This window comes from Nelumbo nucifera, chromosome 8 (genome assembly GCF_055504915.1).
Source record: "Nelumbo nucifera cultivar China Antique chromosome 8, China Antique-T2T, whole genome shotgun sequence".
In the NCBI taxonomy this organism is placed as follows: domain Eukaryota; kingdom Viridiplantae; phylum Streptophyta; class Magnoliopsida; order Proteales; family Nelumbonaceae; genus Nelumbo; species Nelumbo nucifera.
The window spans coordinates 29,212,591-29,284,679 of NC_142656.1; the positions used below are offsets into that span (position 1 = coordinate 29,212,591).

Genomic DNA, 72,089 nt, shown 5'->3' on the forward strand with positions numbered 1-72,089 from the left:
TACCTGGTTATTCGAGCTCAACTCACCAAAATAATATTAGGCTCAAGCTCGACTATGAGTTAAGTTTCCTATAAAAAATAAAGGGAAATTTTCCAATTACTACCCTGTACTTTAGGCCTATTACCACTTTGGTCCCCAAACTTTTAAAACGTGACAATCCAATACCTATTGTCAAGGTTCAAAGTATTGACACGTATCGATCAGTTTCGACCGATATGTATCGTTCCGGGACCCCTCCGTTATGCCCCTATAGTGGGTGTATCGGGGGTCTGACTGGTTCAGGGGGTGGAGGAGACCTAAACCGGCCCCACTGAACCAGTTTCAAAAAAAATAAAAAATAAAAAAAAAAACTTAAAAAAACAGTATCGATTCACCCGATATGCCCATACTGGCATATCGGGCGTATCGATATTTTGAACCTTGCTTGCCATTAACTAGTTGTTAACCAGTCGTTAAGTGGCATTTGAAAAAGACACAAATGCCTTTCAAATGTTATTTAATTTTCTTTATCAACCATCTAAACGTTGACAAAAAAATTAACGGTCTCAAATCTTTGCCTTTTCCATTCAAGAAAGTTGGGGTCACGTTTGAGTGGGCATTCTAGTGACCCAACTTTCTTGAATAGAAGAGGCAAGGATTTGAGACTGTTAATTTTTTGTCAATGTTTGGATGGTTGGTAAAGAAAATTAGATGACACTCGAAGGACATTTCTGTCTTTTTCAAATGCCACTTAACGGCTGGTTATCAACTAGATAACAGTAGGTACTAGATTGTCAAGTTTTAAAGGTTTGGGTACGGAATTGTCGCATTTTAAAGTTTGGGGACCAAAGTGGCACTAGGCCCAAAGTACAAGGTACTAATCGAGAATTTTTCCAAAGTACAGGGTACTAATTGCGAGCCTCACGAGCCAAGCTTCACTAGGATCAAGCTCGGCTCGATTAGTAAACAAGCCTATATATCGGGAACAAGCTCGGGTGAAGCTTGATTAAAACTGAGCAAAATCGAGTTTTTCACAAGTCGAGCTCAAATAGCTCGATTTGTTCTCACCCCTAGTTGTGTATAATCCGGTTGCAGTTCAAAGGGCAAGAGCAACTCAGCAAAGTGTCATTACTCATTACCCCCTAGTGACCAAGCAAAGTTCAAGGGGCAAGGGCAATCCATGATTTACACATAAAAGACCAAGAAAATCCCCAATCAATGGGTAGAAATGAATCGAGCTTTTCACAAGCTATTTGAGCTCGGCTCGATTTAAACCAAGTTTTGAGCCGAGCTCGGACCCGACATATAGGCTCATTTGTTAATCGAGCCAAGCTTAAGCCCAATGAAACTCGGCTCATTAGACTCACGAGCCTAATCAAGCCTAATTTTTATTATATGTATAATAATATTTTTATTTTTTATGTATAATAATAAATAATTTTTATAATTCTTAGTTTTTGTATGTAAAATAAAAATAATTTATATATGCATTATTTTTCATATGTATAATAATAAATATTATAGATAATATTTTTATTTTTTTTGTATGTATGATAATAAATAATTTTTACAATTCTTAATATTTTGTATGCACAATAAAAAAAATATATGTATAATTTTTATTTTTTATAAGAAGTTTGACTTGCAATTGAGTTCAAGCCAAGCTGAACACAAATTTACGAGCTTTCGAACTAAAGCAAATTCGAACTCACGCCTCCAGCTCAAAATCAAGCGGAACTTGAATAGCTAAATATTCAAGTCGACTCAGCTCACATCCACCCTGCAGTCACGAACACAACCAAAGTTCAAGTACCAGGACTTCAATGCATTTGTGATTTGTCATTACAGCACACCGAGTGAAGACTGAAGAGTGATACCTTCAGTAGAGTAGTCAGTAGACCCTACAAGCTACAAACTAGCCCAGCCGACAGCCATTAAACGTAAATACAACGATTAAGGTTCAAAATATCGATACGCCCAATACGCCGGTAGGGGCGTATCGGGCGAATCGATACTGCTTTTTGTTGCTTTTTTTATTTTATTGAACCAATTTAGGGCTCCTCCACCCCCAAATGCATGTTAAACTAAAAAAAACACACACATTAAGTAAAAGATCCAAAAAGTTAAACTACACTGAACAAAAGTTAATCTAACAACAGACACGTGTCCCATTAGCAGAATAGGAATGAACCATAGGGCAACCAGTAATCTTTTACATTACCATGCAAGTGAAAGTGTGAAACCAAAGACATTGGGACTCCCCCAGCAGATTTAAACACTGTTCTTCCATTGAACTCTCCGATTATACAAAACATCAGGAAATCCCAATCCAGAAATCCACAAGCATATGAATGGATAGTGAAAATTTGGGAAAAGGCGACCTTGCTATGTATTTCTGCTACATATTTCCACAAAAGTCGGGCAAGAACCAAAGAAATTTCAATAATCACTCCCACCAAACCAGGTGCCAACTTTCTCCACACAATATCTCAAGTTCTCAACTATGTATTCAGTAATTTCATTCTATCTGTTTCAATTTTCTGTATAAATGATTCAAACAACACTAAATGCTGACTGAATTGTTGATGAAACACGAGAAGCGATAGTCTGGGTGGCAAATGCTTGAATCTGCTTCTTGGCATCTGGAAAAATAGAAAGCAATATTAACTTGAGAAATAAAATATATGCCCAATTAAAGATCAGAAATAGAAATCAAAAAAGCCACAAGCAAGAGCACTCTCTAAAATTGAAGGTGCCAGCAAACCTGCTGGTAAAATCTGGTTGTAACGTAAACCTGGGATTGAGTACTACCACCTTCATCCAAGATGAGGGGTTTAGGGGTTTTGGGCATACCACTGTTTTGCAGCCCAGTAAATAAATAAAAAAAAAGGAAGAAAGAAAATAAAAATTCACTCTCAATTTGGCTAGGCTAAGCCCATATAAATCCATGCTAGGGTTTTAAATTCCTAATCATTACTTAAAAAAAAGGATTTTATTATTTAGTTTTAGTTCCTTATCTTTCTTTAAAAAATAATCCATATATTAGGAGAACGAAATGAATATCAGAAAAAAAAGGGGACCCTCAGAGCACCACTGAACGAAATGAATACCATTCTTAAAAAAAGTGCAAAAAGCGCAAAACCTAACAAAGGCACACGCACCTTTGGCTGAAGCATGCAGGCCTTAAAATGCACCTCGCCTATGTACTTGAGCACGTCTTTTCAATCACTGAATAGGTTATGAGCTTTTTTTTCCTTTTTTTGGACCTTATAACTACATTTTGAGCTCTAACCTTGTTACCGTACCTCAAGCACTTATCAATTGCTCCAACATCCATTATATTAATTGAAGTAAGAAAACAATTTTATTTAACATTTCAAAACTTTATTATCATCCGTAAAAGTGTAGTAGAAAAATGTGCTAACTGCTAAGCACCACAATTGGATAGCTCCATTTACAAGTTGCCTCTCGGCAAATTTTACCCCAAAATATATGATTCTGTCCACACCTTGGTGCTAAAGCTCATGTCCCAACCATTGGTGACAGTCACTCCATGAATGCTTTTGATAACTTTGTGCCAAAATTTGCCCAAATCTATTGTAAGTTGCCATAGCCACTTGCCTAACAAAGACTAGTTTCTTATTTAGAGTCTTCCTAAACCCAACCCCCCTTCCTCTTTGCATTTTACAAATTGCTTCCTAATTAATCAAGAGATTTCTTAGAATCCTCTAGTTCTCACAAGAAATCCCTCATAATTTTCTCAATGTTCTCAATTGAAACTACCATTTTAAAGAATGAGAGATAATAGATGAGTAAGTTTCTGAGGGTTGAATTTATTAAGGTTACCGCCTAAAGATGTGTGTAATTCCATGCAACCTTCTTTTCTTTGAAAACCTATCCAAAATTGGATTCCAAAAGGAAAAAGATTTTGGGTTGCCCTCTACAGGGAGACCCCTCTTCCAAAAGGAAGAAATACTTGATAGGCCAACCAGCCATTGAACACCCCGGTATCTTGGCAAACCTTCCCAAGACACCCTCTTCTAAATTCAGACTGAGAATGCAACTTTTACCCATGTTCACTTCTAGATTTGAGTATTCAAAACAATTCAGCAATAAACGCAAACTCCTCACTCATTCCATCTACCATGGCAGAAAATAATGATATCATCCACAAATTTCAAGTCAATTACCACTACCTGATCTCTCTTCACCTAATTAAGCCTACACCATCTTTGCCCTAGTGATCAGCCTGCTAAGGATGTCTACAATCATAGTGAACAATAATGCAGATAAAGGGTTGCTATAGTCCTCATTTGCTTGGGGAAAGGTCATGTACCACACTATTTACTAGACCTGAGTGGTGACAACATTGTAAGCAATCTCAAATCTGCATTCTCCATTTTACCCCCAAGTGACACTTGAATAAAACAAGCTTTAAAAAGACCAATACGAAATCAAAAACTTTCTCCAAATCAAGCTTGGAAATCCATCCCTTTTTCTCTCTTTCGTTTTTGAGAAGAGATAAACTGGTAAAGTAATAATTTCATTAAAAGGAAAATAAAATACCCTTTACAACTAGATATTGTAACAGGGGAACATACAATGAACTAAGCCACTATCCCTTCAGGCTTCAGCATTAACAAACAGATATACAAAATCAAAGTAGGAACTATGGTTCGAATGTTTAAGGTGGCGTTTGATAGCACTTTTCAGATCTCTGAATCTGAAAATGTTGCTTTTCAGACGCCACCTTTGTTTGGTGTTGCATCTGAAATATGATCTGAAAAGTTTTTTCAGATCTGAAATTTTGAGACTCAGACCTGTCACTTAACACGCTCAGGCGCGTTTCAGACGTAGCCTTAAGTTAAAAATACCCCAACCCCATTCGACCTCTCACTCTCTCTCGTCTTCATACCACCGCCGCTGCAACTCTCAGCAGCAGTGGTTCTCTCTATCTCTCTCTCTATCTCTCTCTCTCTCTCTCCCCGCTGTCTTCCCGCCACCGCCGCTACAACTTGCACTTATAAAAATAATTTATAATTAATAATGTGAATAGAACTAAACATTTTAATATTTTTATAGTCATTAATTATTTTTTTAATTTTAATCATTTCATTTATTAATTAGTAATTTTTAATTATTAATTTATTATTTTTTATTTGTATTGTTTCAATATTATTTTGAGGTTGAAAATTATTTTTTATGAGATAATGCAAATTGAACTCAACATTTCCAAATAGTAATGTTCTAGGGGTAAAATAGTAAAATCAGTGAATTTCAGATGGTAAAGGTTGATCCAACACAAACAAACTTATGGATTCAGTGCCTCTAAAAAGTAGAAAAGCATTATGCTTCTTTTCAGATTTCAGACAAAAAAAATATCTTCTTAACTTTTCAGATCTGAAATTTCAGATTTATCAAACAACACCTAAGTTGATCTGAGCTAAAGACCAGGAGAATTATTTGCCCACAACTTTATGCCATACACCCTCCACCTGACTACTTTTGTTGTGAAAAATTCTAGAGTTCCTTTCCTGCCATATCAACCACCACACAAATCCTGGAATCATTTGCCAAACAGCCTTCCCTCTTTTGCTCAATTCTTGAATCTACCACCCCTTGCAGAAACTTTCCACCAAGTTCAGACAACATCCCAGAGAACTCACAGTGAATAGCAGGTGGTCAACGGATTCATCCACCCTGTTACATAGGGCACACACTGGTGGGTCAATTGCTACACCTCTCTTCATTAGATTGTCTTTAATCTGAACCTTCTTGAGGAAAGCCAGTCAGATGAAGAATGCAATTTTAGAAGGAATGAATTTGCACCAGATTATTTTCATAGGGAAATCTTGATCTTCCACCTTAGTCAACCCGTTATAAAATGAGCTCACCAAAAACTGTTTACTCACAGTGAAATCCATCCCTTTTTCTCCCATCCTCTTTACCTCTTCTGAACACTCATTAGCTACCAATACTTGGCCTGTTATCTATCTCCCTTGTTTTTGATAGAAGTCCTACCCTTGATAATCTTGCAAAAGAAAACAAATATTCTTCTCTAGTAAAAACACAATCGACAGACTCCACTAGCCTAATCCTAAATTGCTAACCAAGTGTATAGTTGGCCCATATGAGCTAACCATTAAAACAAAAGATGGTTGGACCCATAGAAGGCTACCATAATAGCAAACGGTATTCAAACCAGACAAGAAATGACCAGAATGTGCACATAGAACAAAGGTAACTCAGAAGAAGATGCAATCTGTTTGTTGCATGGACCCTACACATTAATTGGTCTTAGAGAATAAGGTTTGAATGAATAAATCTAAGTATCTTTGGGATAGACCAAGGTTGTCTATAACAAATAGTTTTAACAGAATACATGTCAGATATTGGGCAACCATCATTCGGTTAGAAGATCTACAGAGAAAAGAAAAAAGAAAAGAAAAGAAAACAACCCACTTAAATGGCCACTGTCAGTCTTTATTGCACTTTATGGAATATGATCAGTCTGTGTGGATGAATGGTGAAACAAGAGTTTTGTAGTTGACCCAGAATAGTTGGGTAAGGATTTATTTAGATGAGCTAAGCTATGGAATGGACAATTGGGGTTAGATACATAAAGTAATGACCTGTCCAAGAAAGGGAAAACACTATGTCATAAAGAAAATGCAACATTTTTTGAAAGTAAGCAAATGTAGTTATTTCATCAAACTAATTTTTGGTAATTCACCATTGACCCATTGAGTAACACATGTTTGGCATTCTCAGGTGTTGCCAAGGGTTTTACTGGCTTCTTTTATTAATCATAGAAACAGGAAACTCTTTCACTTGTTTTATTAATCATAGAAACAGGAATCTCTGGTTTTGCCAAGGATTGCAATGATTTCTTTTCTTTTTTTTTTCAAAAAGAAAGCAAAAAAAAAAAGAAGAAGAAGAAGAAGAAAGCTCAAGCTCAGGGTCTGAACTTAAAACCTGAATACAAGTTGGGAATAGTTGTTCAAGCAACAAAAGCACAATATGCAACAATCGTATGATAATAACTAGAGGTGACTTTCTCTCCTCATCCAACTATCAAAGAGTCATTCCCCCTGTGTTTCCCTTTACTTTTTCTCTCCTTTTGTTACTCTCTTTCTGAACTGTTATTTCCATCATAGACAATGAGAGCATGCAGACATACGACAAGAAGGAAACTTCAAAGAAACACTCATAACTTTGAAAAGGAAAGTGAACGAGGAAAAAAAACTGTGACAATTATTAAATCAACAACTATAATGACAATTCTAAAGCTGATCAGCCACTGCCTATACCATATAGTTCAACATCCAAGGAAAATCAGCATGGACTGTGGCTGCTAATAACCAAGAACAGGTCAATTTCAATTGCCAACATCATCTGGAAATCCTATTATAATGCATGTGTAGAACGACCTTAAGAAAGTCTTATTTCTTCAGTAAAACAGGAGAAAAGGAGTCAATTCAGATAATTCCATTCTGAACTCCACAATGACTTGGCCTAGAAAAACAATCTGAGTTCAAAAACATAAATTGAAGATGGTAATGGGATATCATTTTTACCTTTCTTGTTTTTTTTTATTTTATTTTTTATTTTTGAAAGTTGCAACTTGAAACCAGAAAGTTTCTTGGAAAGCCAACAAGCTTCAATAATGCAAGCGCTCCCCTCTCCAAAATATTTTTCAAGTTCTGGCTTCAAATCATAATTAGAAACTGGAAATGGGTGTGAAGACCATAAACTGACAATTCTCATTTCATACCAACTCAGAGGGGGTTGGAATCAATCTGCCCCAAAGTGTTGACAGTGGGTCTTGGATAAAGAGATCATGCAAGATACTAATGAAGGCAGGTTCACATAACATTAGGGATTTTAAAAAACAAGGAGCTGATTACCATGTTAACACCTTCCTTTATTTTAAAACCTGGATCAAACCAAAGAGTAATGCCAGCAGAATTAGCCCTCTCTTTTTTTAACTTAAAAAAAAAAAAAAAAAAAAAAAAAAACACTAAAGCAAATATGAGCATAAAACCGAAACCATCTTCTTTCATTTGAAAACTACAGCAAAAGAGAAAGGTGAATAGAAGCAGGCTATAATTAGCTTATATCCAAGCTCAAAACATGATCAGGAAGCTAATATAAATTGGTTTATAAGCTCAGAATGAAATTATTTTTCCTGTATCTAAGAACTGAAGCAGGAAAGGAACAGAGAAAAAGTCAAAGGCCACCAGATGCGGGAACAAAATCTTTCATAGTCAGCCTTCTTGGTCAGAAAAACATCCCAAAAGCCCTATAAACAGTCATAACATCATGCTAAATTGACCATCCAGCACTAATTATTGTCAATACCAGTTAGAAGGGCAAACATACACAGAAAGCCAATACAAGTCAGGTTCATATTTAATCCAACACAAGACCATATTCAAACGATCACTCTTAGCTTAACCCGGGTTGGTTTCATTAAGAGATTCAAATAAAGTCCAGCTTCATGAGTAAATTCCCCTTTAGTTAAAATGATCCCTAGAAAAGAACCTTTGGCCTCTGTCATGAATTTTCACCCAACCTATCAGCATAATGATAACCAGAAATTGAAAACCCCGAAATACCAAGTCAGTGTTACCTCCAATATCAGGAATCAGTCTAGCATCCTACAAAGGTAAAGAAACAGCAGGGGATGAACCTAAAGCTTGAAAGCCTCAAGGTCCAATTTGATTAAATCCAGATAATATTATAAATTTTGAGCAGACAAATTGGAATTACTTTTATTATTTGCTTTCAAGCCAAAACAAATTACCACTCAGCACTTAACACTTATAGTAGTTGAAATCACTAAATTACCATTTGAGGACTGAAATCGATTGCTACATCTGAAACTAGTGAAGGAAATGGCATTCACACTGTTCCCATACTCCCCGGTGGAGTCACAAACCTGTGAGCACCAGAAGGTGGCCCACTTCTTGGCTGAAGTGTTGGATCCACCACCCATCATTGAAAAAGATTGGGAGTGGTGAGTCTCTTGAGGTCGAAATTTAGAAAACAGTTTTTATTTTGATATGTAATGACTCCAACACCTAGGAAAGGCTATCTACATATGTTGGGGAAGAGAGAGGGAAAGTGTTAGGGACCCCTCTCCCTTTCTATGTACATGCCAATTCCCAAGTTTTACGCTAGGCAAGAGACTAAGCTCCAACCCTAAGTTAATCATCAAGGAATTATAAATTAATTTAATGGACTTCACAGAAAGCCAATACCAGACTCTTGGAATACTTCAAAGTAGGTCCACCTATGAGGGAACCTCCTAGTTCTATACATTAGCCACAGGAAGAGACTAAAAACCACTAAAACGTCAAAGAGAAAAATTTTCAAGTGCATACCAATTGGCAAAGCAAGGGACTATTAGAAAGAACTTGTTTTGTACAGTGCTGTAACTCAAGAGTATACCAATGGGGTCAGCACCCTGTACTTGGGTGGTTGACGGCTCTATTTTTGTTTAATTATCTTTAATGAAAGTAACTGTTTCCCATAAAAAAATAAAAAAGTCTAGTGGCTTACTAAGGTTTGTAATATAACTAAAAGACCACCTTCAGAATTCATACAATAAAAGAACAATGACTATCATGCTTCAAGCTGAGTTAGGCCCAATTAATCTCAAGGGTCCGTGGTGGGATCCATTGAAGGATCAGTCCTAATCCAAGTAATCATGCCCATGTAATGCAACAGTGCATGCATATCGACTTCTGAGAAAGTTAAAATGGTTGCATACCTTTTCGACATTTAGTAAAGCCAACAATGTTTGCAATGCTGAGGCTCAAACAAACTCCTACAACTAAGAGATAATCTGCCTGAAACCTTATGAGTGAAAATATTCCAAGGAAGATCCAGGCAGCTGCCTGCACAGTGAGTAAGAGTGATAATAATAGAAATCTAATATCCAAAAAGGAAGTTAACAAAAATGCATAAGATAACACTGCATATTCATCAGTTCTACCTTATGTTACCAGTGGATGAAACAGATACAAATGGTTCAGCCTTTTAGATATAAAATGAAATATAACACAATCACAAGTTCCATCTTGAAGCCCATACTATATATTAGTTCCATATATTAAGGTCCATCATAGTGAATGCAAGATGGTAACAAGGAACATAATTGTTGAAACATCAATCATGTTACATGTATGCAAAAAGTAAGCACACAGATCCTATTCCTGTATGTTGTATGCAACAGACACCAAATTTGGCTTAATGACACTGATACACCCTCCTCCAAACACTCTACATGTCATTAATTCCTTTTCAGTATGAACTTTGGGTTTCCCATATAATAATCAAAACATCAATGAACTTACTGCAAGATAAAGGGTCCACCAGAAAAGCCATGAATCCTTCTTATTCATTCGAGCCAATGACTGCAGTGCAGACACAATAACAATCAGCAGAAAGAATGAGAAACAGGTAACCACTAAAATATGTAGCAATCCAATACAAGATTGAACAAACTTTTGCTGACAAATAAAAGCACATCATTGATATACAAAAGACTATATGTGTACAACCTCCTGGTCAAGGCACTCAAACTTCCACACACTCTCACCCAGATCATTTATTTCATTCCACCACCTCAGACCAACTAGTATTCGTCCACTGACATTTTTCACTACCCAAAAATCAAGAGCAGCAAGAAGAACCGTAACCACAAAAATGATTACAAAGCTGTCAAAGAAAAGGGCCGAAAGAATGTAAAATGCCAAAGCTGCAGCCTGTCAAAGTATAAAAACAGATTGTTACATATCAAATGGAATTAGGCAAACAAAACTTGTCAAAAGCAAAAGATAGAATATTGGACCTTGAAGATAACATGAAAGAAACATGTCCTTGGGTTGGCATAATTTTCTCCTGCAGGCTGAACCATAAAGTAAAACTAGATTACTTAAAGAGGGAATAACAGGTGTAAACAATATCCATCAAAACCAAAAAGCCAAATATAGTTCTAAAGCGGGAAAAATGGTTAGGGCCAATTAGGACATCCAACTAGACTTATCCAAATTCTGAATTGCCAATCCACCTTTTAATCAGGGATGGCCACCCAAATCACATCAAGGGCCAAAAACCAGATTATCTTGGCTTGATCATACTTTTTTTGCATTGGTAGAAAAATAATAGGCAGTGCTTATGACTTTCTGAACCACAATGTTTGTATGCCTAAACATCCATTAAATACATCAGACCAGCCCCTTCCGACATACGTAGGAAGTGGGAATGGAAAAATTAGGAAGTCTTTTAGCTTCTAGTAGGCACGGACAACGGAGACATCCCGGATGTCCTTCTATACAACAAAAAATCGAACTCCCATGCAATGACATTGTTAAGACATAAATCCAGCCAAGAAATAAAAGCGAAATACAATCCTCAGGGAACAGATTTATAAACCGTGAAGCTCACATAATTAACAGGACAATACTCGAATTCCTTAGAATTAATGATAATTATATCAAAAGTGTGAACTACAACCCAATACAACGTTCAAAACCTGATAACTTACAACAATTATACCAAACAGTGTTAAGTGAAACATTTGGTGGTCTCAGAAGTTCTAACTACTAGCATTTTAACATAGCAAAGAACATTCAACTGCCTCAGAGTTTACAAAAATGAGATCGAACTGTAAGAACTGCGATACCAAGCAGCCTTAATAACCCTAATTCATAGCGTACCGAAATTGATCATTAGTGAAATTGAAGAGAACTATGTGAGTAGAAACAGATAGGTTGCCCTAATACAAGAAAGTTAGACTCTGCTACATAGATGGAAGTGAAAATTATACTAAAATTTGCAGCAAATGGAGATGTTGGTGACAGATCTGCTTGTATGGTTCACCTGATTTAGATCCATAACGAGAGATGTAAACTTGTCCTATCAATATTCCCTGGGAATCTACGAGTTCATCACGGACCGGACACAGGGTTTAGATCTCCCCCTCCTCCAACGCCTGCTCCGCAATGACTTTTCTTTTCTCTGAAGCTTACTGTATTGAGAGCACGACTATCTTCTAATGGGAGAAATCCTGTCACGACGCGCAATTTTAGCGTGTTAGCGAGTCACTGACGGACTTTGGGCGTCGCCAAACGGCTCAGTGGGACTTTTTAGTGGTTTTTTATTAGTTTGTTATAAGTTATTATTAATATCAATGACTTAATTAACAATTTTTTTTAAATTTAATATTAATTATTTATATTTTTTTTTCTTCTATGATTAATTATTTATTGTAATTAAATTATTAATTATAAAATAATTATTTATTTATTGATTTGTTAGTAATTAATTAGTAATATTTTTATGACTTATTACTAATTATTAATTTGATATTAATTAGTTAATTAATTATTAACATTAATTAATATTTTATTTTATTAATACTTATGAATTAATTAAGAATTTTAATATTTTATTCTGAAAATAATATAATTATTAAATTAATTTTTATTATAATTATTTATATCAAGTTGTTTATTAATTATTTTGTTAATGTGTTATTAAATAATTAATAATTTATTTGGCAAAAGGAGGAAGAAGCAGCTTCATTGATAGTTACTAGCAAATATTTGTAGAGTAGGAGCCTTAATTTTCATGGCGATAGGTTATGGGTTATGGCCAGATGGCCTTTGCATGTAGTATATGCAAGTACATGAGCAACTCTCTTGTTAAGTTGTTAGATGAGATGTATTTACATGGATAAAAGATATATTAACAAGAAGTTCGCTGATCACTGATCAGAGTTGTGTGTTTTGCCCGGTGCAGCTGCTCTGCTGACCAATGTTTAGATGTGGGAGCTTTGAGAAATTGACATAGCTTATTAACAGAAAAGGCTATGTCAGGTCGTGTAAGGGTGATGATATTGCAGTGCACTCATGACACTGCCAAAGAGGAAGGATCTTCTAGAGGATGACCAAAATCAGCAACCAATTTAGTAGAAGCAGCCATAGGAGTAGGCATGGATTTAGCTTCATGTAGATGGGTGCACATCAAGAGATCTTGCACATATTTGTGCTGAAATAAATGAAGTCCAGTGGTAGTATGATGCACCTCTAACCCAAGGAAATAATGGGCCTCATCAAGATCTTTCAAAGCAAATTGGGAGAACAATTGAGCAATGAGAGAAGAAAGCAATGAACTCCGATATACAGTTATTAAGATGTCATGCACATAGACAAGTAAGATAAGAATGTCACCCCTCTCATGCTTAAAGCAAAGAGAAGTGTCAGCCTGGGACTCATGAAAACCCAAGGACAGTAGATAGTCTCGCAACCATGTGAACCATGCACGAGGAACTTGCTTTAACCCATACAATGATCAATTCAATTTGCAAACATAAGAGGGATGACGAGGGTCAATAAAATCCGCTAGCTACTTCATATAAACTTCCTCATGTAAAATGCCATTGAGAAAGGCATTATTGACGTCAAGTAGACAAATGGGCCAATGGTAAGAAACAACATGAGAGAAAATAGTCCTGATAATAGTGAGTTTAACTAACAAACTAAAAGTCTCATCATAATCTAGGCCTACTTCTTCAATGTAACATTTTGCAAAAAGGTGGGCCTTGAAGTGCTCAATAGACCCATCGGGTTTGCGCTTGATCTTGTAAACCCACCAATTTCCAACAATATTCTTATTCAAATGTCATTGATCCAAATCTGGTGCAATTAGTACATTTGTGAAATTTGCCTAGTTGCATTGAGAGTGGGATATTCAAAACCACTGAAGCCATGAAATTGCCTCTCCTTCCATATAAAGGGATGCAAGTAATACACTTTGAAAACTAGGGGCTTCATCTTTCATGGTATTTGAAATATCTTTTAGCCTAGGCTCAGTTTGGAAGGAGTACAAATGCAAATATGTAGAGCGCAAAACCTTATATTTTGCACTATTTTGTATTATTTTGTATGTATTTGCATAGTACATATTTGCATATGTATTCTTTTCAAACTCAGCCTAAATATCCAAGACATGGGGTCCTCACTCCTCACCTCAGAAACAAGGAAAATCAATCTTCGAAAATTTAACTGGTATTCCGATGTTGCACCCAGAACTGTCACTGCTTAAGGCCTCTTGTTCATTCTCTCAGCCTGCAGTAGGTAAGGCTGTCCAATGCTGGTTGGTTTCAATTCCTAAATTATGATAAGTCGAGAGTTCGGATTGGTTTATGCTGACATTGACATGTTATTCAATTATATCTTAATAAAAAGGAAAATTGTCTAAAACTCACCATAACTTTTTAACATCTCTTAAATTCATCACAACTTTTCAAAATGTCTAAAACTCACCATGTCAATAAGTTTTTATTTTCCAAATCTAACTTCCCATTAGTGCACTGTTAATGCTTCTTAACAGAGGTGTCCATGTCAGCATAAATAACAATTTTTATCACCAAATTACCCTTGAATAGTGAGTTAGAGGAAAAATGGTCTTTTTCAGTTTTCAATTTTCTTTTTTTTTTTTGCATTTTTAGTGTTTTGTTATAATTTCCAATGTTTTTTATAATTTCTGTTTTTTTACATTACGATCTATAAATTTTCCTGTATTTTTTTATTTATTTGTTGTTTCTGCGTTTTTCTATAATTTTTTGTGTTTTTTCTACAATTTCTATAATTTGAAAATAATTTTTTATTTTATTTGAAAATTCTATAATTTTTTATATTTTTTATAATTTCTATGTTTTTGTGTATTTTATATTTGAAAATATTTTTTGAACTTTTTTCCTTTTTTCATGTCTAAATATTAAAATGGTAATATATTAACACCCATTAATTTATTTTGTATATATTTTATATTTTTTTTGAAGGTTAAAATGGTAATATATTAACACTCGTTAGTCTGCTTAACATCAAATTAGTGACATGGTGAGTTTTAAACATTTTGAAAAGTTGTGGTGAGTTTAAGAGAAATATTGAAAACCAAGGTTTTTAAAAACGAACCAAAAACAAAACCGATTAGGAGACCGGTTTCTGGTTAAGTGGTTCAACTGTCCAAGTCGAACGGTTCGACCAGTGATGTCATAAATAAATTAAAAATAAAACATATATTTAATAATAAAAAAATATCATAAAATTAAATAAAGCAGAAAAAATACAGAAAATAAAACTATCTAAATACAAAAATAATACAGTACAAACACATAGAAAATATAAAAATAAAATACAAAAAATTCTAAAAAATACAGAAAAATAAAGAGAAATAAAACTATCTAAATACAAAAATAACAAATAGAAAATACAAAAAAGTACAAAGACATTCTAAAAAATACAGAAAAACACCAAAAATAACAGAAAAAATAAAACAACAAAATACAGAAAAATAAAACAGAAAAGTGCATAATATGAAATGAAAGATAAGTAAACTGATTTAAAGAGGGCAAAATATGAGATGAAAGATAAGTAAACTGATTAAAATGGATAAAAGGACCAGAAAATGAAAACTGAGGATTTTCCCTTTCTTGTAGAAACCACTTGATCTTTTCAAGTAATGCTGGTTTAATGGCTTTGTTTGAGGATTTCTTTTCAAGTAATGCTGGTTGAAGGGTTTTGTTTGAGGATTTCTTTTCAAGTAATGTTGCTTTAAGGACTTCGTTTCATTTCACTTTAGGTCTACAAATCTTGATTCATGGACTCCAGAGCAGTTGAAGATCATGAGTTTTGGGGGAAACAACCGTGCGCAAGTCTTCTTTAAGCAGCATGGATGGACTGATGGAGGAAAAATTGAGGCCAAATATACTTCAAGAGTTGCTGATTTATATAGGCAACTACTTTCAAAAGAAGTTGCTAAAAGCTTTGCTGAGGAGGCGGGTTTGCCCTCATCTCCTGTTGCTTCTCAGTCAGCTCATGTATCTAATGGACTACCTGATGTCAAGATTAATGAAATCTCAAAAGAAAATTCTTGTGAAAAGCGTAAAACTCCTGAAGTGACTGTATCACCTAAAGCTTCTACTCATACAGTTATTAACACCACTGTTAAGAAGCCTTTTGGCGCAAAGAAGACTAGAAAGACAGGAGGGCTTGGAGTCCGACGGTGGGCTCTGGCTTGGTGGTGTGACGGTGGGCTCGGGCTTGGTCGCAGGTGATTGCCGCTGCAAGTGCTGCTGCAAGCCTGCAATTTGTTACTGCCGCTAGAAAGTAGAAACCCTCGCAAACCGCCGCTGCAAGTCGGTTGTCGGACCTGTTACTGCCGTGACTGTTACTGCTGGACGGCTGGACTGCTGCAAAATCAACGCTGCCGCCGTAGATGAATCTCACTGCCGTCACTGGTCATCGTGAATCTCCGTGGTCGCTGTGAATCATCGTCAGACGCCGTAGGTGTGGCCGCCGCATGTGGTCGGTTGGGTGTGAGGGCTGAGAGGAGGGAAGGGTTAGAATGAAAATGGGGTCGTTCTAACCCTAAGCATGTAAGATTTGGGGTCGGGGATATGGTAGTCATTTAATTTTTTATTTTTTTTTATTTTATTAAATCAGCGAAAATCAAAAATTATAACCCGCGAACCACTGCCTAGGTCGAATGGTTTAGCGGTTCGACCATCCGAGTCAGCAGTTTTCTGACTTTTTCAATGTTTTTTAAAGAATTTCCAGTCTATAATATAACCGGACCTGGGGGCTGACCGGTTACCCATTTTTCCGGTCCAACTGTCCGGTCTGGTATGATTTTAAAAATCATGCTAAAAATTCATGATGAATTTTAGACAATTTCCCTAATAAAAAAGAGAGGCTACATGTCAGAAGGCTGACAATATTCAAAGCTGTTATTAATAATATTTTACTAAAAAAAGAAAACTTGCTAATATTACATCAGACATTGTTTTTGGATGGTTTGGTGCATGTGAAAACTGATAAGTGTCTTTTTTTAACTTGGGCTAAAAAACAGAAGAATTTCAATTCGATTTCAGAACTGATTAAACCGACCTCTAGTACATCAAATTTTTGCTCAATTTTTATTTGGACGGGTTAATTGCTAGTGGTATATGATTTTACTTTAGATTTTCCACTAATAGCAGGCTTAGTCTTGGGAACCATTAATAGCAACGTATACTATTGATAGTAAATTCCATTTATAGCGGGTTATACACAAGACAAGAGGGTTGTGTCTGGACCACTCCACTCCTACTCATCCAAAATATTTACACGAGTCGTAGCATAAATACCTAGATATTCTCCTGTGAGATGGAAAACACTGAAAACCCAAGAAACTAAACTTGCATGTAGAAGATTAATACAAAGCTGGCAACCATGGGCAACCTCTGATTACCCTCACCCCTTCCTCTTCTCCAGGTTTTCAATGTTGGATAGGATCCTGAATCATGACATTCGAAATATTCCTTAATTTGTTGAAAAAAGTGATTGCCCTTGCATTCAGAAGTCGCAGCTCATAACTAATACCAAGGAACACACCACAAGGTTGATCCTTGCTAGAGGCTTATGATGACTAGGGCAAGCCCTGGACCGCCTCAAGAATCAGGATAGAGGTGCAAACGGGCCGGCACGGCAAGGCCCACATGCGGACCGGGCCATCCTGAGCCGTGCCTCTCTCCTTTGGGATATTTTGGGGGTCAGGCTGGCACGGCCCATGGCCCAAGCCCATACAGGCCCATGCCGGGCCAGGCTGATCCATGGCCAAGCCTTGGGTCAGGTCAAGCCGTGGACCAGGCCAAAGTTATTTATTTTAAAAAAAACTTAAAATTTTAATTTTATATGAATTTTGATGTATACAATTGCTTATATATACAATAATTAAATAAATTAGTATAATAAAATTGAAAAAACTTGTTTATTTTATTAATATATTATATACTTTATATTATTATATTATATATATATAATATATATATATGGGTCGTGTCAAGCCGTGCCAGCCCATGGGCCACTAGTGGCATGGCACGATAGTACAAGCCATGCCGACCCGACCCGCTGACCTGAAACTCCAAGTCCAGCACAGCCCATCGGCCCATACAATCGTGCTGGGCCATGGCATGGCCCATGGACCATTGAGCCGGACCGCAGGCAGCACGGCCCAATTTACAAGTTACAAGTTACATAATACTAATTTGTGCATATGAGTCACACCAAAACCATGCTTTCTCCTGCGAAATGGTCCAAGCCCCTAAACAATTCATCCACATTTCATTGGATAATGAGAAAATATTGATTAATTCCAAGTATGATAATTGCAGTTACCTTATTACAGTGTATTCCCACTTGAACAACCAAAAAAGAAATGCCACCATTGTCTGGGAACATAAAATCTTACCAAAAGAAGAATAAACTCAGTGTTCTAATAGAAACAGGAAGCCCCATTGAGGCAGACACACAACCCTCCACTCCAGCAAACAGTTGAGCCACCAGCTGCCTCCGCTCATTCTTCAGGTGTATCTGAACGAATAGCTAATGAAAACCACACGAAAGGATTAATAACGGAACTATTGTATCAAACAAATGGTAGAACACAATTAAATCATAGACTATATATAGAAGTACCAAGAATAATAGAATAGAACATGCATACATTAAACAGAGGTGTACATGCATTATAATGGTATTCACATAGTGCATATGCTGCCAATGAAGGAAAAGAAAAAAGGATCATTCAATTGACATATGGACAAGGCCCATAATGCTAGTATTGTTTAAAAGAATCACTTAAAAACTAAAAAACATAGGCAAAACTATAGCTATAGGTAATGCTTTTATTAATTGATATGGTATATTTCATCCAAAAAGTGTAATTTTGTATAAAATGAACCCATGTGCACAAGACCATACATTGAGAGACCACATATGCTCAAGTACTGAGAAAAAATTAGTTCTCACCGTACTATCCATAAAAGGTTGTGATTCAAAAGATCTGCATATGACACTTCCCTGAACTCCTTTTGAATTGATAAACACCACCAAATGGTAGTATCTGCTTTCCATAAAATAGCTGTGCTTTTTCCTCAACCACTCCACACATTCAACATTATGTATCCATTTGCATTCCTCTACACATAAGCTGCTGCATTGATAAGCAGTTCCTATGAGTTTCCACATACACCATGAATGCCACACTGACTCCAAATCTGCCTTGATGAAAAATCGTCTACTCAAGTTGTTAATTGTAGCCACCTTAAAATAGAGTGAACTTGAACTGTGAAGATTCCATCAGGTTCCCAAATCCAAATTGTGTTCCCTCTACTGTAGTTTAGGAATGTTTTCTTTAATCTTTTGCATCCCTCAGTCATTAAGGATGCACCTAAACCTTGGTGCCCATGAAATACTCTGCTTCTCCTCGTAACCATCTCTGATAGCTTAATCGCTAATAAACTTGAATTAATTGAGAAAATTAAATGGTACATGGCTCATAGCCCAAGCCAACCCCCACATATATCTTATGAGTACAAATTGTCCTAAAATAATTGCTCCTTTGTCACCCCTTGCTTTGCTAAAGCATCTGTCAGTGCATTTGCTCACCTGTTGACCCACTTAAAAGTGGCCTCAACTCTCAACCTCTTTCGCTAGCCTCCTAATTTCCCTTATCACCTGTCTGATTAAGGACCCTCGCTATTGTTTACTATCCAGCACATACTAACTTTGATGGAGAGCTGACACTTCCACTGTCAACAATTCTGCTACCCCTATTGAACCAGAGTAGAGTCATTATCACTCCCTTGCCATCTCTAAAGACTCCCCCTATAGCATAGGGGTCAGGATTGCAGACCACTAAAGTTCAATTCAATTTTGTTGTAGCTGGAAGTAGCCCACACTTCTTGCACTGACACCTTTAATGTAGATGATGCTAATATTCCTCCCCACCCTCTAGAAAGTCATCCACAAAATAGTCGATAAAGATCTCCAATGTCTTAACCCAGTGAATTATCTTCAGTTTAAATCCATGCATAAACAAATAATATGCTTTTTTGATTCTTAGCAAACAGCACAACCATGTACCAAATGTACTTCTACCATTTCCCACCCCTATTTCTCTACCACCATTTTCCAAGCAATAAACTACAACATACTCCACAAGATATTTAAACAGGTAAATTACTTAAACCACCCCTCAGGTTTACCTAATAACTTATATCCCCTTTGACCACAAAACCAGAAGGGCTTTGTTAACAGAAAAGACAAAATTAAGGGGCCACTTGTTAACAGATGAAATGGCTGAACTGAACAACTTGCTACGTTGTCTTTTAGTGAAATTAAGGAGGTTGTAAGCTCCCTAATGGCTGAAGCTGAAGTTGGATTGATTAGGATACATTCTTCTTTTTTTTTATTTTTGACCAGCACAGAAAATTCATTAATTAATTAAAACGGAGGTTTAGTACAAGAGGGTGGGCCTTGGTGCAACAGTTGGGTTGCTCCATTGCAACCTGGGTGACCAGGTTCAAATCTTGGAAACAGCCTCTCTGTATGTGCAGGGGTAAGGCTGTTTACATCTGCCCCTCCCCAGACCCTGCATTTGGGGGGAGCCTCATGCACACTGGGCTGCCCTTTTTTGTAGTACAACTGTTGGAATATTCCCACCAGCCTTAGTTATATCAGATTACATTTGGGTCCAGAATAAAAGAGGTCTGTCAACTCCCCTGTTTTGCAGCTTTTGCTAATATATCTGCCATCCTGTTTGCAGTTCTTCTCACCCGGCCGAACTTAGAATTAATTCTCTTTCCTAGGAGGTCAGCTTATCTGAAATGTCTATAGTTCCATGCTGAATTGACTTGTTTGGTCCAGGATATGACTGATTGTGAATCTGTTGGGAATCTTCCCAACTCATGCTCCTCAAGGTGGAGCTTCCTCCTCCAAGAACAGAGAAGTGAGAATGAGAGAAATGACACAAATGTTTCCTTATTTCAATTCAGAATACAATCCTTCTTTTATACATTTGCTCAACTACATGTAACCACTGTAACCTATTCATATCAGCTTTGCAACTTGACTAACTAATTCATTCACAACTTGCCAACTTGGCTAGTCAGGCCGTTATGCTGACATGGCCTTCTCCATCTTCTTCTAGAATAAATCTTCATTTTCCCTGGCTGATCTTTTCCATCCCTAACATCTCCCCCCATCTTAGGATGGCACTCATCCTCAAGGCCCAGCTAAGAGAACTGCTGTCTAAGGCCTGACATGGTTCCCAAGTAGCTTCTTCTGCTGGAAAGCGCACCCAATTCACTAAGGTCTCTTTAGTGAAAGTCGCCCATTCTTCACCCAGCAGTAATCCAACACCGACTTAGGTTGCAAGTGGATCCATCCATCTTCAGTAAAGTCAGGCAGCATGGGAGAAGGCACACTAGGTGGACTCACTGCCTTCTTAAGGAATGACACATGGAAAACCAGGTGAAGATGTGAGTTGGCTGGGAGGTCTAGCTTGTATGCCAAAGGCCCGATGCACTGTAGGAACTAAAAAGGGCCATAGAAACATGAAAACTTACGGCAAGACCAAAGGACCACTGAAGATTGCTTGTATGGTTGCAGCAGCTTCAGGTAGGCAGCGTCTCCCACTTGAAACTCAATGGGCCTATGCTTCTTGTCATAATGCTGTTTCATAAGCTGTCGGGCCCGCACCAAATGGGCCTTAAGCTCCCTAAGAAGATAATCTCTGGATGCTAGCCATTCATCTACTGTTGCATTGACAGAAGATCCCCTTTCATATGGTAGGATTGGTGGTGGATCACAGCCATTGAGGGCCCAAAATGGAGACATGCCAGCTGTGACGTGGAAAGAGGAGGTAAGTCTCAATGCACCTATTACACCTCAGTTTGACCATCCAATTGAGGGTGGTAGCTCGTACAGTGAATCAGCTCAGACCCCTGAAGTTTAAAGTACTCCTTCGAAAAGTTACTTGGGAATGCAGGGTCACTATCTGAAACAATTGCTTTGAGTGTGCTATGAAGTCATGTGATTTTGCTCACAAATGGTTCAGCTACCATGGTTGTCAATTGTCATATATGGGTGGATGAAGATGATGAAATAGCCATAGTTTAAGAGTTGGTCCATGACCATAAAGAGAACAAATTTCCCTTTTGATACAAGTAACTCAGTGATAAAATCAATAGACGTGGTAGGATGTAACAAAGTCCCTAATATCCGCTGCATGCCAAGTGCCAGCCCGGCAGTAATGGGTTGCCAATCTTTTAAATGTTTTGAAGACCCCAGAGCAAGCTATGGAAGAGAGTGAGGATGTCATGCAAATACGCTGACGTGGCCAAAATAACTAGCCCACCTTTATAAAAAGGGGAGTTAATGACTGAATAGCCTGGGACTGAAGATAGGTCTTGAGCCCACTTCTCATGGATCCTGCTGAGAACCGGGTCTTCTTGGGCTTCCTTCTTAAGACTGTCAAGCAATGGATAATCTGGTATGCACATGGCAAGCTGGGCAAACTCAGCAATGCATGAGAGTGCGCCGGCCACCCATGTTAACCACACCAGGTTAGTATTCAAATATATAATCACCCCCCAGCAGTTTATGGGCCCAACGTTGTTGCTCTGGTGTATGGATTTTTTGCTCCAACAAAAATTTCAGAATCTTGTGATTTGTACGTATAATGAATTGATGGCCTAGAAGGTAGGCTCAACACTTTTGCACTGATAAAACCACAACCATGAGTTCCTTCTCATAAGCTGACTGAGGCTGGGCATGTGGGGAGAGAAACTTACTGAAATAAGCCAAGGGTTTTCCGTCTTGCATTAACACTGCCCCAAGACCACCCCCTGATGTGTCAATTCCAAGACAAACTGCTTTGAGAAATTGGAAAGACAAAGTGTTAATGGTGTAGACACTGCATGTTTTAATTCTTCAAAAGCCCGTTGGGCCTGGGAGAGACCATTGGAAGCTATTATTGTGCAACAATTGTGTAAGGGGTGCTGCTAGGAGCCCATATTGAGGAATCAACCATCTATGGTATCCTGTAAAGCCCAAAAACCCCCTAAGTGCCTTCAAAGATATAGGAGTGGACCATTGTCTGATGCACTTGAATTTGTTAGGGTGTCATGACCTGACCCGCCCCCACTACGTGGCCCAAATACACACTTTTGATTCCTTAGAGAATAATTTGTGTTGGTGTAGTAAGACCAATGTGATGGATAGATGTTGCAAATGGGAGGCCCAATCTGCACTGTAGACATGTATACCATCGAAAAAACAAAAACAAAGCAATACAAGTGAGGTCGAAATACTTCATTCATGATGGCCCGGAATGTGGATGGCACATTTGTCAAGCCAAACGGCATGAACAAGGAATTCAAAATGTTCGTCATGTGTTTGGAAGGCTGGTTTGGGCACATCAGCTGTGTGCATTCTTATTTGATCATAACTTGACCTCAAATCAAGTTTAAAGAATACTATGGCAGCTTGCAAATCATCCATAAACTCATCAATGAGAAGTATTGAGAAATGGTCTTTAACCACACTCTGGGTTAGAGCCTGGTAATCAACACAGAATCTCCATGATCTGTCTTTTTTTACTAGGAGTACTGGCGCTGAATATGGACTGGAGTTGGGTTGGATGAATTTCTTGTCCAGTAACTCCTATACAATCATCTCCATTTCTTCTCTTTGAAAATATTAGTAATGATACGGCTTAACATTGGTTGGTGGTGCTCTTGGCATTATTTCAATACAGTGATCCATGGGCCAAGATGGTGCTAACTCCTTGGACTCTTCAAAAATATCTGAATAGGATTGCAAGAGCTTGATGGGCCTCTTGATTGATTGCTTAATCAGTGGCTGTTGTGAGAAAGGGGCTGGCTGGGTCCAAGCCCAGGTGCATAAAAATATGCTGGTTACCCCCTTAGCATGACTCTTGAGTAATGTCTTCCACCCTTCAAGTTGTGGAGCCCCTGCTACCAAGCCCTCCAATAGGTATGCTACATCGTTTATACAGAAGTCCATGGTCAGTTGTGACCAGTCATAAATCATGGGTGCTAACTGCTTTAGCCACTAGACCCCTAAAACCTAATTAGCTTCACTGAAGTCCAGTGGATGTAGATCAACTATGAAGACTGTCCTTGTAGCTTGAGGGATAAATGTTTGCACACACTGTCACACCAGATCTGGTTGCCACTTGCCACGTGGACAGCAAGTAGGGTAACATCTTGGATGACTAGGCCCACTTGTTTGGCTGTGAGTTGAGTCACAAAATCAAGTATACTTCCACCGTCTATCAATACCAAAACCATCATAGTTTAGAATGATGTAAGGCTTGTAAGGGCATGTAAGGATATCTGAGGTGGGCTTAACCCATCTTCAGTTACATTTGCAGTAAAAACAGTTGTTGGGCCTTACACTTGTGGCCTGGACCAAACTTCTCATCACAATTGTAACAGAGAATCCGGTCTCTGTAGGCCTGTAGTTTGACCCAAGATAATTTCCTGAAAGGTACTGCTGCAAGGATTAAGGCGTTTGACTTGGGGATGCACGCCATTGTTGTACCCAAGATCAGCTTTCTGATCTTTGTACCCAAGTAAAAGTAGCCTCCAACTCCCCCATCAACTGTCTTATCTCCCTTATTACATGTTGTTAGATTTAAGTTTTTTATTTCTGCTGTTAGAATGCTGTCAGCATGTTCTTTCTTTCTTTTTAGGTGTGCCGCCAGGGACCTACTTGTAATTTCTTTATTCTTTATTTTGTTATAACACATTAAGATAAAATAGATGCCGAGCGCCGCCAGCACAATACTTTTAACTTTCACATATTTTTTTCTTCCTCTTTTCTTCTCCTTTCTTCTCTCCTCTCTCTTCTTCCTTTTCTTGTAAGATTACATGGTATCAAAGCACAACTCTGGGCAATAGGAGTTGTGTTTTCTGCTGAGAAGTATCCATTCAACCCAGGCGTCAGATTTCTTGGACTGTGAAAAAAAAAAAATCTAATTGGACTGATCAGAAATACCTTTTGTCGCTTCTTCTGGGTCCTTCCTTGGTCATAGCACCAAGGTAACCCTAGTTGGAGGAGGCCGATGCTGTGAAGCTTCCTTTTCTACCTTTGGCTGATGCTGTGAAGGCCTAGTTGTGTTTTTGTACCTTCGTACAGGGGTGTGTGATCCCCTTTGTCCAGGTATGTACTGTTTTTAAATTGGTATGTGAAGTGTGGAGTTTACAGCAGTATACTTCTTCTTTCTGGACTGTTTATTTGCTGCAAGTAGCCCTTCAGTAGTGTTTACATGTTTTCAGAAGCAGTGTGTGGAGTTTTGTGCCTTAATTGTGACTATTAGAAGTAGTACTGGTGTGAGGACTGGTCTTGTGCACCTGCAGTCGTTCAAGACATACACGTGGCACATGTTGGGGGGGGACAGGTAGCATTAGCTGCCATGGGTGGAAATAATATGGGAAAGAAAAATGATTCTAGGAAAGCCGATGATAAGGATAAGTTGTTCTGCACCCACTGCCGTCGTTCAAGACATACACGTGACACATGTTGGGAGCTCCATGGGAGACCAAAGTGGGCTGTAAAGACCCAAGAACAGGGTAAAAAAGTCCATGTCCACATCTTTCCAAGCTCCTAGGCTGACACTTTCTTGTACCAACAGAATGGTATTAATGGTTATTTGTTTAAAAAATGGAATGAGATTGAGAAAGGAATTTTGATGGCCAACATTTTCTCATTCTATTGGTGTAAGAATGTGCTAGCCTAGGATCTTGGAAGGATGCATGCATGGCAATACCTGGATAAAACTCCTAAACAATAAAATACATATGAATAAAACCAATTAACAAAGAAGTTGAGAAATATGAATAAGAGTTAGAGACTTAGAGTTATATGACACAAGGGTTCCATATGGAGCTCCCACAATAGATAAACCTTTCGTAATTAGAATTTCAGAATCAATCTTACTTTACAACTCTACTCTACTGAACGTCATACTTCAACTTCCTATACTCGATGGAACCAAGAAAGTATAGATCTATAGTCAAATTCTAGAGCTAGTCCCCAGAACTTTAGAAATTTACAAATTTGACTAAAAATTCTCTGTTCTAAAATAAATCTGACAGAAAGAACCTTTCAAGTTTTTATAAATTCCTCAGTTCCTGAGGACCTAACTGCTTTTTACTATCCCCCGTTAAAAAAAGGACTTGCCTATTCTATATCTTCAACAAAAATAGAGTCTTCTTCATTGACAAACCAAGAACTCAGCCCTTTGAACCATGGACTTCAATTTTGGATATGATCTTTATTGTGCGCTTTCATCCATTTTGTGTATTGAAACTCCTTCCAATCCACATCATCAACCTTAAAACTTAAACAAACGTTTATCTATTTAATGCTCGCTTCACTGTATTTTGCTCTATTTCCTTATTGGAAGCCACTTCATGACTCACAATAGTGATTTTATCCCTTAAGTTGATATTCATAGTTGTTTGACAACCAATAATGACTACATTGAATAAAACATGGTAACAACAGCTTCAAAAAAAAAATAGTCAATCTCCATAGCAGTTTGAAAACTAATAATGAGAACGTTAAATAAAACATATGGTAATGGCAATTCAAATTTGCTGACCAATTCTTTGAGATGTTTTTGAAGGACATAGGCACTTCGACAGTGTGGCCACATGGGCCATAACTATAAAACAAAAAGAATTGGACAAGGCCTAGAAAATAATCCTTCTTTACAGTTTTTTCTTTTTATCAGCCTCAATTTAAATTCTTTACCAAGTTGCTACTAGGATCACATTTGGAGACAGTTCCCATCTAATAGTATTTTTATGTTAGTTGAATCCCATTCGGGGTTGTTGTCCAATTACTGATACTTTTGCACTTTTATGCACATGAACTTTTGTCAGATGGCATGTTCAGGTGTCAGCACTTTATGAGAAAATGTTGACCACAGAAGTTTTACTCTCAATCTCCTTCAATTTTTTAGATAGCCAACAATAACAAAATTGCGGTCAATAGACATGGGCAACAATAATACACACAGAACCTTTTTCAAAACAGATAAAGTTCGCATTTTGTTTATTTTTAAAGAGAGGGGAGGCAAAATTAGGATGGCATATATGTGGCATAGACAATTTTTGTTTGAAGAGGAAATGCTGATTGTCCTTTTTCAAAACAAAATTGGGCAAGTCAGAAAACATAACGAAGTGCATTTACAAGCTCTGACACCATTCTGTTGGTATAAGCCCGCAAGGAAGCACCATTTCAAGATCTTGGAAGGATTCATGCAGGTTGGAATCAACTAAAGGAAAACGCATATTTACTAAAAAGATAAAAGAAATATGAAAGAGAAGAGTTAGAATTGTACACATAGAACCCCCACCACTTATTTAAGAGAAGCCTTCGACAACTAGAACTTTGGAACCCAATTTTACTTAGATTTCTTGCTAAAAGATACTTTCTTGCATCTATGAGTCAAATCCAAAGAACTTCGGAACCTCACAAATTTGACTGGAATTTCCTTTCATACATAAATAGGCTCAGACAATCTACAGGAAGTTCCTATAAATTTGCATCCTATCTCAGACAATAATTTTTCCGCGACCAATACACAGAGTAGAATCACTCCTTTCACCAGAAATATGCCACAATATCATAATAACAGAAGAGCAATTCAGCTAATTCAAACCCCTCAATAGTTTACTATAAACTCGTTCCAAGTTTAATCAGTATGCTAAGAAAAGCAATCTCTGCATAATGCCATCAACTGGAAAGACCACATAAAACCATTGAAAACAAGAAAATCAGAGCCCATCGACACAATCAGGAATCTCGCAATTCAGACAGCATGAGATTTTCAAAACGATCTCGGGTAAAACTAATAGAGAGATCCACAAACAGAACATTAGATTTCATTCCGAATACACACTACACAAGAATCCAGAAAAGATGAGGAAAAGAAGGGATTTGAAGAAGAAAGTGAGAATGGATCTTACTGGGTTTCTGGGGTTTGCCGTCGGCCCACTTGGAAACGGCGAAATGCACCTTCTCCCGGGTAAGAGCTTCTGTCTTGTATGGCTCTTTCAGGCAGTTACGTACTAGTGACGCGCAGATGTTTGAGTACGTAATGTACGTCATACCCGCTGCTCTCCAGAACGGCACCGCCGCACTTGATCCCGCCGCCGACGCCATTTCTCCCTCTTTCGCTCTCTCTCTCTCTCTCTCTCTCTCTCTATCTTGAAATAAAATCTCTCTCTCTCTCTCGTTCGCTCTCCTGTATTTTTGTCATTTATTTGCGATTTATTTGTTTTTTATAATTTTTTATATTTTTTCTACAATTTTATTTTTTGATTTTGTTTTTCAAATTCTATAAAATAATTTTTTATTTTATTTGAAATTTTTATAATTTTTTATATTTTTTGTAATTTTATATTTTTATGTATTTTATATTTAAAAATATTTTTAAAACTTTTTTATTAAAATAATAATATATTAATACCTGTTATTCTATTTAACGTTAAGTTAGTGATATGATGAATTTTAGACATTTTAAAAAATTGTGAAGAATTTAAGAAAAATGCGAAAAACTTATGGTGATTTAGACAATTGAAAGAAAAGAGAGCGAAACAGAGAGAAGAAGAGAGTTCGCATCTCCGCCCCACCGCCTCTCGCCTCACACGCCGAGTGTCCACCATCTGTCCTTTCACACGTGATCGGCATTCCCGCGTGTTAGCCCAAAACCGAATCAAAACCCCCCATTTACTTATTTCTATATTTCCGCATGCTTGAACTGGCCTCCCCTGACTCCGTTCTTCTTCCCTCACTCGAGCTCTCCTTCTCCGGCAGCGGCGACTGCTCCGATGAGCTCAGCTTGACCAGATATTCTCCTTCGATGCCAGCATCTTGACGACAATCGACAATGGTGTATTCAAGGTGCTCGCTACCAGCGGAGACACCCACTTGGGAGGAGAAGACTTCGACCATAGAGTGATGAACTACTTCATCAAGTTGATCAAGAAGAAGTATAAGAAGGACATCAGCAAGGACAACAAAGCTCTAGGAAAGCTCTGTTGGGAGTGCAAACGCTCCAAGCGAGCACTGAGCAGCTAGCACCAAGTCCGCGTCGAGATCGAATCCCTTTTGATGGCGTCGATTTCTCGGAGCCATTGACGAGGGCGAGATTTGAAGAGCTGAACATGGATTTGTTCAAGAAGACGACTGCAAAATCCATCTTCAGTACGATCCAGTTCCGAAGATTCGTCAATGACACGCTCCAAAAGGTGGTCGACGAGAAGCTTCTACCCCTGCTAGCTCGTGCGGCCAGGGAAGTCTCTACCCTTGATTTGCATGAACTGATCATGCGGTTCACCTTCGACGTCATTAACATTACCATCTCCGGCAAAGATTTGGGGGGTCTTTATAAAGATTTCCCTTCCGACGTGCTTTCGCAGGCCATTGATGATGATCAAGAAGCCATACTTTTCAGGCTTTCGACGCCAAAGCCTCTGTGGAGACTGCTGCAATGGTTGAGGGTTGGGCCAGAGAGGAAGTTAGCTAAGGCATGGGAAACGGCGGATGGCTGCATTGTGGATCTTATCTTGCACGAGAAAGAGCAGTTACTCAAGGGTATAGAAAGCGAAGCAAACTCAATTCTCTCCAACTACATCAGATCTTAGGGAGAAAACAGCAATTGGTCCAAGGCTAGGGTCATGTTCCTCAGGGTGCTGGAGTAGTTGGACGATAACCAGAGTGCGGAGGATGATTACGAAGAGAAGTTGAAGGACAGATGGCGGACGCTCGGCGTGTGGGGCGTTTGTGGGGCGAGAGGCGATGGGGTGGAGATGCGAACTCTCTTCTTCTCTCTCTGTTTCGCTCTCTTTTCTTTCAATTGTCCACCATAAGTTTTCCGCATTTCTCTAACCTCTCCACAACTTTTCAACTTTTCAAAATGTCTAAATCACTAATTTAAATAGACCAGGTGTTAAGGAAAAAAAAGAAAAGGTTTAAAAAATATTTTCAAATATAAAATACATAAAAACATAGAAATTATAAAAAATATAAAAATGTATAAAAATTGCAAATAAAATAAAAAAATATTTTTAAATTATAGAAACTAAAGAAATTGAAAAACAAAATCAGAAAATAAAAATTGTAGACAAATTATCAAAAATTATAGAAAAACACATAAATCACAAATAAATAATAAAAAATTTAAGAAAATTATAAATTGCAAAAAATAGAAAAATGTAAAAAACAAAAATTATAAAAAACATTGGAAATTATAACAAAACACTAAAAATGCAAAAAAAAAGACAGAAAATTAAAAACTGAAAAAGACAAAAAAACTCGAATAATATAAAGATTGGATAACGGTGCACCATTTTCCTCTAACTTGCCATTTAAGGGTAATTTGGTCATGAAAATTGTTATTTATGCTGGCGTGGAAGCCTCTATTAAGAAGCATTAATGGTGCACCAACGGAAAGTGAGTTTTGGAAAATAAAAACTTACTGACATAGTGAGTTTTAGACATTTTGAAAAGTTGTGGTGAGTTTAAGAGAAATGTTGAAAACTCATGGTGAATTTTAGAAAATTTCCCTTTTTTTCTTCTTCTCCTCCTCTTCTCTCTTCTATCTTCTATTCTTAGAAAATTCATGATATGTAAGTTATTGATACCCGTTGGATTGGAATAAGTAGTTAGCGTTGAACCGACATGGACCCTGGTTTCAAATTGTTGGAATCGGGCTACACTCAATCCATTTCCAGGTTAAGGGTTTATCTTACCTGAACCAATCGAATGACTGGTCTTAATTGGCCTTGGTGGAATCAGTCTTAGAACCCAACTTGCCTTGAAATAAATCTTAAAATATTTTTGAGGATGTGAAGATTTGAACCTCGGCATTCATGGTTATAAAGGTTATGATCTCACTTGACCATTAAGTTACTTAAATGATTTAGTAGGTGTTTAGCATCGTTGTTGGGAATGTTGTAAGCACCATTTTTGCTTTTTTTTTGTTTGGAAACAAAGTTGCTAGGTAAGATGTTTTCCAAGAAAACAGCACCGCCTTCTATTTGGTATCAATGGTTCATGTCCATTTTCCGTCCCAGTACCCATTATCTAGTGCTTCTCATGTGTATATGCTATCGTCCTCTAATTGATGATACAAAAATAACCATAATAGAAACTCTGACGACTAAAAACTGCAGTGGAAAGAAGTCTAGCCTCCAACAGCTAAAAACGACAGATGGTCTGAACACAGCAGCCTGACCTTGGCGATTCTAAAGAGAAGACAAAATGGTCTGAACATAGTAGCCTGACCTCTGGTGGGTGAAAACAATAAGAAGTCCGGCCTCCAAGGATGAGTTCGAAATTTACTACTGACTAGGAGAGCAATAACAATAGCCTGACCTCAACAGTTCCAAAGAGAAAGACAAATGGTTTGAACATAGCAACCTGACCTCCAGTATTTGAAAACGAAGAAGTTTGGCCTTCAATGGCTAAAAACAACAAAAGTCCGGCCTCTAGCAATGAGTTTGACGTCTGCTGCAGGCTGGGAGAGCAATAGCAATGGGAAGAAAACAAACCGTGTTAGGGTTTGTTTAACAGGTGAGAAACAAATTTTGTTGTGCATTGAGATGCACCATATCAGTTCAAAGTTGTGCCACATTAGATGCCAAGTAATCACCTCATCATGTCATTGTTAGTAGCAAGGGTAAGTAATTTGGGAAAATGTCAATTTTCTCATTACTTCCAACCATGTCTTCTCGATTTCCAAGGGATGGTCGTTTTGTCCCAATTTTTTGGAAAAACATAACCAGATGGCCTTCCATTGTTCCTAGCACCATTTTCTCTGATGTGACGCCTACATGGCACCGTTTTCTCAAAAAACGACACCGATGCCAAACACTGCCTTAATCATTTGTTTTTATTCTAATATTTGAATGTGTATAATAAGTAATGTAAAAAGTTAATATTTACAAAATTTAAATTATAGTGATAAGTTTTGAGCTATATATTAATATATTATAATAATCTACATACTGTATTACATAATTTATTAATAAAGATAACATAAGTTTTATACCATATATTATATTTATTGAAAATCAAGTTTTTCCTAAAAAAGAAAGAACTTTGTTTGAAGGGTGAGCAAAGAACAAACAAATTCTACGGGTTGACCCTAAAACCATGAAACCGCCAAGGCCAGAATGTAACCGACCCTTACATTCCAAGTTATGCCATGGTACCAAACTAAACTAACCCATGCTCACCCCTAGGAATAACCATTCTTAGTATCAAGATCTTCAAAACTATGGAATCAAAGGCCTAAACTTTTACCTACGTGTAAGATACAGTTGTTTGGTAGGAGTGCAAATAGTTGGATCGGATCGTAAATTAGAACATAGTATATTTGAATTTGATTCAATAAAAAATTTATATAATGCAAATTTGTCAGATTTTTCCCTCATTCGTATACTACTCAAATTATTTTTCAGATATTCTTTAGTAAAGATTCAATCGATTTAATTGAAAGAGTTCTGAATTGAATATCTAATGATCCAATTCAATCTGATTTCATTCAAACTAATCTGGTACAAATTTACCATGTAATTCAGCAATTTGGTCTAGCACAAATTTACTAAAGCCTCATATATTTTGCATTACTCGAGTAACGTGTTTCCCCGAGCAAATGATTCCTAGGAAAACATTGCTCAAGTACTCATAAATATAGCGTTTAGTTGGGCAAAATGTTACCCAAATAAGGCATAAGAATCCATGTGATTTGAGTTTTCAAAAGATGGTTTACCTAGGTAATTAACCAATACTCTCTTAAAAAATGTTTTCCATGGGCCCCATTGTACCAATGGCTAAGTGCAAGATTATTGCAATTCCATAGGATCCACCCATTTACCCCCCCCCCCCCCCCCCCCCCATTATCACCAATCTGATATACTACAAATTTTAAATAATTACCCAACATGAATATTACCATTAGTCTGACCTAATTACCTGTAGTGATCATGAATTAAATAATTACCCAACCTATAATCTATATGATCAATGGATCAAATTTACAAATGATTACCATGGACACTTAAATATTATCCATTTATCCAACTTGTATTATGTATGAACAATTGATCAAATTTAGAAATGAAAAGGACTATCACCATTGACACATAATTGATTATCCAACCTATAATTTGTATAGTCAATTTATCATAATTCGCAAATGAATATTATCACCATGGATAATTAACCAATTATTCAAATCAAACATAATTAACTATTAGGCTATGTTTTGTTTGAAGGAAAAAGTAGGGAAAAGAAAGGAAAGGGAGGAAAACCTTTACAAACCTTGTATAGATTTCCTTACATTTCCTTTCCTTTCCCTACCTTTTCCTTCAAACCAAACATGGCCTTAAAGTTCATCAAGTGTTCAACCACCATTATCATCTAATATCTTAACTCTAAAATTAATAAAATTATTACAAACCAACATGATCAAAGTTCAAGTTCTATTGTTCAAAAGATTCTAAATGATCAACAAAAATATCAAACTTTAAGTCCTTAAATAGACAAAGGATTAATCTTAGAAACATTGCATCCACTAAGTTCTAATGAGCAATGATCATCCATCTTAACAAACTCCTACAACAAAGAAGGAAATTCTTGACTTAGAAGTTAAAGTTGTAGAGAGAGGGATTTTGAGAGGAATTGACCATTTTTAAAAATTTGAAATATTAAAACCCTAGAAAATGTAAATTAATTACCACTTATATAGTCAATTGATCCAGAATCCCAACTTGATTTTAATTGATGAAACTTCTAAACCTACCAAATTGCTAGCTTGAGATACTTGAGCAAGTCTTCATCTTGTCTAAACTTGAATAAAGTTGATAATTAAGGACTAAAGAGTAAGAGAAAAAGCAAGAGAGTATGTACAAGGCTAATGTGGTTATGATGGTCTTTGCTCTAAAAATGTAAGTAGGTTGCAGGAGAAAGGGAATAACAAAAAGGTTTAGAAAGATAAAATGGTATCATAACATAAAGATGGTAGTGTGTCTTTTTTGTTGTACGGGACCCCTATTTATAAACAAAAAAGAGAGTTGGTTTTGCATGCACATTTACTAAAAGATCTAGAAATTCCACTTGTCTATTACGAATGTAGATCTTGAGGCCGTTAAGATGATGACATGTGTCATGCAACAATTCACAGAGCACACTACAAGAAAAACATATAGCTATAAACGCAAAAAAACATAGCTATAGGTCTATAGCTATGAACTAGTTACAATAAAAAAAAAGTAGCTACAGCCATGGTGGCTATAGGCAATAGTTATGGAAAATAGAATCCATAGCTAAAACTAACCTATAGGCTATAGCTACAATTTATATGTGCAATTTTAGCTATGATTTTTCAATTATCCATAGCTACAAAATTGACTTTATATCTATGGTTTATTTCATAACCGTAGCTAAATGTCACTTTTTAGTTATAGTTTTGAGATGTCTATAGCTATAAAATTTGGATCTATAGTTATGATTTTGAGATGTTCGTGGCTACAAATATGAATCTATTGCTATAGTTTAATTTGGTTGTAACTAAAAGTATAAATCTATAGCTATGGATTTAGGTTGTCCATAGCTAAAAACAAAAACCTATAGCTACGATTTAAGCAATTTATAGCAAAAATGAAGTATCATAGAGGAAAAATAGATGTATTGTGGAAGTTGCGAGGAGTATTCTTTTTGCTACCTATGCTTCTATGCAATTCTGGAGTGATGCATTTTTAACTACTACTTATCTTGTTATATGTATACCTTCCCGAGTATTGGGGTTAAAGTCTCATTTTGGTGTCCTCTTTCCTGGTGTTGAGGTTTTTTCTATTTTTCTATGGGTAATTGGTTATATGTGTTATGTCCACATTCTTAGTTCCAATAGACATAAGTGTGAACCCAAGGCTCAGAAGTGTATCTACCTTGGTTATACCTCCACACAGAAAAGGGTATTGTTATTTTGATCCCATTAGTGACTTTTGGCTTGTTTCCATGAATGTCACCTCTGTAGAGTCAGTTCCCTTTTATAGTCATCATTTTGAGGGGAAGAGTCCACTTAAATCGTTTTCTTCATCCCTTCCTTTGCCATCTCTGGTTGAGTCTTATGTTGAGCCTTCCACAGTTACTCTCATTCCCATGCAGAGTTCTTCTCCTTCTAAATCTCCTATTCTTGTTCCTCCCCCTCCTCCTACTAGTCCTATTTTTGCCACTCATCTTATTCTCTAGAGGTGGTACCAGTGACAAAAACAAAGGCAGGCACAAATTGTTCCCACATCTCCAGTTGAGTCTTGGATACTCCCGATTATTAAAGAGATGATAGGTTTAACATTTCTACCACCAACACCCTTGTTTTCAAACCTTGACCTTCCCATTGTTGTGAGAAAAGGTAAGTAAAAATGTACAACTCATTGTATTTCCAAACATGTTTCTTACAACCTGTTGCCCCCATCCTACTATTCCTTTTTAGCCTTCATTTCCTCTTAACCCATCTGAAAGTCAATGACCGAAGCCCTATCCAAACCAAAATGGAGGGATGATATAAGGGTGGAAATAGAAGCACTTTATTAAAATAATATGTAGGACATTATTGACTTGCCATATAGAAAGGAACCTGTTGGGTGTAAATGGGTTTATACCGTCAAGTGTCATCCTAATGGGTTGATTGAGAGATATAAGGCACACCTTGTTGCCAAGGGATATACCCAGGTATATGGGATAGATTTCACTAAGACCTTTTCTCTAGTTGCTAAAATGACTTTTGCAAGAGTTCTTTTATCTTTGGTAGTGAGCTATGATTGTCCCATTTATCAATTTGATGTTAAGAATGCATTCTTGAAGGTGACCTCACTAACAATCCATTTGGTTGTTGATAAAGGATGGAATGAGATGAGAAAGGATGTGATGGAAAGAGAATTTTTTTTTCTCAATTTTGTCACCTGTGTTTGGTTGCTGAGACCAGTTATCCTGCTAAATCTGTTTTCTAGTGTTTGATTGATGAGAAAATTTTACAGGATTGTTAGATCCATCCCAATTTGACAAATCCATGCATTCTTAAAATACTTGTTTTGGGGACGACGTGGCACAATAGTATTTGAACAATGAAACATGTGAGGTTGAAGAAACCAAAATCCTGGTTTCTAGAGAAGAAAGTATACATATTTCCTGCTCTTCTCAGTTTCATTTCGAGTTATTGGCACCTTAATCTAGAATTCTTATCAATATACTACAGCCAAAAACCAAAAAATTAATATCTCAATATGCCTGTAACCATTAAAAACTATCTTACAGTTCCACAAAGAAAACTAGAAAAACTAGAAAATTAATATGGTAGAAGAAATTATACCTAAACAAAGAATATGGTAAAAATTGGGTCGAACAAATACAATAAGGAAAAGAATCAGCTAAATATGTATTAGTGTTCAATAGAAAAATAAGAAACAGAGCAATAATAAACATCATTAACAGAGTAAGAGTCAATAGAAAAAAGAAAAAAAAAAAACTGTTGTAACCTTCAGTAGCTTAAAAAAAAAACTGAGATGACTTGAAACAGAGCAATAATAAACATCAAACATCAAACTGGAAGATTTGAACAATGAGTTCCCAACAATAAATCAAAAATCAAAAACTAAATATAATCACAATTATTGTAGATTTGGAACAAATAAAAAATAAAAAAATAACATTAATGAGTTCCCAACAACAAAAAAACGGAAGATCAGTTTCCCAACATAACACTAGAGAGTTTCTAACTACAAAAAACGGAAGATCTATTATAAACACAACAAAAAAGCCAGATATGATGAGTTCCAACGTTAAAATGAGAGATCTGGTGTTGAGATCTAGAATGATGGTGAGATGGCGCCGGAGATGCTAGATCTGGTGTTGGGATCTGGAGGGGGAACTCGCTCAACGAAAGAAGACGACGGTGAGATGAAGGGGGAACTCATAAAACAAACAAAGACAAAAACAATACAAAAAAGAACGAAAATCTCAAACGGATGCCAGATTTAAGCTAAAAGAAATCGCCAAAGAGATGACTATTGGACGGCGTGTAGGAAGAACACGACTGTCTTCAAGGTGCTCTTGATAATATTTTCTCACAAATGGCCAAATTTTCTTTTCCCACTGGGGTCTCACCATTTTGGTGCGACCCTGTGTATCGATTTTTGGGAACCCGTGTCCCACCTCTTTCTCTCTCAATCCCAGCTTTTCTTTCAAAACAAACACATGGAAAATAGAATATTCTTTAAAGATGCTTCCCATCCCATCTTTTTCTCAGCAACCAAATGGACCATAAAGGATTATATATCTCTCCCCCTAGCATGTATGGTGATGAGATGCAAGGCAATGTGTTTAAATCGAATAAGTCACTTTATAGTTTGAAGCAATCTCCACTGCTTGGTTTGACAGGTTTAGGGTTGCTCTTGTTCAGTTTGGATATACTAAGAGTTAATAAAATCATACCCTCTCTATTAAGAGGAGAAATACTTTTGTCACATTCCTTATTGTTTATGGATGATATTGTTGTTACTAGCAGTGATACACAAAAAGTCAATGATCTCAAGAAGTTCCTTAACTACGAATTTTAGATCAAAGATTTGGGGGAGTTGCAGTATTTTCTAGGCATTCAGGTTGCTAGATCTAAAGAAGGTGTCTTCATTTCTCAACAAAAATATGTGCTAGATCTTCTTACCGAGATTAGGAAACTTATGCTAAACCTACCTCTACCCTTATTGATGTGAATCATAAAATCTCAACTAGTGATGAAGAGCTTTTAGTTGACAAGGGAGTGTTTCGAAGATTGTTGGGGAAATTTCTTTATCTTTGTATGACTCGTTCGGACATTTAATATGCTGCCAATGTAAAAAGCCATTTCATCCATGCTCCTAGAGACACACAACTACGCTATCTTAAGGGAACTCTTGTGAAGGGTATACTATTTGGTAAACATGGTCATATGAAAGTAAAGGCATATACAAATGTTGATTGGGCAATAATGTTGATGATAGGTGGTCCACATTAGGTTATTGTGCTATGGTAGCTGGGAATATCCTGTTCATGGGCTGGGTAGCCTAATAGACCGACTTGGCTCGGCCCGATCAAAGTCGGGCTTGGACAGAATTTCAAGCCTGCGGGTTTGGACTCGGGCCTAAAACACCAGGCCCAGCCTTTTTTTGGGTTGGGCTTGGGCTTTCTCTAAAAAGCCAAGCCCAAGCCTGAACCCAACTTAATAATGTATTATATAATAAAAATACATTTTATATAATAAAAAATATATAATATATTTTTTCTTTATTCTTCTTCTTTTTTTTGCAAGTAAAATAGTGAGATATTTCATTATTTTTTAGGCTTTGAGGTCTTTTAATATAAATAAAACAAATTTTGATTGAATAAAAAAGAAAAAAGAAATCTTCTTCCAATTTTCTAGTTGGGCTAGGGCTTGGGCCTCAAGCTCAAGACCTAGGCTTGATGGTCGGGTTGGGTTAGGTCGGGCTCAAGCCTGAGTATACTCTAGTTGATACAGAGGCAAAACCTGGCTTGGCCTAACCCATGAACAGGTCTAGCTGGGAATATTGTTTCTTGAAGGAGTAAAAAGCAGACAATGGTTGCTAGATCTTCAGTTGAAGCAGGATATAGGGCTATGGCCCATGAGGTTTCTGAGTTGTTATGGCTTAGATCTCTTCTTGATGATATGAGACACATGACAAGCCACTGATGTTATATTGTGATAACCAGGCTATTATTAACATTGCTTACAACCCGGTTCAACATGGTCAATCTATGGTTATTAAAGTGGGTTTCTTTGCTAAAGATTAAGTAAGTGTTTGGAACCAATGTCGTTTCTTCGTAAAATGACACCACATTAGTGCCATGTCTGAAATCCATTTTTTTTTCGAAAATGCTTGATGTTTGGTTATGAGTTTTTCCAAATAAACATTTTCTTAGACCATGCTTTGGAAATTGGGAAAGGTGTGGCATAAGGAAATGCCCTTTTTGGTGTTTTCTTGTTTTTTAACTATTGCTAGCAACAATATGTTGACATGACATTGGAAAATGCCTATGTGGCAACAACACTAATGGTACCAAATAGAAAAAAAAAGAAAAAAAAAACGTTTTATGAGAAAATGACATGCCAATGCAACACCATTTGCTCAAAACATGCCCCTCTAGCATTGGTTTATAAGATGGGACGATTGGGTTTAGGCGTGGAACTTGGTGGGCACGCATTGGTCTATTGTCAAAATTTGAATGGCCCTAGGTAGGGGTGCAACTTGGGCGGGCCTAGCCTAAAATTTTATATGGGTTGAGTTTGGATTTTCGGTCCTTGGGCCGGGCTTGGGCTCAAGAAGTTAGGCTTTTTTATTTTTTGGGCTGGGCTTGGGCCTTCCCCTTAGGTAGCACGAACCTGGCTCGAGCCTGACCCAACTATACATATTTATACACACATATGTACATACTAGTAAGCATGTACATGCTTTGCACGTGGTAATTATAGATGATGATAATGATAGTAATAATGTATCCAAAAATTTCTATAAATATATTTTTATTTTTGTTTTTATATGTTCTTTGCTTTTTATTATTAATCGGATTCATATTACAAAATCTAAATCTGATTACATAAACATCTCATCTAAATATGTGATAATCAAATCGAGTTGTGAAGTTTCAAGCATCATTGATAGGTCTATTTACTTGGTTAGATTCTTTTTTTTAATATTTTATTTTATTTTGTTTTTTTTTTTTCTGTTCATTTATCAAAAAATATAAGATTTAAATAGATGGAATTGAATGAGGTGAAAAGTAGTAGTTCAATTTACAATTTCAACCTCACAATTAAATAGAGACTGAATTCAAAAATTAGTATTTTAGTCAAAAGAAAGTTCCGCAATCTTATTTATATTTTTAATAGTAGTGTAAATATAGAATTATAGATGTGTTCAATTTTTCTATATATATTTTTTTATATTTTTGTGTAAAAATAATTCCGTTATGTCACACTTACTTTTCTTTAATATGATAATTAATTAATATTATACATGTGTTTGATTTTCTTTTACAACATGTATGTATTTTTATATTTTATTAATTTTTATTAATTATTTATGACATTAAATGTTAATACATTTTTTACCCAAAAGTTGAACTATTGATTTTTGCCAAATAGTAAAAGAATTTCACTTTTAGTTAGTTATAAAGTATGTACTTCATTTTTATTATCAATAAAAATTATTTTTCATTACACTTATTTTTTAATTTGATTAATAAAAGTATCATAAATGTGTCTATTTTTTTATTTTTTGTAATTTTATATATTTATTTTCTATTTAAATTTTTTTACCTAAGTATGACTTCATAGGTTTATTGATTTGATTTGAATGGTTGAATTACTTATCCATTACTTGGATAAAGAATCTTTTTGTTTTTTAGCCAGTTTTAAAATATATGGGTTTATATTGTTAAAAATATTGATATAGATATATTTAGTAGCATTTATTAGTGAAAAATAAATTAAATATACGATTTAATAAGAGAAAACGGGAGTTAATACCTTTAAGTATAAGACTTAATGAAAGAGGATTAAATGAGGTAGAAAGTAGACCTGGCAAAAAGTTGACCCAACCCACGAACCCAACCCAACCCAACCCCAAAAAACAAGGTTATGATCTCATATTTAGCTACCCGAATGTGAAAATGACCCGACCCAACCCAACTCGAAAAAAACTGGGTTGGGTTAGGTTGGGTCATGGGTCAACCTGCTGACCCGATTGTCAAGTCTAATTGGGATTATTTATGCATAGTTAGAAGTTTCGAGTCTTTCATTTTTTCTATTTAGTCTTTACTTTTTATTGTTTACTCTTTAAATTGTTAAATGTTTATGTTTTTTATTTTATATTTGGAAATTTAAGGTTAATTCTTTTAATTTTGATATTTTTCATGTAAATTGTCTTTATTTTTTTTAAATTTCAATTATTTTTTGGGATGACCCGAATTGACCCATGGGTCAACCCTAACCCGAACATTTAGGGTTAAAGTTTAGCATTTGACAACCCATCTGAAATCCAACCCAACCCGAAATCAACCCGAATTACCTTGACCCAACCCACCCAACCCAATTGCTAGGTCTCGTAGAAAGTAATAATTGAAGTTACATTTTCAATGCTTACAATTAGAAATGTAATAAATAGACAAATATGAGCATTTTAGTAGTCATCAAAAGTTGGCATTAAAGCTGTAATAAAATGACTTTCATACCCTTTATCAAACAAAGAAATAAAGGGTAATTTAGTCTAAAAAAACTTCCACTCTACATCTACACTTTTATATATAGTATAGATTTTTTTTTTGTTTATTTATCAAAAAAATGTAAGATTTAAATAGAGGGAATTGAATGAAGTGAAAAGTAGTAGTTTAATTTACAATTTAAATCTTATAATTAAATAGGGACTAAATTCAAAAATGAGTATTTTAGCCAATGTTTTCAAAATCGGATTAGATCAGATAGTCAAACTGTTTTGGCCCGGGAGCTGGTCAAGTCATCGATTTTATTTTGGCCATGAACCGCTATTTTACAAAAAAAAAAAAAAAACGTTGAAATGGTTAAGGAACTATTGATCAGGAAGTTTAACTGTTAAAACATTCGACCCGGTTAACAATTCTCGAGTTGCTTTCAATTCCAATTTTTTTATTTATTTTAAAATAAAAATTAGAAAATAAAAAAATGACAAAAGAAACTTTCATATCTTTAAATCTTGTTCAATTGTTCCCAATGGCCAAAATTAGTTAGGGTTTTTAGTTATTCCATTTTGATTTTGAGTTTTCTCATTTCTGTGATTCTTTTTAAATTATAACAACAAAAAAATTGCAACTCTAATGACAAAGTTGAAAATTTGATGCAGAAGATGCGAGATCAAACACTAATCTTATATTAAAATATGAGATACACCAATGATTCAAATGATTTGAGAAAGATTTAGAAAGATGAGAGAGATGTAAGAAGAGGGTAAGCGATGTTGTAGCGATAGTTGAACTGTTGACTCGGAAACCAGAAGCCAAAGTGGTTCTGTTTTTGGGCCGGTTTTTAAAACATTGATTTTAACCAAAAGAATGTTCCACAATCTTATTTATATTTTTAATAATAGTATAAATATAGAATTATAGATGTGTTCAAATTTTTGTATATTTATTTTATGTTTTTGTGTAAAAATAATTCTGATATGTCACATTTACTTTTTGTTTAATATGATAATTAATTAATATTATACATGTGCCTAAATGTTTTAATGTTTTTTTGTATTTATATTTTATTAATTTTTATTTGTATTTATGACATTAAATATTGATACATTTGACCCAAAAGTTGAATTATTGATATTTGCCAAATAGTAAAAGAATTTCATTTTTGGTGAGTTCTAAAGTATGTATTTCATTTCCACTATCAATAAAAGTAATTCTTTTTATTACACTTTTTTTTTTAATTTGCTTAATAAAAGTATCATAAATGTGTCTAATTTTTTCTATATTTATTTATATTTAAAAATTTTTAATACCTAACTATGACTTCATAGGTTTATGAATTTTATTCGAATAGTTGAATTACTTAGCCATCACTTTTATATATAGTATATGTATGTAAATTTTGCATACATATTTACATATATACATACATATTTGTATATATATACATATTTTGCATACATATTTACAAATATACATAAATATATGTATAATTTCAGAATGAGTTCATTGACCAACTTGAGCCCTAATCCAATCCGAGTGCATCAAATTATATTGCGAGCTGGGCTTGGGTTGGGAAGATTGGGCTTGACCTCAAGCTTGGGCCTTTAGCCCAAATTTTCAGGTCAGGCTTGGGTTGGCCATAAATCCAACTCAACCCGCCCGACTTGCACCCCTTTCCCTAGGGCCTAAGTTTGATGCAGTGTAAAATTTTAACTTCGACGAATAGGGATGTTTTTTTTTGCTTGAAGGATAAATTTTGGGATTCTACAACCTGTACGAGTATGAGTAGGTACAATATTAGGCTAAGTTTTGGGATTCTACAACCTGTCCTATTGTTGGATTGCATATAAACTTTAATATTATGTGTTGAATTTAATAATCTTTTGGATTTTATGCGAAGAATTATTGATAATTTATATGCCTTTTTACATGTCTTAATCAAATAATTAGGAATTTTGTAATTTATTTATATTATTTTACTTATTTATTGCTTATATATGATAAAAAATAATAGAAAATTAAATACGGATTCTAAACCTAACCCACCCCTATCTTTGAATGCCACATGAACAGGATTAGAAAGAATTATGCATTTTCATGAAATAAAAGGGTTTGCATTCTCAAAATCCAAACCCACTACGGATTTTTTGAGCGGGTGCAGATGGAAGTTGGCCCGGATTTAGAATTAGGGTTGGTGGTTCAGAAGTCCTCGTTGAGCTAGCCGGCTAGGGTTGACGTCTACCCGACCAAACCTGGCCCGACTTGCATCCCCTATATATGTTCATCCTCGACGTCTCAACTCAAACCCTAGAAAGCTTGAACGGCCGCGGCAGAACAGACGCCCCGTCTCGTCCAGGTTTCTCTCTATACCTCTCTCACGCCATCTTGAATTCTATTCTATTGCAGGTCTAGGGAGCAAAGTTCAATTCTTTTGAAATTACATGCGTCTATATGAGTATCTTTTCGTCACTTCTGTGTACAAATTTGATTCAATGTCGATACTAGTCTAGACAGTTTAGTTTCTTTTGTTTTGGTTACTTTGGGGCTTGACTGTGTAGGTACCCATCTAAATCATTCACTATTTACTGTTCTTTTCCCCAATTTTCATCTTCATTTTGGCTCTCATTGCTTTTGGATCAATGCGAATGCTTGTCTTGCTCGAAATCATTCATCATTTGTTCAAAAACATTTCTCACGTTCGAATATCAGGTGTTAAGAAAGGTAGAGTTAGCTACCGTGAAATCAGGGTTCCACTGCAAACGGGGCATTTCATGAAATATGAGGGCCTGCGCATAGTTCAATGGATTCTGGATATATTCATTTGCCAAATAGTGCTTGAAATCTCTCGTAGTACAAGTAAAATACTTGTTATCTGTTTGGTTCATTTGTTTCCCTCTTATCGTTTCCTGTACAATTGGACTGTGATCCATGAGGTCATACGCTTAAAGCATTTTAAATAAATAAGGAAAATATGCCACTGTATCCTACGTTTCTTTATGGGCTTCAGAGTTTCCACCAGTTGATATAATGCATAGGTGAATTTTTTTTTTTTGATAAATGCATAGCTGAGATTTCTTTCGGAATCCTTGCAGTTTGGTAGACTAAGTATTGTATTCTGGTTGTGTTTTGCCAGGTTTGACTACTTCGGGTGGAGGGAGTTGCTTTAGTTACCAATGGCGCCTCCTGCTAAAGGTAGGAACGTGCCTGTTTCATATTCTTGAAGTAAGAGGATGGTTGGGCTTGTAGATTTTCTTTAGTCACTACCTGCCCTAGAATATCTTGTCTTTATTATGAATTCATTTTAGTTTTAAGAGTTATGACTAGGAAAACTGGGGAGACTATGTTTTCCCAATCGAGTGCTTTATATTTTTGACCATATGGCATTTCCTTACTATTTGATGGATACTGTCTGGTTAATATGTCCCATCATGTATTGATATTGTGTGTGTTTTGTTTTGATTTTTGACACTACTTCTCATTCTTAGATCATTCAGCTGTTCTTTCTCCTCTTTCTGGACTATGGAGAACAACAAGGGATATTTGATGGTTATAATCATCTGATTATTTAGGCTTCTTTTAGTTTCAAGATCATAGTCAATCCCATAAAATGTTTAATGTTGAACTTCCAAATCCTGACTCAACTCTCATGCGCACCCTGTGTAGATTACAAGTACAAGATAATTTTATGCCATCAAGTATAAGGGAAGTTTCTTAAAACAAAAATATGATATCTACCACAAAAAATGCATTAAGATTTTGATAAATATTTTCTTTAGTGACATTTGATGATATGTGACACCATGAGAACTACAAAATTTAGCAAATTTTAAAGCTTTAAAGGGGATGGATAAAACATTAATGTAAAAGCAACTTCCTTTTTCCTGATTTGGAAGTTTCTTTCATCTTCCTACCCAACATGGAAAACTGTTGGCTATAGCGTATGCCATTTCTTCTTTCTCTGGTCGTCTGCTACTGGTTCTGTATCAAGTTAATCTGTTGAGAAGAAATAGGGCAATGGCCAATTAGTCATTTTTTGGAGCCTACCACTGATACAGTGATACTAAATGTCTGTAGTGCTATATTCATATGTAATTACCATTCAAAATAAGTTTCTTCCAAGCATACAATATAAAAATACAATGTGGGGTTTATAGACATGCATAAATAATAGTATACTGTGAATATAAATAATAGATGAAAATATCAATATTTGACCAAGCTCATCTCTAACTTTTAAGTTTGGCAATTCTCTGACACATGATTGTGGTTGGGGAGATAATTAGTAATCACGTTTATTATTAATATCTGCAGGAGCTTGTAAAACTTCTCTCATGGGTGGGCTGGATGCTCAATCCTCTGAAGTACCCACCGTTTTAACCTTTATAGACTTTGAGGTGCACAGGGTTGAAGTCTGGCCTTAATCAACTTAAAATCCTTGAAAAAGATTTGACAACTAGCAATGATTTATCTTCTGAAATCTCTTTTATTTTCTCATGCCATGTCAAATCTTAGCAATGCATTTTTCTCTTTGTTTGCAATCTATAGTTTAAGAATTTGTCTCTTGCACAGCTGCCACCACTAAGAAGGCTGATCCCAAGGCACAGGCCTTGAAGGCTGCCAAAGCCGTGAAATCAGGTGCTTCATCCATAAAGAAGAAGACAAAGAAGATTAGAACATCAGTTACATTTCATCGGCCAAAGACATTGAAGAAGGACAGGAACCCTAAGTACCCTCGCCTTAGTGCACCACCAAGGAACAAGCTTGACCATTATCAAATACTCAAATATCCCCTAACGACAGAATCTGCAATGAAGAAAATTGAAGACAACAACACACTGGTTTTCATTGTTGATATCCGTGCAGATAAGAAGAAGATAAAGGCTGCAGTGAAGAAGATGTATGACATTCAGACCAAGAAAGTGAATACCTTGATCAGGTTAGCTATCATTTTTACAATGTACTCTGTTTTTCCCTCTTCACTTATTTATGTATTTATAATTATTTGAATAAACTTTAAGTTGACTTTGTTGATATTTTCGCATTAACAATGTTTCATGATAATTTAATAAGGATTTTTTTTTTCTGTTTTCCCAAGTTTCAATGCTGTTGCTAGAATTTGGACTTTGGCTGCATAAATTAACTATTTAAAAATCATTAAAAATATTGATTTTTACTGTGCATGATTTTCTTTTTTCATTTTTTTATGATATGATTTTGCAGGCCCTATTTATCCAAGTACTTGTGTGATATTTCTTAGTGCGATTATGGCATATATAAAGACTGTATTATTTCCATTCTTCAGGCAAATTAGTGGTTTGTATTCATTCTGATTATTCTTGTGGTTTCAGGCCTGATGGGACTAAGAAGGCATATGTGAGGTTGACACCTGATTATGATGCACTGGATGTGGCAAACAAGATCGGTATAATCTAAGTATTTTTTTTTCTATCTTTCCATCCTTTGTTAAAGATTTGTTTTGATTTAAGAAATTCTAGTGATTTTGAGAGCAGTTTTGTTTGAATTGCCTAGTATACAGATGGAACTACATTTTTTCTATTTTAGCCTTCTTGATTTAGTATTTTTCCTCTGAATGATATGGTATTTTTCCTCTGCTATTAAAGTACCCGATCTGTTCGTAGCCCCACCTGGGGAATCTAGTTTTGAGTTCGGTACTGTGGAAATTTTGTGGGTTTTTTCTTTCAATCCACTTCAGTCAAAGACTGTTCCTTTGAGGGTGTAGTTCAGTTTCAGTCTGATCTACACTATAGACTATATACCGTGGATTGTGCTGGGCTATATCACAGTTTAACATGCCACTGTATATTGAATGAATGACCAAGTTATTTATTTCTGTGAATAAAGTTATAAAACCATGTTTCATATTTGATCTATAATGTTGGATTAAACTCTGCTATGTCACAATTTCTATGGTTTCAACCACACCAATGGGACCAATCGAGATTGGCATGTTAGCTGGGTACATTTTTCATCTAATTTATTAGACTTTAGGCCCTACTATTAAGGCCCTGTTCGTTTTTTGGGGAAATAAGAGGGGGGAGGTGGTCAACGCAAAAGTAATTCCTACTGACCGATTTACAGTTTGTTTTTATGGAAGTATTAACACCTTTTAGATGGGTAACCTTTACATCTTTAGTAATGTTTACAAAACATAATGGGATGAGTTTGCTATTTTATTTTTCATCATTTGACTTCACTGGAATTGAAAGAACAAGGGTAAGTGTTGCTCAAGAAAGTGAAACATTTGAAAAACGATCGAGGCCTAAAGGCCTAAATGATAAACATTGCCATACTGTTAAAATGGCCAATGACTCGTGTATCATGGGAATGGATTTAATTGCTGCAATTTTATTTTATGACCAATGCGGTACGATATGTATCAACGATTTGAGTGGTTAATTTAAACCAACCTACCTACGCAATGCGTTGATGATTCATCATTCATATTAGGAATCAATAACGCAACGTGTTTATGATCCATCATTCATGTTCGGACGTAATAAACTTGTATGCATGTTATTGGATAAATCATTTAGAACTGAACCGTAGTAAACCTTCATATGACATGGTTTAGGATTTCCTCCGGTTTCATGTGGTAGCTAAACTATTGCACCATGGGACACTGAAATTATTTTTTGTAACTCTATAGTATAGAAAAGTTGCACGAATTTCAAAAATGAATCAAAACAATCTGGTTTGAAAATAAATTGGTTGTTAGTTTCAAAATTGAAACTAAAACTAAGAACATGTTTTAAATAAAATCAACATTTGCACTGTTTCCAAATTTGATTCGAGTACTTTAACAGACGTAAAAATACAAGATTTAGCTTCACATGCAACCCATTATTTTCTTCTGTCTTAATCTTTTTGATCAAGCCAATAAGTTGGAAACTTCTTCTGGCATAACTAAATTATATCCTCAGCCATATGATGTTGATCTGATCCATCTTTGCCCAGCTTCAATGTTACAAAGGCGCAAGGCAACTCTCCTCACCTCTCATTTAGCCTTGCCACCAGCCCACCTCAGCCACTTCTAGGCTGGCTGTCGATGGACTAGATATTGATCCAATCCAACCCAGTCCAATATGAGTCTCCATCATAGATGGACTAGCCAATCCAATAAATAAAGTCTAAATTGGTTAGGTTCGATATGTCTTATTGGACTATCCAATCTGTTCGAATTGGTCTCAACTCTGATTGAATCCAATTAAAACCCGGCCCATTAAGACTCTGTTCCTATCTTTTGTCAATGAATTGAATATTGGTTTAATCTGCTCCAATCCAATATAAATCTATTACAGATGAATCAGCTCCAATCCATCCAATAAATACATTTTTTTTTAAACGACAAAATTTAATTAAAACTAAAACAAAGAGAAATTACATAAATAAAGTTCCAACCATCTAGGTAGACAATGCCACCAACATCTGTCCCCAACAGAAAATTTTGCCCTCTACGCTACAGAGAATGGGCAGCTAAAGTAACTTTTCTATTTCTATATACAATTTTTTTGATAGATCAGAAGGTGTTATACAAAACGGGGTAGCAACATGGTTTTTAAAACCGATCCGGAGACCGAACCGGTCAGGGGTCTGGTTATAGGGACAAATGGTTCAACTGTTCAAATCGAATGGTTGGTTTGTTCTGACAAAAAAAATGGTCAAAATGGTTCAAACGGTTAACCGTCCGAATTAGTGGTTTGCTGACCAAAATCAACGGTTTTTAAAAAAATTCCGATTTTAGGGAAAACCAAAACCGATCACCTGACTGATTCCCAGTTTTTCCAGTCCGGTCCAGTTTTGAAAACCATAAATAACACAACCCCAAACATCAGAAAAACAAATAAGTGAAATTTAGATACCACAACAAACAGTTCAAACTAACTCTATCGCCAGATATATTATTATACGCATGACGAAATGTGATACCTGAACTTAAGCAAGCGCAAACACAATGACACTCCTCAATGATATTCTTCAATCTTCAAGACGGGTCAACAGTAAAGCAGTTGATCGATGACGAGCTTTGACTACAGACAGATTTTAGCTAAGTCTTATTCAATAAATACTTTGGACCATTAAATTTAGATAAATCCAATTTAATATGTCTTATTGGACGGCCCAATCCATTCAAATTGATTTTGATTTAGACAGAATCCAGCCCAAACACAACCCATTGACACCCCTACCTCCAAGGCCCCAGGGAGATTCTCCACCTCCCTCCAAGTAGCTAATGTTTTCACCTCGAAATATAATTAACGATGTCCTTGGCCTTGTTGAAACCACTCACAAATGGTTTCAACAAAAGCATTGTCTTCATCACTCACCATATAGAAGGAATGACAGATAATAAATCATTATCATCTATCACCTACTCATTCCGCAAAACTTTCTCAAAATAAACCCGCTTCCCATTCTCATCTCTTATTCTATGAATAAAGTCTCACCAAAGTATGAAAGCTTTGGATTTTCTATCTTCTTCTAAAAGCCATCTCACATAAAAACTGATCCTTTCTTCTCTCTTACAACCCACCGAGACTCTGGTAACTTGCAAGTGAGTCAGTTGATCTACTTCCCACACATCATCCTCTGCATCACAAATACTTTAGGCTATGTTTAGTTTGAAGGAAAAAATAGGGAAAAGAAAGGGAAGGAAACCTTTACAAATCTTGTATAGATTTTCCTATCTTTCCTTTTCATTTCCTACCTTTTCCTTCAAATCAAACATGGCCTGATATAATATTAATTAACATTATATATATGTATAATTTTTAAAAAGGGGTTCCCAAAGACACCTGTAAACGGATGTATGGGAAACCAAAAGATACAATATGATATTCTCGGTATCGGGTTCTCATATTGAAAATTTGATCCTTGTAGTATATTAATATTACAATATTGTAATTATAATAGTATATATATTTACTATTACTAAAGTGTAGTAAAAGTAGTCATATTAATGTATTCAGTTCAATTGAGCAATAACCCCTAACCAAGGTTTTTAAAATCGAACCGCATAACAAACCGTTCAGGGGCCCGGTTCCCAGGTCAAATGGTTCAACCATTTGAACCAAATAGATGATCCGTTCTGACAAACAAATAAGAAACGGCCAAAAATCATTGGATAGTACGAACGGTTTGACCACTTGGGCCAACGATTAACTGACCAAATCAACAGTTTTTTACCAAAAGACAGTTCTGAGGTAAAACAGAACCGATCAGGTGACCGGTTCCTGGTTTTTCAAACCATGCCCCTAACACAGCCTTCTGCATCTTGAGAAGAAGTCTTACAATATTTTAGATCCAACCTAAGCAGACTTGTGGTGCAGGAAGTGGTAAAAAGCCGTTGAGTCACCAACAGCTTTTTGAATGCCAACCAAAATGAGAAGGGGTCTATCCCCCAACTTTAGAAAACCTCTACATTCTCTCTACAGTACTGCCACATTTTCAACCTCCAAATTTCCCAAAACTTGCATGAATCCAAGCCCTTCTGTTTTGCTTTAACCTCTTTGCCATGCTCCGAGCTGAGGTAGTCTTGATATGGGTCTCTTGTTCAGTACTACTGCTCTCCGGCCATCTAACACAGGGAATTGGAGTGAATTGGGGGAATATCATGTCCCAACCCTTACACCCAACCACTGTTGTCCGAATGCTTAAGGATAATGGGATTAAGAAGGTGAAGTTGTTTGATTCAGATTATCGGACTGTTAGTTCCTTGGCAGGGAGTGGTATCCAAGTCATGGTGGCAATACCGAATGATCAGCTTCAACTATTTAGCAATGACTATGATAGCGCCAAGTACTGGGTGGAAGAGAATATCACATCACACTTGTACAAGGGAGGCGTTGATATCAAGTAATTCATCAACGAATAGGCCAGCTTCCTGCTTCCTACCATCTCTACATTAATTCAATTCCTCTCTAGATCTCCACCCCTAACCCTAACCCAGCTAGAATTATATTAAGCAATTCTGGGTTGTTTCATCCTCTCTCACGTTCCTTAATTTACAGGTACGTTGCAATTGGAAATGAACCATTCCTCAAGAGTTATCATGGTGTTTTCACCAGACATACTTTCCCAACATTGAAGAACATCCAGAGAGCCCTGGACGAGGCCGGCGTTGGGAATAAGATCAAAGCTACCATCCCCCTAAACGCAGACGTCTATGACTCTTCAACAGGGAAGCCATCAGGTGGGAGCTTCCGTAAGGACATAAGGGAGGTCATGACCAAAATAGTCAAGCACCTCAACAAGAACAAAGCACCCTTTGTTGTCAACATCTACCCTTTCCTTAGCCTCTACGCCAACGACAACTTTCCCATGGAGTTTGCTTTCTTTGAAGGTGGGAGTAAACCAATCTACGACAATGGCGTCAAGTACACCAACGTCCTCGATGCCAACCACGACACACTTGTCTGGTCGTTGAGGAAGGCCGGCGTCCCCAAGCTGAAGATCATCATCGGCGAGATTGGATGGCCGACGGACGGAGACAAGAATGCCAATGTGCGCTATGCAAAGAGATTCTACGATGGCCTGTTTAAGAGGTTGGCGAGCGACAAGGGCACCCCACTGAGGGCCGGGCGGATGGACATATACCTGTTCAGTCTTTTTGACGAGAACCAGAAGAGTGTTTTACCAGGGTTTTTCGAGCGACACTGGGGCATCTTCCGGTATGACGGCAAGCCGAAGTTCCGAATGGATTTCTCCGGTGAAGGACACGATAAGCTCCTTGTGGCTGCAAAAGGGGTGAAGTACTTGCCAAGACAGTGGTGTGTATTCGATAGGGAGATCAAGAACATGAGTCGGGTTCCGGCCAACATGGACTTCGCCTGCAACTACGCAGACTGTACGCCTCTTGTCAATGGAGGGTCATGTAGTGGTTTGGACATTAAATGGAAAACATCGTATGCATTCAATATTTATTTCCAAATGCAAAACCAGGCAATGGATGCCTGTGACTTCCAGGGATTGGCGATTCTAACAACCAAGAATGTCTCTCGAGGGTCTTGCCTATTCCCGGTGCAGATAGTGAGTGCTGGTGAGAGACTCAAATTTGGGTCTATGCTGACATTGTTATTGATGATGATTATGTTCACGTTATTGTTATTGTAGGAGGAGAGACAATTCAATGGGGATTGGAGAAATGTCAACCAGTTAGTTTTTGGGTTCTTGTGGTGACGTTTCTGATTCTCATTTTTAGAAATTCTCATAGTTTAAATGCCTTCATTAATTTGTCGTGGGCTGAGCCTTCTATGGTATGCATTATTTTGTGTTAATGACAATATGATGCGTTTAGTAGGTTTATGGCGCAGTTTGTAAAACAAATCACGTTCAGAGAAGTTTCAAAGAAAAGAATCAAAGCAGAAAATAACAAGAACAATTATTCACCGAATAATTAAGAGAAAATCAATAAAACCTTATCTAGCTTTGCCCTACCTACTCTTTATATAAAATTCTTTATAGCTTTATGTCTCTTACAAGAATGCCAATGTGCGCTATGCAAAGAGATTCTACGATGGCCTGTTTAAGAGGTTGGCGAGCGACAAGGGCACCCCACTGAGGGCCGGGCGGATGGACATATACCTGTTCAGTCTTTTTGACGAGAACCAGAAGAGTGTTTTACCAGGGTTTTTCGAGCGACACTGGGGCATCTTCCGGTATGACGGCAAGCCGAAGTTCCGAATGGATTTCTCCGGTGAAGGACACGATAAGCTCCTTGTGGCTGCAAAAGGGGTGAAGTACTTGCCAAGACAGTGGTGTGTATTCGATAGGGAGATCAAGAACATGAGTCGGGTTCCGGCCAACATGGACTTCGCCTGCAACTACGCAGACTGTACGCCTCTTGTCAATGGAGGGTCATGTAGTGGTTTGGACATTAAATGGAAAACATCGTATGCATTCAATATTTATTTCCAAATGCAAAACCAGGCAATGGATGCCTGTGACTTCCAGGGATTGGCGATTCTAACAACCAAGAATGTCTCTCGAGGGTCTTGCCTATTCCCGGTGCAGATAGTGAGTGCTGGTGAGAGACTCAAATTTGGGTCTATGCTGACATTGTTATTGATGATGATTATGTTCACGTTATTGTTATTGTAGGAGGAGAGACAATTCAATGGGGATTGGAGAAATGTCAACCAGTTAGTTTTTGGGTTCTTGTGGTGACGTTTCTGATTCTCATTTTTAGAAATTCTCATAGTTTAAATGCCTTCATTAATTTGTCGTGGGCTGAGCCTTCTATGGTATGCATTATTTTGTGTTAATGACAATATGATGCGTTTAGTAGGTTTATGGCGCAGTTTGTAAAACAAATCACGTTCAGAGAAGTTTCAAAGAAAAGAATCAAAGCAGAAAATAACAAGAACAATTATTCACCGAATAATTAAGAGAAAATCAATAAAACCTTATCTAGCTTTGCCCTACCTACTCTTTATATAAAATTCTTTATAGCTTTATGTCTCTTACAAGAAAGTTTTCTAATCTAATTGAATATTACTCCTTATTAGAGTCCCACTAAATCTCAAAAAGAAAGTCCTAAGTGAAGACAAATTCAAAAATTCTGCTTAACACTAACTTTGCCCTACCTACTCTTTATATAAAATTCTTTACAGCTTTATGTCTCTTACAAGAAAGTTTTCTAATCTAATTGAATATTACTCCTTATTAGAGTCCCACTAAATCTCAAAAAAAAAGTCCTAAGTGAAGACAAATTCAAAAATCCCGCTTAACACTAACTTGGCAAATACGAACTAAGATGAAAATTCTAAGATGATGCTAACTTAGTAAAAATGAACTAAGATGGATTGTCGAACCATGTTTACTTAGCTGGTTCGAATCCTGTACTGCATCAATCTAACTATATATAAACACTCTTGCCAAATCCTACTTAATGTCAAAAATGCATATAATATTTTATTATACAGCCTAAGCACTTAGATTATTAAAAAAATTAATATGGTCTCAACTTCCCAGGAAAACTATATGCAAAATAACCTATGGTAGAAATAAAGGAAACTACATATATCCTTTTTTATCCTTAAAATCTATCGTCCAAGTTATTAATTTCCCAAATCAGATATTATAATGGAGAAAAGGAATAGATTTACAAGATGAAATTGGTTTATTTTTAAAATATACAATGAGATAACATTAATTAATATTAAAGCTTGTATATCGCTTGCCTTTTTACATTTTAAAAAATTATGTCTACTCAGTTTTACAGAATAAGAACAAAATGCCCAGGTATGGCTATGGATAGGCACAGATAAGGAAAAAACTTTTCAATCCGTTTCTTGCATCCAGTTGCATGGCTTCTTGAAAAAATACAGGTGATGACTGATGAGGTTATAGTTGAAGAATTCAATGACGTACATTGGATTCCAACACCCAACAAATCATGAATATTGCCGGTTTTCCAATAGAATTAATGTTAGTTTAGAGGTATTTATAAATTTTAGAATTCAAAGTATATGGACTATTTCAATGATATTTACCTTTTTTTTTGTAGATGTGTCCATGAATCCATTTTTTCATCTTGGAAAGTCAAAATTATCTTGAACACTTGTTAGATTATTCTGATTTTTGCCCTAATGTCCATGCAACATTTATAATACACAACTGCCATGTATAAAATAGTCAGATAGGGAGGGCATCTAAAAAAGTATGTTAGTATTCCCACATTAGTGAATTAGTGCTTATAACTTACAAAAGAAAATAAATGAAAGAAACTAAGGGGTGTTTTACAACATGAATGTCTTTGTTTTATTAATTTCTTTTTGAAATCACCACATTAGCAAAAAAAAAAAAACTAAAAAACAAAAACATGATACTAATTTTGTTTTGAAAGGAAAAAACAAGTTTGTTTTATTTAAAAAATAATAATACATGATTTTTAAAACAAAAAGAAATTTAGAATGTAGAAATATTGTAATTTATGGAACAGTATGATATTAAATAACCAGATGAAAACATGCTTTTGAAACCAAAAGTTACAAGAACATGTTCTTTTTTTGTGCTTTTTGATGTGTTTGGTTGCAATGCAAATAAATTTGCACTGGTGCGAAACCATGGCAGTGCAAATGATTTGAGTGTAAATTTTGACCTATATTTGTTTCAAATTTTAGATTATTTTGTTGGATTGCATTAAAAGTGAAGTAAATTAAGATATGAAGCAGAATAAAGCAAAACCCAAAACAAAATTAAAATGAGAATTTGCATTTCGAGTCTAATGGGAATGTCTAGTGGCTTTAAAGGTGTTGGAATCATGGGAATCAGGGTTACAGGTATTTCAACTAATGATGGACTTAAAATATAATCTTGGTTTGATGGATGAGTAAATAGGGAGGTTTTGAGCTGAAATTAGATGAAATGGCATAGATTTGAATATAAGGCTGTCAGTAGGGTTTGATCATGTCAGAGATGTGCAAATTATATGTTTTAGGCTTGGGAAATGTCATAATGTTAAATTCTCCAAAATGGAATCCTTGATGGATGAACAGTGAATCAATGATGGAATTTGGAGTGATTGGTTGTTTAAAGGTTATGCTTCACATGATGGAGTTTGATCGTGTGATAGGTGTGATGATGGGGTATAATCGAAACTATTAGAAGGGAATCTTATAGATTAAGCGCTGAATTTGAGGGTATTTAAACCGATATGTGGTATCTTAAGGTTTTGACATGTTTTGGAGTGAATGGTGGGGTCCAATTGAGCATCCAGAGTGTATGAAGTGGGTTGGAGAGGTAACTGAGTAAAAATTGGGTGCTAACACCAATTACCCATCTTAGGCCTTTGAAAACTATGCCCTTACATTTTAAAATTCCCCTCCATGCCCATGAATCCTTTGTTGGTTAGTCCTCTCTAAAATTTTCTTTACTTACATATTTAGCTCTATGAATTTTCCCCAAAGGCTTTGGTCATCCTTGAGGATTCTCCATCTTAACTTTGCTATATTAGCCTTGTTTACAATTTTAGCTTTTCTATTTTGAAACCCTCCCATTTTCTTATGGTTGAAAATGATGTCCCATGGCCCAAGTCATCTTTAGTTTGTTATTTCTAAGACCCAAAATAAGTTCCCCTAAAACTTATTAATTTGCTTTAGATTATCTTTAGGAAGAGAAAGGATCCTTTCAAGATATTGTGGGATAGTTGAGATGACTAAGGGTCTCCTTGTCCAAAGCTCATCCTATCAACTTTGGACAAGGTCTTCTCCTTCAATCCATAAGCTTATATTTTCCTTTTTTAATGCATTAGTGGAAAGTTTCTTTTTCTTTTTTAACACTAGAGTTAATGATCGGAGTCGCAAGATACTTCTCATCTTTATTACTTAGTGGGATTTTAAGAATCCTAGCCAAAATGTTTTGGAATCATTTATTAATATTCCTAGAGCAAAGAAGAGAAGACTTGGCAATTTTGGATTTTTACACGTTACCTTGGCATATTTTGATAAAAGATCCCTAATTTTAAGGCATTCCAGAATAGTAGTTTTGGCAAAAACTAAGCAATCACCAACAAATTGGAGAATGAGAACGTTTAATCCATTTCTTGAAGTAAAGACACCAAGATCATCATTTTTAGAGCCAGAAACAATAATTATCATCCTTAATAGAGCTTCATCACAAAGAACAAAAATGTATGGAGAGAAAGGGGGGGGATCTCCTTGTCTAATGGCCATTGTTTGCTCAAACCGAGAGTTTGAAGACCGATTAACTCAAACTTGAAAGGATACAATGGTTATACATTGCATTATCCAATTGACCCACTAGTCCAAGAATCAAAATCACCTCAAAGCTTGTTCAACAAAATCCCATTCCAAGCAACCATAGGTTATATTTTATAACAAATGTATGTTAGACAGTGTGTAAGCCCTTAGCCCCAACTAATATATTGTACCTGATTTATTATGATCTGGAAGACTCGACCAACCAAAGGGAAAAAAGATTTCTTCCTTCATCTAATAGCTAATACTGTGTTTGGTCAACCAAAAAAAGATTCTTTTGATGAATTTGGTCGTTTGAAGGCTTAAATGACTACTACAATGTTTGGTAATCCTTCCCACATCCTAGAGTCATTTTGAAAGATATCTAAAGATGGTAAAATCCCTCCAATGGTTAATACATATATAATATTTTATATGTATTTTCTAGTGTTTATTATATATTTATATATTTATTTATAATATATATTATAAAAATAAAAAAACAAAAAAAAATCAATGAACTGAATGGGCGGTTAACTAAATCGATCAATTGGTTAATTGAGATTCGGTTTCACTTATGAGTTTTTTAGAAATTGCACTACTAGTTTGGTTTGGAAAATGGGCCCACGGTTCGGTTAACCAAACTGTGAGCACCCCTAACCTGAGCTAACATTATATATAGTGGATAGTTGTCTTTTGAGAGCAAGTTTGTAAGAGTCCATTTGGTGAAGAGATTTTTGAGCTTCAATAGTTTGAGAGGTGAGAAAAAATGAGAAGATTGTGAGCTTGTATAGTCTCACCCATCTATTGTGTGTCTCTTCTCTAAGATAAGAATCTTGATAATATACTATTGAAATTGAGTAGTTTGAGTTTGTATTGTTTTAGCTACCTATCTTTGAGGCTTTTGTATCCTACTATTGTGCTATACTTATAACATCCTTGAGTATAGGAGGTGTTCTTTGTTGAACACCATTAAGGTTTGATTGACACCCAAAAGCCAAATAAAAGGTTTAATAGACATGCAAGCTTTACCAATTTAGTCTTGTTGGCACCTGTAAGTCCAACTAGTAATGTATTGCAAGCACCTCCATTCCCATTCCCAAGCTTTACCAATTTAGTCTTGCTACTAACATTTACTAACTTCTCTATGTAATGTTAAAACTTGAAGGTTTGCTTATCTTGTAGAAATTGCACCTTATTTTGTTTTTGTTTTTCTTTTTTTTTTTTTTTGTCTACAAGATACAAATTTCTTGGTGCAATTACTAAGCTACTAACTTTACTAACCCTTAAGGGTGATCATTCTTGGCCCGGCCTAGCCCGTAAATTTTCGGGCCTGGGCCCAAGCTGTTGTGTGTAAGCCCAACCTAGATCGGGCCTGCAATATAATATAATATATATTTTTAAATATATATTATAACATTATATTATATATGCTATATATATATATATATACAAGTATATTCTATTTTATGCTAAATGTTTATTACTTTATATAAGATATAAAAATTTTAAGTTTTAACATATAAATAAATATTAATTAGTTGACACATGTCAATACATGTGTGAACAGTTGAGCCAACTCAAGTATGTAAATTGTCTTCTTAGGCAAGGCCTTCATTTCATTATTTAAGCAACGCAGGACTTATAAGTATACTGAATGGTAGCACTCATTATTTAGTGTTGTTCCAAGCCCCACATTATTCAAGAATGGGAATGGAGGTCTTGCCTTCATTTATAAAAAGATAGGTAAGTCAAGCCAAACCAACTCTAAGAATTAAATGAGGTCCATGCCTTTTTTTGTGCATAGGCCTAAAGGTTAGCGAAGCCCAATTTACCTTGAGCTTGTGTCATACTTTTTTTTTATGCATATAATTTGATTTAAAAAATAAAATTTAAATAATTAAATTTTTATTATTGGATGTCATTATGCTCGGAAAGCCAGTAATCCCAACCTGGGCTAGCAATTTATAAGTTATGCAACTTAATGAACCCCTTACCTTTTAGGAAAGTCATGGTAGGGTACTATACTATATTTAGGCTTAAACAAAATTGGATTTCCTTTATTTTAAACAAGTAATACAAAAGGTGTAATTTGGTAGAGCCAAATTTCCCTCTTTTACTTTGACTACACTTAGGACCATTCAATTCTAATAATAGGAATTACTTCCCTTATTATTTTGTTAAAATATTTTTTTTTGTAGATATGTAGGATAGTTACTTGATTAAGAGGAGATTGCATCGGCAAAAGTGGAGATAGATAGGCCATGAAGGTCATAATGACCAGAACTTACCAAAATGAACTAAATGAGAATGTTTTATGCTATTCTCTACAACAACTAGTGGATCCATATATGAATATTGATTTCCTAAATAGTCAAGTAAGCTAAATTCTGTCATTTTATTGTAGTACTATAGGTACATCTAAGAATACTTAAAAACTCAAATCAAGTCAAAGGAACACACAAAACTAACGATTGGGACGGAATGAATACTTACAATATCCCACCAACACAGTGTTTACAGGCAAACCCTACTATTTGGGTAAAGTTAAGCAATAATACCAAAAGATCATCAATTATTTTCCTAATTGAACCACATGATACACGAAAAAATATATCTAAAAAATTAAATCTTTGCAATTCCCACATATTTCTCGAAAAAAAAAACTCAGGGATTCTAAGAAAACACATGAAACAACATACCTAATAAAAACCCTAATATCCAAGCGCAACCACGATTTCCTCTTCCTCTATCAAGACGAAGATTCCAAAAGGACGAGCTTTGACACTCTCTCTTTGTTGCCTCTTATTCTTGAGAGAAACATTGAAAATGATGAACTAGAAGGCGACTGACAATGGCATATAACAGTAGGGATCAAAGCATTTTCAATTAGAAAACCCAAGAGGTTTTGATGTTCAAATTGAAAAGTAAAAAAAAGATGTGATTATTCCTGCAAAATCATAAATTAGATCCAAAAATCTTTTCCCAATGAATGAACATATTGTATCAAGATAAAGATACCATAAGCATGAATTCTCTCTCTCTATTGCCTGTTGTTCTCGAGAGAAATACTGAAAACAATGAACTAGATGGTGGTTGTAAATGGCATAGAATAGTGGGGCAGTTAGATTCGAACAAGAGGGAATTAGGCGTAGAATAGTGGAACTTAGGCAGTTAGCTTTTAGACGTAATAACCCATAGAGATATGGATTGAAAGAGTTGGGGGTAATTTTATTGTTCGAAAATATACTGGACAATGACATGGAATGTCAATTGAGTGGGGGATGCACTGGGATTTTGAAATAATGGGAGGATTGCAACAGTTCCCCATTTAACATATAGGTTTTTCGGTGTTCAAAATTTGTTAAATGGGTTGTGTAAGGTGTGGGAAAGACGATATCTTTCTTCAAAAGACAAAGGAAGATCTACGGAGTAGACTCAAAGGGGAATAAAAAAGGAGGGGCGCGTATAAGCTCAAGGGTGTCTTCAATAAGCTTTTTTGGTGTCTCCCCAAACTACAAAGAGGGTTCCCGTATTTATGGAGGAAGCGTTGGGGCTCCAAAAGGTAGGAGCCAAGTGTATTCGTCCAATATCGAGGAAGGAAATATACAACTTGCCAGTAATTATTGGATACGCTACGGGGTGTCGCCACGTGTATCATGAAGATACCCTTGGGGATCAGCTTTCCTTATCCCTAAGATCTTCATTACTCACGAAGGCTACTACCTTTCCTGTGTACCATCACTGATCCTACATGGGGGATATTGACGTCACCGTCTGAAAGTTGATGTTCATTGGCGCCATGCAAAGATTCGCGAGGCACTCCTTTGTAACGGTTCCGTGTGTTTGGGTACGCACTCAGATTTCGTCGCAGGTTCGGTTCATTGTCCTTCTGATCTATTGTGGGTGTGACTTCATCGCATAGTTAGAAAAATCTTTCTGATGTCCATTTAGTGTCTGAGTATTCTTTGAGGGTCTATGTAAACTGTATGCACCTACATTAGCCCCCCTGTTTATTGATAAGTAGGATCTTAGCAATAAGCATATTGCTTTGTTGGGTTTGGTGTTTTTGCTCACAAAGTAGTTTTGCACATATTGTGTATTCCTTATATTCGTGTATGGTAGCTTGATACGATATAGGGTTGATTAGCCCCCCTATCTTTTGGTGAGTTGCGTCCTGACAGCATTTGGTGTTATATGGATCGCGTGTTATGATTAGTCCCCCCCCCTTTTGGATATTGGCGGCAAGTAAGTCACCAAAAGATAACGAGGCGGTCGGTTATGGGATGCTAGTTTTGTTGGCTTTTCACAGGCTAATTGGTGGTTGGGTCATAGGGCTGGTCACCCTACCTCCTTTTAGTTTTGATAAGACAACTGCCATGTGTGGCGCTTGGGTTCCCGTTAGCTTAGTGACAACGTTAGATACTTCATTATTTTTAATGCCACATTTCGCGGTGTGGTGTTCTTTGCTCGGTGTACTGAGGAGGCGTAGTGTTTTGTTTCTTTGTGATGATTCTTCTGGATGTGCCTTGTCGGCTTCCCATTTTTGGGGTGGTGTTCGTCTATAAAAGGTAAGGGGACGTCTTATTGTGTATCACAATGCTTTGTATTGACTTCGTGTTTCTATACTTGGAAATAGATCTTGGTCAAAATGGTGCACAACTGCCTGATGGCGAATCTATGGGTTCTAATTCGCCATCGCCAGTGGGGTCGGCATTGTTGCTCGAGCATGCCATGATCCGCCATCAACTAGGGCAGTACTGTGAAGAAAACGACATCGCCCCTTTGGGGTACAATATTACTGATGGGGTGGTCGTTCATGGCATCTGCCCGCGAGATCAATTCATGGTGTCGAGGGAAGTGGTGTCTTTTGCGAAGGTAGCCATTCGGTCTAGATCTGCCTGTAGTGGAACTGCCCGTGGTAATTGTCAGTCTGGCACTGAATACGCTCACGTTGGTGATGTCAGAGATTGTCAACCTCCTGCATGATCGAGTTTCGTGACCCATTCTTGTGCAATGAGTGAAGACTTGTGATAGCCTCACCGCAATTGGTTTTAAAGTCGCGGGGGTAGAGGAGTGCGTTGTTCGATTGGCACACGTATTTTGGAGGGCAGTGCTTGGGGACACGCCGCTAGTCTGCGGTCAATCCTTGGTGGATGTGCGTCATCGCGTGGAGGCAGGGGAAGCCAGACTGGAATTGGCCACCAAGCTTCTAGCGGAGTGCGAAGCGGAGGTTGCTGAGTTATAGGCTTATGAGGCTTGGGAACCTCTGCTTCGGGACATCGAGGTTGTGAGGGCTGGGTGGGTAGGTTGATCGATGTTGTACTTCATCTTGTAAATATTTTAATGGACGTTGTACAATTATAACAAATATTGATGTTGGTGTTTTGCTTAATTTTGTGATTGTCCAACTCAATCTCAGCACAGTCTTTATCCCTAACATGTAAAACTCTTTTAGTTGGACTACTTGTCTATGTTCACGCTACAATACTTGTGATGTTGCGATAACGCCTCGATACCTTGTAACTACCCCGTCCATCGAGCCTAAGGTGGCTTGCGGAAAGAGAGCAAATCCTTGAGTTGTAGTATTGTCAATATACATCTAAATCGACTGAAGTGATTCAAGTCATTGTCCCATCGGGTCTTAATAATTAATTATTTCTGGACAGGTGGCGGTTTGTGATAGTGTCGCCTGATTCTGCGCCTCCTAAATTATTACATTTCAAGCGTGCAATCAAAATGGAGTTAGCGCTCAATACAGTCGGGTGACGGTTACTGACGGAGTGTGTCTTTTGAATTGATGAGGTCTTCCAATCCCGCCCTGCTAGGGGTGTTTAGGGAATTTTACATTATTGCTTTCGTCCTAACTAACCCGTCGAGCTCTGAGTGGGCGTCTGTTCGTGTGCCTCGCTACTGTTCGTTTTGTGACATGTGTGACTATTGAAGGGGTTTGGTTTTACAAAAAGGTGGGAGCATACTGGGTGTACTAGTGTTCACTCCTTTCTGTGCAGAGATAATTTCAATTTCATAGACTCCTTTGAAGTTCGATTGGTTTGTCATCCATGGCTCCACGTCACCACCGAGACATTAGGATTGCTGGGTGGGAGAGGAGAAGAGAGACTAAGAAGAGGGTCGAGAGCCCTTTTGTCAATTTTGTACGGATGATAGACATGGCTGAACTGCTTTTGGAATGGGAGGCAGCTTTGGCCACTACCAGGGTTTTGGCCTCCTGTTCTTGTGTTGAGAGGTATAGAGGGTATATTCGACCCTGTTCTTGCGACTGAGTTGCTATGCCTTTGCGGTCATTCAGATCAATCCATGTCCTACAAGTGTCAGGAGTCAAGGATTGACAATTCAAAATCCGCTAACAGTTATTCGACATGGGCAAAATTTGTATTTGAAAACCCCATGTATTGTCGGATGTTGCAGGACTCCGGTCTACTCAGGCTCATAGACTGTTACATAGGCTTATCCGGAAGGGAGGGTGTGAAGTATGTGGGTCGTCTGGTGGAATTGTGGTGTTGTTGAACACACACATTTGATGGGGCATTTGGAGAGTTCATAGGGACGGTTGAGGACACGGCCACTCTGTTGGTGGTGCCTTATTCACCCATCATTTGCAGCATATCGAGTCCATCCCCGTAGATTACATGGAGTTATGCGATTAGTTGCTTCATGCGATAGGCTCTTTCAAAGCATAGGAGGACCAGACCTCAGCCAGCGGAAAGATGCCCCTAGAGCACTGGATAGAGTTTTGGTTCGAGTCGCATGGAAGTTGCGACGTAATGGTGAGGGGTAGGGACAATCAATGCCATCTCACCGCATTTATCTTATATGTGCTATCCCGGTTTCTCTTCCTTGGTCTGCCAGACTATGGGATGCATACTTCTTTAGTCCCCCTTGCCATCCTTGCCGCAACCTGTCACCGGCTTCCTTTGGCTTCCATGTTCGTGGAATACTTGTACAAGCAGCTAGATGACACTGTGACGCAGTCGGTGGATCCCAATTGTAAGTGTCGCGTCAGTTATGTTTATGCTTCATTTCTTTGGATGTTTCTCTATGAATGGTTCGATCTCACGGTGACCCCGCGTCCGCTCGCGCATCTCAGAGTTCTAGTGGCGACTCTGCAAGGGGACGAATTCGAGGAGAAGATCTTCGGGGTTTGCAAGGGGAATCGATGGTTACAAACCAGTCACCATAAAAGCTTCCGGATAGGTGAGATTGACGTCCGAATGGCCTCCCTGGGTTGATTCAAGTGGAGGCCCTATTCCCAGATAGTTCCCGATACTATGTCGTTCTGTGCCAATGCACCTGTCCCCGTCGACACAGACCAACATTGCGCTTTAGATACGAGTAATGTTGCAGCGAGCATCATGTGGTTGATCGCATGGCTCGGTGTGATAGCCTATCTCGATTGCAATGGCGAATCACAACTAGCTGTGTATTGCCCGGATCGGGTGATGCGACAATTCAGGTATGATGATCTCGGTGGGCAATTTCCATAGGCCACCGGGGAGGATGTGTTCTGGGTTCGTCGACACAATCGAGCCTTCCTAGGTTGTTCGCATTTGCCAGTTGTCGGCTTCTATCGGGAGTCGCAATGCAAGGCGCTACAATTGGCTTATCTTTGTGCATTGTTGGCGGGATTCCAAGAAGCCATTGGGAAATCCCCTAGACCTCGCCTTGTCTTAGCACCTTCGAAAGATCATGTTTCCAACTAGGGAGTCGTCCCCATCTCTATCGCAACACGTCTTCCAGGAGGTGTAGGCAAACGCAAGGAGGCAAATGTCTCGCTCGGCGCCGACAACGGGCAAAGTTTGGTAAGTTGGCAGACATCTATGGATAGGTCGTGCTATGTTGTATGACATGGTAGTTAACTGTCGGGTTTTCTATACTTCCACAACTGGTACATCGTAGCGGTGCCCAACCCAATGATGATGTTGTCGGGTTTGATGGGGCAGGTCATGGGGTCAGTTGTGGTTATTTTCATATTGACCCTCACATATTCTTTCTTCTCTAACTGTAGTCTGCTGACTGTTCGTATTTGAATTCTTACAGGATTCGCTCGTTGAACCAGTCGACGGTGCAGCGGGGGAAGTAAGGAACGAACAACCCCCAAGTTTGAGCCTACGGTCAATGTGGTGGGTGAGGGTTCCGATGAGGACGCTCGCGACAAGGTGAGGTCGGCGATGCTTCGTGCTGGGCAAATGGCAATGAGCTCATGTGCAGTAGTGTTCGAACCGCAGGCCATTGCTGCTGCCGGCAGTGTTAACGTGTCTAATGCTGCTGGGGAGGGGACCAATGCGGCCGACGATGGTGCTGCTTCACTTCAACTAGAGGTTGCTGGTGATCTGGAACATTGTTCTGAAAGTGCAAGGGAAGGTCCTGAGTTTACTCTCCCTCCTGAAGGACTATTGTATGAAGAAGAGTTGCTTCAGATCCAACAACTATTGGAGTACTGCGATCACCACAACCTCCCTCACATTTCCCAATAGTGGATTCGGTATCGGTCCAAGGCAACGAAGTGAAGTATAGCATATCTAGTGTTGTAGCTTCATTTGTGTCCCATGTGGTTCAGGTAGGGTGGTTGCTGGAGGGAAAGTTACATACCAATTTCGTGAGTCCTGCTTTGAATACTGTGGTGATTTTGATGAGTCGGATAATGAGTCAAGCATCGGATGAATTGTCATGGACCGGTTTTGCTTGCTGGATGGAGGCCTGTCGTGCTTTCTCGTCGATGGGCTTCCGCATGGGGCGGCGTATTGTAGTGTTTGCGCATGATCTCTAGAAGGCGGGCTCCAACATGCCTCAGGTAGACTTTGTTCCGCTAGTTGAGAGACATTTAAGGATGACGCAAGGTCGTTGAGGCCAATATGAAGAGGGCTACCGAAAAACTTGTGACTCTAAGGGACGAATGCGCATGACATGAATGGATCCTAGAGGATTATAGGGCGGAGTTGGACTCCTTGAAGAGGAACGAGGAGACCAGTGGGGTGATAGACGCGATAATTGTTGTATGCAGTGAATGGGCCAAATAGTTTCTTTCATTGTAACACACCTTTGATGGGGCACCTTGGTACTTTGCACTGTCGTATTTCAAAAAAATGTAATGTGCAATTTGCAATTTGTTGAGATGTGTTAACAATGTAAAAAAAAATTCTTTGTTGTGAATGACATGGTTAACACAAATGACTGACTATATGTGTATCTCAAACGACGAGTGTTTGTCGCCAATGGCTTATGCTTATGTTGTTTGGGAATGATCCCGTTGTTATTTTACTGGGTACAGCCCCCCTGCATCTTGATAGATTTTCTTCTATCAAGAAAATCGCATGGTTGTGAACCTTTGCCTGGCGTGTGAATGTTGAGTGGTAATCAAATTGCTCAGAGTTGACCGCATTGTATATTTCGTCATAAACAAGTATTGTCGTAAGTGTTACGAGAGTCTATCGCAATCGAACACCATTGCGAGTGTGATCAACAACTAATTGTGGAAAGAAAACGTGTGTGCCCCCTTAGTTTGGGATTCAGTGTAAGTATTAGTCTTTGTCGGAGAGGGTTGCTAATATCAGTAAGAGTGTCGGGGTGCCATGATTAGCTATTCCTGGGTTGAGAGCCCGTTAGACTCTGTCGTGACTAAGTATTGGCACCTGTATAGTGGACTTTATCACTGATGGAGCAACGTTATTCCAATATTCAAGATGCTATTTTATGCGATAAAATTACATGAAATGAGTAAATATTTAACGTGTTCGTTGGGGAGAAGTCTCCCATAGTCGCGATGTTGTCGTGTTTGATGTCAATGGGGGCCCTCCATGGGCAATGTGGTTATGGTTTAGTTTATATAAATAATCAGCAAAAGTTTGGACTTTATTGCAATCCTACCTAGGAAGCGACTGCACAAGAGGCTTATTTTGAATATCAGGCCTTTGTTGTCTTTCGGTGTGGGTGTATGTGTCTTCGACTTCCGTGTGGGTGTGAGGCACCGATGATCAGAATTAGTGTTGTGCTTTAGCAAAGTATGCTAGTTGCACGAGATGGGTGTAGTTTGTCATCCTTGGTTCATCGCAGTTGGACATCAAATTTATGCCTATGATTTGAATAGGAGTCATACCTGCTGTTGTTGAAAACCCCCTAATGGTTACGTGAGGGTGTGGTCGTACCTGGGGTTGCCAGGGGCCTTCTCATGGAGCATGCGGCATCGTGGAACTGGCCACAGAATCAAACTGCACCCGGGGTTGTCGGGGCCTTCGAATGGAGTATGCGGCATCGTGGAACTGACCATGGAATCAAACTGCGCCTGGGGTTGCCATGGCCTTTGCATGGAGAATGTGGCATCGTGGAACTGACCATGGAATCAGATCACGCCTGGAGATGCCAGGGCCTTCGCATCGAGCATGCGACATCGTGGAACAGGCCACGAAATCAGATTGCACCTGAGAATGTCAAGGCCTTCGCATGGATCATGCGACATCATGGAACTAGATACGGAATTAGATTGCGCTTAGGGATGCCAGGGCCTTCGCATGGAGCATGCGGTATAGAGTGCACAGGGTTACCGGGGTTTTGAGTTGCGCCTGGGGTTGCCAGAGCCTTCGCATGGATCATGCGGCATCATGGAACAAGATAGGGAATTAGATTGCGCTTGGAGATGTTAGGGCCTTCGCATGGAGCATGCGGTATAGAGTACACAGGGTTGTCGGGGTTTTGAGTTGCGCATGGGGTTGCTAGGGCCTTCTAATGAAGTTTGTGGCATCGTGGAACTGGCCATGGAATTAGATTGCGCTTGGGGATGCCAGGACCTTCGCATGGAGCATGCGATATAGGGCCCCCAGGGTTATCGGGGTTTTGAGCTATGCCTGGGGTTGCCAGGGCCTTCGCATGGAGCATGCAGTATAGAGCGCCCAGGGTTGCCGGGGTTTTGAGTTGTGCCTGGGGTTGCCAGGGCCTTCGCATGGAGCATGTGGCATCGTGGAATTGGACATGGAATGAAAGTGCAATCATGGGGTTATTAGGAGATAAGAGTATATATGTATATGTATATATGAGAAGTGTAGTCAATATTCATCGCATTAATCGAAATATATCCATTAGCGATAATTATATCATGCTATCCAGGGCGTATTGGTGTGTCTTGATTCTTTTCAAATAAAACGAATGCACATGTGTATAAAGGAAAAACATATTTTGTATCTACAAAGAGAGAGAGAAAAAGAAGGGAGCAATATCACATATTCGTGCAAGTAAAAAGTTAAGAACGGTGTACATATGATTATTCAACTGCAAGATCATATTGTGAAAAGTCAAAAAGTCAAGATCATTCGTTTCAAATAAAATGAATGCACATGTTTTCAGCACGTAGTATCCCGATTTATAAGCTTCTTTTATTAGGTAAGGTCCTTCCCATGTTGGGGCAAATTTCCCCGCAGATTTGCCCTGCCTAACGTTAAGGGTTGTTTTTAACATGATGTCACCTTCGTTAAAGCCACAGGATCTCAAATGTCTATTAAAGTTGGTCGCTAGCGCTTGTTTATATTTGTTTTGCTTTTCTGTTGCTTTGTCTCTAACTTCATTTATTATCTCAAGTCCATTTGCGAGTAAGATATCCGCGGTCTCAGTCCCAATCTTCTTGCCCATCTGTGTGGCTACTCTTGTAGACACAACTTTGATTTCTACTGGCAGTACTCCTTCTTGCCCATATACCAGGGAGTAAGGTGTCGCCTACGTGCCCTTCCTGATTGTGGTGCGATAAGCCCATAACGTCTCTGATAGCTTTTCTGCCCAATCTTTCTAGTTGTCACTTACACTTTTACTTAGCATTTTCAGTAATGTCTTGTTTGTGGCTTCCGCTTGACCATTGCCCCGAGTATAGTATGTTGTTGACGTCCCCAGTCTTGCTCCATACTGCCCTAAAAGTTATCGGACCTCTTGCTTCTTGATTGACAAGCCGTTATCTGTTAGTATCCACATCGGCACCCCAAATCTGTGGATGATCTGTTGCAAGAAGTTTGCAATGTTGTTAGCGCAAATTCGCCGCAAGAGAATGGCTTATGCCCATTTAGTGAGTAAGTCGTCGCGACAATGATGAAGCAGTACCCTTTGGACGGTGGGTGTCTCTTTCCTATAAGATCTATCCCCCACGTATGAAACGGATAGGGGGTAATAACAGGGTGTAGTGCATTAGCAGGTTTGTGGATCCTGTCTCCGTGAACTTGGCATTTATGACAACGGCGTACGTGCCACTACATATCCTCCAACATAGTTGGCCAGAAGAACCCGAGATGCAGTATATGGTTGTGTAATGCGAGCTAACCCTAATGGGTTGCAAGTTCGGAATTGGGTCGCTTCCAAGATATCGTCGATTTCCTTGCCCGCCAAACATCGCAAGGGTCTACCTGTGTGCGATCTCCTGTACAACATGCCGTTCTGGAGCTAAAATCTCTTGATCTTTGATAGTAATTTTCTCCTTATGTTAATGTCGATCGGAAGTATGCACTTTTGCAGGTACTCTACGTATACCTTCCTCCAGTCTTCATTGCAGATCACCAAGTATTCTTTGCTATCTGACTGCGGGATGCACTTGCTGCATTCCCGTTGTGTTTTATTTTAGTCAAATTTCATCGCAGGCCAATAGTGTCCCAAACATTGTAATTTGCAAAACAAGTGCTCCATGGTTGCTCCACAGGTGGCTTCATGTACCTTGCCGAGCGTGACTTCCAGTTCCTTCTTTCCTAAACACCTTGTCCTCACGCCGTTCAATTCTCGATGGTACAATACCCCTTGCTCCAGTTGAAACTTCGCGATCAACCCTATATCCTGGGTCCCCATGATCTCCCCTTTTAGTTTTCGTATCACTTCATGCCTCTAGTCGTCGACCGCTATCTACTCCTCATCTTCCACCTAAGCATTTAGGGTGATGGTCAACTATTCGTCGATGGTTTGGACAGTGATTTCTATTAGTTCGGGGCTGGCTTGCATCTTGGATCCTAATGTGGCTAGGGCTTCAGTGAACCTTTTTTTGGCTCTATCTTTATGCTTGAAGCGTACGTTGAGACCATGAATCAGTTTTTGTATCAATGTCCTATATGGTAGGATGGTGAGCTCTTTTACCGTCGTGCTTCCGTCAAGTTGCCCGATCACCAGCTTCGCATTGCCAAACACCTTTATCTTCTTCGCGCCAGATTCAATAGCTTTCATCATACCAAGAATCAATGCTTTGTATTCTGCTATGTTATGCGAGCACGAAAAATGGAGTTTAAATGAAAAAGCCATCGTCCATCCATCAGGGGGAGTCAATGTTACTCCAGCGCCGGTAGAGGTGCTTGTACTACTTCTGTCGAAGGTCAAGATCCACTCGTTGTCCCCTGTCAAAGCGACCATGGGCAGATCTCCTAGGATTTTTTCCGATATAGGAAAACCGGAGTTTAACGGGAAGATGGCCAAGAGGTCGGCCACGGCCTGACATTTAATAGCTTTGGGCTATGTACACTTCACATCGTATTCATTGAGTTGTATCATCCACTTCACAAGCCTTCTAAACAGGGAAGGTCTGTCCATAAGAAACTTGATCAAATCACTTTATGCGATGAGCCTTACCTTGTGCCCAAGGATGTAATGCCTAAATTTCTGCGTGGTGAAAACCAATGCCAGACATTGCTACTCCATGTGAGAATAGTTCTTCTCTGTTGTCTTGAGGGTCCTACTGGCGTAATAAATGGGGGTTTCTAGCTTGTTATAATCCTCTTGCGCTAGCAGACACCCTATCGCTTCCAGCCCTGTTGCGATGTACATCTTGAACTCACATCCATCCTTAGGAGGCTTCATCACATGTGCTTTAGCCAACGTTCGTTTTAACTGTTCGAAAGCGTCTTCGTGTTCCTTGGTCCATTTGAATCCAGTGGCTTTCTGGACCAATCTCATCAGTGGTAGGGCCGAGTGAGCGAGACCAGGGATAAACCTTCTTAGATCGGAAACTTTTCTATGGAAGGCCTTCAACTGGGGTTGATTCACCGACTACAGCAAATATAGAATGGCCCAGACCTTACTTTCATCCGGATGTATTCCGCTTTGGTCTACCCGGTAACAAGAAATTTTCCCGATTGCACTCCGAATGCACATTTCAACGGGTTTAGTAGTCTCAGTTTAAATTCTCGGCATCTAGTAAAGATCTTCCTTAAGATTTCAAGGTGCTCCTCTTTCTTCTTAGTCTTCACTACTATTTCATCCACATAGCATTCTATCTCTCGGTGGATCATGTCATGAAAGATACTAGTCATCGCTCTTTGGTATGTTGCCCCAGCATTCTTAAGCCCAAAGGGCATTATCTTGTAGTAAAAGTTTCCTATGGGCGTTCTAAAAGTCCGTTGTTTCCAACGGGAGCCCTTTGATGTCCTCTTTTCAGATGCCCATGAGATCCAGTGTGTGGATCGGCATGAGGTTGACAGAACTACTAGGATCAACCATGGATCTCCGCATATCATATCCCCCTATTTTAGGCATGATGTACAGTGGTCAGTTATGAAGGGGATCAACCGCCAACATGTCATTTGTCGTGAACTCTACATTACTAAGATTGTAGCTGCACGGCGGTGGGGGGGGTGTCGAAAGACTTTGGCTAGTGCTCTGATGGCCAATATCTGTATTGCCGAGTTGGCCCCTTGCTTGGTGAAGAATTGACATAATTCCTCGCTTCGCTCCAATCTCTCTATCAGGGCATCCACTTGGTGCTGCCCTGCAGCCCCGACTACATTGACGCTGCCTCCCCGAGCGTGTGCTGGCAGAGGATCAGTCTCTACGCGAGCCGGTCCTTTGGTTACATATTGATCCAACTTTACCCTTTGTGCAAATATCCTCCTAAGGATGAAACAATTCATCCATTCATGATGCGGGGTTTGATGGTATTCGCACCACCGGCCGTTGTGCTTCGCCTTTTTCTGGGTTTACTCCCAGGGGTGGCGGTGGCAAGGTGATGACCCCATCTTCCACTAACTTGTTCATGATCATGATTACTTCTTCCTTGGTACATGGAAAAGGGGGAGGTGTTGGCATATCTCTTCTTCCTTGGTACACAATAAAGGGGGAGGTGTTGGCAAATCTATTCTTCCTTGGATGTTATTTATTTGATACGGCCCCGGTCTGACCATTCCACGGTCTCGGGGTCTCCTATCGACTGCATATTCCTCCTCTC

General features: G+C 37.7%; 5 protein-coding genes and 2 pseudogenes across 6 annotated transcripts; 5 read left to right on the forward strand and 2 right to left on the reverse strand.

The window, feature by feature from the left end:
• Positions 1–2,081: 2,081 nt before the first annotated feature.
• LOC104586699 (Golgi apparatus membrane protein-like protein ECHIDNA) lies at positions 2,082–12,070 on the reverse strand. Of its 2 annotated transcripts, XM_010244011.3 has the most exons (6): positions 11,869–12,070; positions 10,838–10,894; positions 10,548–10,751; positions 10,341–10,400; positions 9,755–9,881; positions 2,082–2,621 (listed from the first exon to the last, which is right to left on the reverse strand). In XM_010244011.3, the coding sequence occupies exons 1-6, from the start codon at positions 11,881–11,883 to the stop codon at positions 2,533–2,535; spliced, it is 552 nt and encodes a 183-aa protein (XP_010242313.1). In that variant the 5' UTR covers positions 11,884–12,070; the 3' UTR covers positions 2,082–2,532. The 2 variants fall into 2 exon arrangements, with proteins under 2 accessions (XP_010242313.1, XP_088749660.1); XM_088893534.1 differs by lacking the exon at positions 9,755–9,881.
• A 561-nt stretch (positions 12,071–12,631) lies between these two features.
• Positions 12,632–16,108, forward strand: LOC104586714 (putative ADP-ribosylation factor GTPase-activating protein AGD8 pseudogene; annotated as a pseudogene).
• A 2,022-nt stretch (positions 16,109–18,130) lies between these two features.
• LOC104586698 (ATP synthase subunit epsilon, mitochondrial) lies at positions 18,131–28,147 on the reverse strand. Its single transcript, XM_010244010.3, has 2 exons — positions 27,881–28,147; positions 18,131–18,416 (listed from the first exon to the last, which is right to left on the reverse strand). The coding sequence occupies exons 1-2, from the start codon at positions 28,074–28,076 to the stop codon at positions 18,388–18,390; spliced, it is 225 nt and encodes a 74-aa protein (XP_010242312.1). The 5' UTR covers positions 28,077–28,147; the 3' UTR covers positions 18,131–18,387.
• A 933-nt stretch (positions 28,148–29,080) lies between these two features.
• On the forward strand, positions 29,081–29,560 carry LOC148789807 (cytochrome P450 86B1-like). The gene has a single exon (XM_088893778.1). It carries the CDS (start codon positions 29,081–29,083, stop codon positions 29,558–29,560), a length of 480 nt encoding a protein of 159 aa, XP_088749904.1.
• Positions 29,561–43,321: 13,761 nt separating this feature from the next.
• Positions 43,322–46,843, forward strand: LOC104586697 (large ribosomal subunit protein uL23). Its single transcript, XM_010244009.3, has 4 exons — positions 43,322–43,542; positions 44,320–44,378; positions 45,756–46,122; positions 46,535–46,843. The coding sequence occupies exons 2-4, from the start codon at positions 44,360–44,362 to the stop codon at positions 46,617–46,619; spliced, it is 471 nt and encodes a 156-aa protein (XP_010242311.1). The 5' UTR covers positions 43,322–43,542; positions 44,320–44,359; the 3' UTR covers positions 46,620–46,843.
• Positions 46,844–50,638: 3,795 nt separating this feature from the next.
• Positions 50,639–52,420, forward strand: LOC104586713 (glucan endo-1,3-beta-glucosidase 8-like). The gene is made up of 2 exons (XM_010244024.2): positions 50,639–51,059; positions 51,215–52,420. The coding sequence occupies exons 1-2, from the start codon at positions 50,719–50,721 to the stop codon at positions 52,314–52,316; spliced, it is 1,443 nt and encodes a 480-aa protein (XP_010242326.1). The 5' UTR covers positions 50,639–50,718; the 3' UTR covers positions 52,317–52,420.
• A 355-nt stretch (positions 52,421–52,775) lies between these two features.
• Positions 52,776–53,369, forward strand: LOC148789808 (glucan endo-1,3-beta-glucosidase 8 pseudogene; annotated as a pseudogene).
• Positions 53,370–72,089: the final 18,720 nt, after the last annotated feature.

Bases quoted from the DNA above. Each gene is read 5' to 3' on its own strand.
- LOC104586699 (XM_010244011.3), bottom strand. The intron at 10,752-10,837 runs GTCCAATATTCT...ATACTTTGACAG, and splicing joins TCTTTCATGTTATCTTCAAG to GCTGCAGCTTTGGCATTTTA. The intron at 2,622-9,754 runs GTATGCAACCAT...CTATTTTTCCAG, and splicing joins CTTTACTAAATGTCGAAAAG to ATGCCAAGAAGCAGATTCAA.
- LOC104586698 (XM_010244010.3), bottom strand. From the start codon at position 28,076: ATGGCGTCGGCGGCGGGATCAAGTGCGGCGGTGCCGTTCTGGAGAGCA. The intron at 18,417-27,880 runs GTAAGATCCATT...GGTTTTCATTAG, and splicing joins CGGCAAACCCCAGAAACCCA to CTATTCGTTCAGATACACCT.
- LOC148789807 (XM_088893778.1), top strand. From the start codon at position 29,081: ATGGATTTGTTCAAGAAGACGACTGCAAAATCCATCTTCAGTACGATC.
- LOC104586697 (XM_010244009.3), top strand. The intron at 46,123-46,534 runs GTTAGCTATCAT...TTGTGGTTTCAG, and splicing joins AAAGTGAATACCTTGATCAG to GCCTGATGGGACTAAGAAGG.
- LOC104586713 (XM_010244024.2), top strand. From the start codon at position 50,719: ATGCTCCGAGCTGAGGTAGTCTTGATATGGGTCTCTTGTTCAGTACTA. The intron at 51,060-51,214 runs GTAATTCATCAA...CTTAATTTACAG, and splicing joins AAGGGAGGCGTTGATATCAA to GTACGTTGCAATTGGAAATG.